The 59,189-nt window shown below is 42.6% G+C and overlaps 2 protein-coding genes across 3 annotated transcripts; one reads left to right on the top strand and one right to left on the bottom strand.

Moving 5' to 3' along the window:
• Nucleotides 1-5,325: 5,325 nt before the first annotated feature.
• On the bottom strand, nt 5,326-24,164 carry RRP1B (ribosomal RNA processing 1B). The gene is made up of 16 exons (XM_033147113.1): nt 23,999-24,164; nt 23,514-23,596; nt 21,955-22,012; nt 20,092-20,177; nt 19,400-19,461; nt 18,296-18,425; nt 17,408-17,472; nt 16,748-16,911; nt 16,194-16,285; nt 14,841-14,938; nt 14,383-14,402; nt 13,272-13,397; nt 10,760-11,466; nt 9,628-9,762; nt 8,457-8,523; nt 5,326-6,792 (listed from the first exon to the last, which is right to left on the bottom strand). The coding sequence occupies exons 1-16, from the start codon at nt 24,147-24,149 to the stop codon at nt 6,599-6,601; spliced, it is 2,238 nt and encodes a 745-aa protein (XP_033003004.1). The 5' UTR covers nt 24,150-24,164; the 3' UTR covers nt 5,326-6,598.
• Nucleotides 24,165-25,350: 1,186 nt separating this feature from the next.
• On the top strand, nt 25,351-46,205 carry HSF2BP (heat shock transcription factor 2 binding protein). Of its 2 annotated transcripts, none has more exons than XM_033147111.1 (8): nt 25,351-25,424; nt 26,215-26,365; nt 27,282-27,385; nt 31,601-31,750; nt 33,593-33,731; nt 36,118-36,235; nt 41,472-41,575; nt 45,642-46,205. In XM_033147111.1, the coding sequence occupies exons 1-8, from the start codon at nt 25,374-25,376 to the stop codon at nt 45,848-45,850; spliced, it is 1,026 nt and encodes a 341-aa protein (XP_033003002.1). In that variant the 5' UTR covers nt 25,351-25,373; the 3' UTR covers nt 45,851-46,205. The 2 variants fall into 2 exon arrangements, with proteins under 2 accessions (XP_033003002.1, XP_033003003.1); XM_033147112.1 differs by having other exon boundaries at nt 45,623-45,849.
• Nucleotides 46,206-59,189: the final 12,984 nt, after the last annotated feature.

The following is a 59,189-nucleotide window of genomic DNA, read 5'->3' as shown; positions in this document are numbered from 1 at the left end:
CTTACCTTGCCTCACAACCATGACCAAGTTATGCAAACTGTACCAGGCTGCATATTTCATTTGGCTGCATATTAGCACATTAGTTGGGAATCCCTACAGTCATCCTCAATAAGAAATGGAATTCTCTGTTCAGCCAGAATTGAATTAGGTAATATTGCCATGAACTGCCAGTGGAAAAGGTGTGGGGGGTACCTTTGTCTTGGGTTAGAAACTAATTGAAAAATCGATAGTCTCGTCAAGACTACCCTGTGGTGGAAATTATTATGGTCAGTTTGAATGATCTGACACAGTTTTTTAATTTGCTGGGGTTTTTTTTTCCTAAAGAGGACTAAAATCAATGCCATTTCTCAGAAGTTTTAAATAGAAGCTGGATAGTTGACTAGCAGCGCTTACATATTTTTAACTTTTTTTAATTTTAAAAGCTATGTAGTGAGTTATTACTGAACAACAGTGGATTGTGGCAGTGATTGCTGTGCAGTGAAAAGACTTTATGGATTGACTGAGGTTCCCCGAGACCAATGTAGGAGGGAAGGAATCACATAAAGTAGATACATCAAGAAAATTGTTTGTAATTATAGCTTTCACGGCCGCATACTGCAAAGTCCTGAGTCATTGATCTCTCAACAGATTCAGTGCAAACTTGCCACTTATTTGAGGCTCAAAATAGAGACACATTAGAATCGTATTTTAAATACAAATTAATAGCTTTGAAGCCTATTTCAAAAACAGAATGACAAGTTCTGAATAATTAAAATTAAATTCCAGAGGAGCTGGATGAAACAGGAGATTAAAGAGACTTTACTTTTGCAACTATTTTGGCACAAGGAACTTTAAAGCACTTTCATTGCAGGGCAATTAATGACCAAAAGCTCTTCTATCTCAACATTTTGAACTCGCTAAAGTTCTCTTCAGGAGTAAAAGCTAAAAGCAGGAGTTGGGTAACACATAGCTCTCCAGAAGTCATTGAACTCCGACTCTGTGCCACCTCAGCCAACATTGCCAATGGCATTCTGAGGGGTGGGGGCTCCAGCGATGAGGCGGGGACGGGGGGACGGGACCGTGGTCAATAGTCAAGCATGCTGGGAGCTGCAGCTTCAGCAATACCTGGAAGGCAATAGATTTGTCACCTCTGATCTTCCTCATATGGGAAAAGAATGAGGGTCCAGTTGAGAAAGGGGGAGACTGTTGCTATATGAAGTTCAAATACACTGTAGGAGACGGTGGGCATCAACACAATTCAATTCAGACTCTGAATTGGTGTTTTTGGAAATTCTGCTTTGGCTTAGATAAGACTTATCTGTCCCAAATGGCCTGCTTTGGTTCTCGTTCTGAGATTTGTCTGAATCCAATACACACACCAAGTAGGAAGTGGCCAAAAAAATATATGCCCCAATAAATATATTTGATGAAGTTGGTGATCCAAGGAGCACAAAGCTTTTGCAAGCATCAAGAGAAACCCTCCGAGCACAAACAGTCTGTTTCAGCAGCTTGCTTTCTATGTGTGCTTTCTTGCGTCACACGCTGTCGTCTGGCAGTCACAAGCCACTTCCCTCAGTCCCCACTGCTGAGGGATATCTGCTTGGCAAGAGTCACAGTTCTCTGAAAATCACGCACACAGCGGAAAACTCAAGACTGCTGCTGTGATCCAGACAGAACAGATCTGTGTTTGAGATAGTTAATCCATTTACCACACAACCGTTGCAGCTCTATGTCTGTATTCATCTTCAGTAGTGTTACCTGGGTGACAATAATTATGTGTTTTTGTTCTTTTGCTACAGTGAGGGAAAATGCCCTTTTATTGAATGGACTAAATATACCATTACATACCCACCCGACAAAGCTGATATGCAATTCACCATTTTGCTAAGCACCGAAATATGGCTTCCTGTATTTGCTTTTCTTTTGGCTCATGTAATACATGGAAAGAGGGGAGCAAAGAACAGTATTAAAAATCAGGGACAGTCTATATGCTCACAGAGCATTCTTAAATCAAGGGTGTCTTTCACCGGTGAGGATATCTCCCAGGTTCTCAGATAATTTCCCTCCAAAACTTGCATTATATCGTGGCCTTTTGTTCACCTGAATACATAAGCAGGTCATTCTTAAGTTTCACATATTCTAAAATGGCATATATATACTTATCTTTTCCCCACCACTTTGTATGTTTGAGTTGGTATGTTTAGCTATGCATTTTTTCCTATTTAAATCCTAAAATGTTAACATTCGGTTTTGATCTCAAAGAGCCACAAAAGACATGGCTAACTCAATTCTCATGAGCTGATTTGTAGTTGCATGCCATAAACATAATTTAGACACAATCCCAAATAATACTGCATGTGCCAAACTATTGGGGTGGATTTGTTGGGCTTATTTTATAATATTCTTACTGAAATTTACCGGTACTTTAAATAGAAAACTTCAGATGGGGATGATGACTTGATTTCATAGACTTGGGTGCTTAATTACATTTAAATGGAAAAACACAGCATTTTTCTCACCTTATTAATTCTGAAACTTTGATATATTTGCTACCGTATTTTCAAATTTTGTTCTGTCAACAAACTTGCTAGAAACATCCCTCCAAAAGGAAAGTTGGGAATTTTTAGTATTTTTAAAATAGCATGTGACTTGTATGTTACTGTTTCTGGCCATAAAGCACCACTCATTTATGAAAACAAGGCAAATAAACCATAGATCAGCCTTCCCAAACAGATCCTCAAGATGTGCTGGACTACAGCTCCCATCAACCTTAACAATGCTGGCTGGGCTGATGGTAATTGTAGTGCAAAACATCAGGAAGGCACAAGAATGGAAAGGCTGCAACAGACAATCTCTATAAACTACTGAAAGCTGTTTTCTTGATTTGGGGTGTTCCAGCTTGTATTTAATCAGTCCACTGTCCATATACATTAAAAATACCAAAAAAATAACAACAGTTTTCTGGCTCTTAAAATGTGCCTTTATGCCTACAGATAGGGAAGACTTCAGTTAGGAAACAACCTGTGTCAGGCATTCTCAGCTTTAGAAATGGTTTATTATTTTTATTGTTGTTGCTTTGGCTGCCTTTATATGGGCACATTTTATACTGGGATGGGAATCACTTTCTCCAGCTGTTAGCACAGCGAAGCTGATGGCCTTGAATAGCCAACGGAGATACAATTTTGTCTGGCAGAGCAGATTTATGACATTTCAGTAATGGATACAAGGGGCCATTTTGAAGGTTACAGACTGAAGGTCACTATGGTTTGGTGAGGATATATATTCAGCACACCCTGCATTCCCACGTATCTAAATTTAATTTGCTTCCCGCCCCACCCCTGTAACATCATTCATTACCACCTAGCAGTCATGTAAAGGATTGTCTTTTATTCTAGCCCCATAGAATATAATGAAGGCCACGTATTTCAGGAAGCATGACTCTAGATTTTTAAAAATACAATGTTTTGGCAATAGGATCTAGACGCAATCACTAGTGGCTACACTACATGCATAAAGAACTGGATTTTAAAAGAAGAAATTTACAAAAGAGACTAGATGCTCAGAATTATAAAAGCTAACTGCAGGCAGAGATTGTTTGTATTACTCAAATATGCTGTGGAGCTTTAATAGAGGTTGGGGGGGAGGAGAAGAGAAGTCTGTTAATGGAATTGTCAATTCAGTTCATGAACTACATAGTAAAGCCAAGTTATGCATTACAATGGAAATCTTCAAAGGGTCTAATTGCTGGGCTTATCCCATCCCATATAAAGCAAGAGCTTTATAGTAAATAACAGTGGACTGGCCACTGAAAATTTCTACCTTGCTACCCTCTTCCTGTTTTGCATTGTTTGGATAATATTGTAGTTTGCTACTACAAAGTGGAGGCAGGGAATGCTCCTACAACTGGAGGGAACAAAAAGATCAAACGACGATGCTGTTCAATTCACAAAAGCTTGATAAAAAATGTTTTTATTCCTAAAATATTTTAAATACAAAGCTTTAAACACAAACCTTTTTAAAAAGTGTTCTGCTTCATTTAAGCCAGTTTAATTACAAAACCGAGAGAATATTCTTTTAAAAATAAGAACTTTGCAAATTCTGCTTTTAAACAGAACTAGTTATAACTCATAGTAATCCTAGACATTTTTAGAATGCACCCATGAACAGACAAACTGGTTTGAAAGCTGACATTCCTGTTTTTGTAATCTTATCGACAACAGGACATCGTTTTTATTTTCATCCTGTGTTTAGATATGTAGTTTTAAATTAAAACGTCACATATTTTATCATTCGTTGAAATTAACATATTGGGATGAAATTATCAGGAAACACGGAAGAACAGGAAAATGTATACTACATGCATGTTTATAAGCCACCCCCACCAGAAATTGACCATTAAATTAGGATATCCATCATTCTGAAAGTCCCAACAACACTCACATTACTGTAACATTCATCAAGACGTGTTGATGGTCTTGTCAGGGCCAGCCTCATGAACGAGGGGGCCGCTGGTAAACTCTAGTGAGCCTACGCCTCTACCTGTGGCCCCTGACAGGCTTGACTAGCAACAGCAGCATGGTCTAGCCACCATTTTAAATCTCCCACAATGCCTTGAACTAATGCTATATCAGGGGCATTGTGGGGAATTTAAATGGTGGCTAGACCCTTTTGTCTAGTGCTGCTTGCAATACCAGTCTGAGGGGGGAGGGGAGCATAAAGAGAGCCCTTGGGCAAGTATCAATGGCGAAGCCTTGCTTGGGCCCTCAGTGCTACTTCTGAATGATACTGACCCTGACTTTTGTCCTGCAACAGCCTTGGTAACAGAACCATCTTTTGACAGCTAGGGCAACCAAAAAAGCCCTGAGGTTCAGAACACTAAAACTCTTCTCTCCAATCTCTTTACAGTTCCATCTTTCTAGCTGGAGAAATATAATAACATCTCCAACGTAAGAATGAACATACAACTACTGCTGTCCATATTCTTGTACGAAAGTAAATCACTGGCTTATTTTGGTTCCACTTCCCCACTATCTTATCACAACAAGTAGCTTTCCAACACAGTGTCCCACATTTGTTGCTTTTTTATATTAAACTCCATTTAAAGAACCAATATTAATAATTCTATTTAAGATGTATGTCTTCCGTTATAGTCTGCTAATCGACCATATACAACACAAGTTACAAGACATCTTCAAAACTCAAGCATGTCTGTCTTAACCAAGTCACATCACAGTATTTAAAATTGCAAGGAGATAAAACAACCACCAAGCACGCTCAGAACAACACCACAAGCCACAGACAGGGACAGTAACACAGCACAACACATGAGACATGTGAAACAGTCAGTAAGAATATTATTAGCTTGAAACTTTATTAGCACTATGGAGAGATAGTAATTAAAGTGACTGCCCATTTATTCTGAAGCTGGAGTACAAAGAAGAGAAATATACCACAAAGATCTCTTCATCAAAATAAAAAATGACCCACATGACCCAGTGTCCATGTCCACAATGTTTCCTGGGCTATGTCCTCATGGTATGCTGCATTTGAGAAAAAAGGGATTGCGAATCTAAAACTTGCAGTAAATAAATTATCTGGTACAAAAAAAAATTGTCGTTTTGCACAGAAATCAACAGGAAAATGGAGATAGGCACCATCATGTTAGCATAGTGTGAGATGAACATCATTAAAACTTACACTGCAGATTAAAAATATGGCCTTGCTTTCAAAACCACCTTACTATCCAAACCATCTTTACCCTGTGTCAAAAGGCATTAAGGCTTTCAGATATAAATAAAGGCCATACTACTCTAGCTCCTTTTAATGAAGGGAAGATAATAATTAAGACCTAGTCTTTATCCAAGGGCCCAGGGATAAGAACATTATAAAAATGCAAAAAATTACTAAACACACACCATATCTTCTTACATAAAAAGGAGAAGCAAATCTGAAGTAGCCCACAATGCTATTTCAAGTGCTTAGGAAATGTGTGTCAACTGGAATACTTGGGCTATAGTCAATAATGAGATGTGTTGGCAGTGGGCTACCCAACTGAGGTGCAGGCGGTTGTTCCACAGAAGTAGTTCACCTCAACACAGATATTCCATTTCTAATCCATACCCTTTGGTAGGAAGATGAGGGGAAATGGCTTGAAAGGGAAAGAAGGAAAAGTGTAACAGGAAGCATGTGAGAGGAGTTTTGTATTTCTTACCTCCCATGGAATTAAGCCAAAAAATGCCAAAAAACCTCTTCACTAGGAAAAACAACGCAACAAACCAATGATCAAAAGATTGCAAGCAACAACAGTTCAGAACAAATCTGTACACATTCATTCACAATGTGATAGGGTTATTTCAAAAATAAAATAAAAGATAGGCCTCCATAATTGGAGCCCTAAGGTCATGTGCCATTACCTTTCTTTTGTTAACAGCATACACAAAGCCGTCTCAATGTACAGCCAAATAGGTGCTTATTACAGTTGATAGCATCAAGGGTCACACAATCAGAACCTTATGTATATTATCCCATTAACTTGAAAAGGAAGATTCCCAAAATACCTCCAGAAGCAACTGGTTATACTGGACTGTTCTGTACAAAAACTACTCCTCTCCTTATCGGCTTAGAAGAAGTCCATAGCAGTTGGTCTTTTCTTAGTTGGCATTAAAAGGGATTTCTTCATTTGAGGTGTTCCTTCTGCAGAAGGGCTGGCAGGGGACTTCAGCACCCCGTGAGATGGTTTTTGCTCAGGATTGAAAGCCACCCGGGATGCTCCCTCTGGGGTGACCAGGATACTTTTGTCTGTCGTCTTAAATTCTGCCAAAGGAAAGATTAAAAAGCAAAAACTTGAGTATTGCATCATATTGTTATCAAGTATGTGCAAACATTTTGATGGTTGCTAGAGCTGTTTGTGCACAGAAGGAATCCAGAGAGATTCTGGGGGAACGAATGGAACACTGCAGACAGAAAGTATTCTATACTTATTACCAAAGAGCCTGTCCGCTTCAGTACGCCAGACCACATGTGTCAACTGGGCCTGATCTAAAGGTCTGTCTGGTCCAACATCCTGTTTCCCACAATGGCAAAACAACAGGACATAAGACCAAGAATACCATTCTCTTAATCATGTTCGCCAGCAACTACTGTTCAGAGGCATGGTGTTTCTGATACGCAGGGAATATATAGCCATTAATGACTATTAGCTGTTGATGTGCTCAGGGACAGAGTTCATATGGGGGGCAAAATCTCATTTTCAGCCCAGATGGTGGTGAATCTAATGAGAGGTTTGTTCCCACCTCAGTGGTGTCACAGACAGCAGCTTCTTCCCTCTTCTTCCATAAACCTGTTTGACAATTGTACCTTGGAAGTCAAATGGAATCTGTTCCGCAAGCCTGTTTTACTTCCAAAATGCTCGGAAACCAAAGCACAGCTTCCGATTGGCTGCAGGAAACTCCGCAGAAGCCCCGTTGGACATTCGGGTTCCCAGGATCGTTCGCAAACCACAACACTCACTTCTGGGTTTGTGCTGTTCGGGAGCCCAGGTACGACTGTACTAGCTTACTTGTGCCCTAAGGGCAGGTGGAGAGGCCCTTCTCTTTGTCGGACTTATAGTGGATACAAGATAAGTTACAATGAAAGAGAAGAGCCTTCTTGCTGGCTGCAGGTAGGCAATGGCGTACCTCAACTTGCGGTGTTCATTTGAACCCCTTCCACACACGGATTGATGAAACCTTTTGCTTTTTGCTTGCCAGGCAGATGTTTGTTTTATATTGTTAAAGGAATTTGTGTTTTAATAGTTGCACACTGCTCTGTGTGGCACAAAAGGCAGTGCTAAAGAGTTGTGTATAAATCACAATGAGGAAAATTTTTGGTAGTTAAGACATTAGATATGGATGTCTTTGTTTCAATATTAATTGCATTTAACCTTTGGATAGAATGCATCAGTCAATGATTCCTGTGTGCCTGCATTTTGTAACCCTCGTGCTTGTTAAGCTATAAACATGTAATCTTATCTAACCCTAAAAGTGAGGAACCAGCCAGTATGTTTTGCTATGTCTGTTTTGAGTTAACAGTAGGCTGTAAATCCAGCATCTCCTTGAAACTCCTCCAGATGTTTTGGGGATAGGGAAGTAAGATACAGGATTGGAATGTCTATAGTCACTACTGAAGGCCTGGTGCCTAAGGCAACTGGGTTAAAGTGTGATAGTTGAGGCCAAATGGCTTGGCGCACCCAAGGTAAATGTGGGGAAGTTGATCTCAGAATGGAGCCATGCATGCCATTTTCCTCTTGGTTCTGTGTTTTATTTAAAAGGTGTTACCTCACCTGGTCGATAAACAGCTGGTGTAGAAGTAAATTGTTACCACAATTACATGCACAGACAACATTTAGCAACTGCTATTTAAAACTTCATCAAATCTTCCACTGTTTTACCTGCCTGTTTTCAGAGAAGCAACAAGGTTTGCAGTCATTTTGAACTCACCAGCAGTCATGTTTTTACTCAGTCCAAAGGTGACCTTTTTGGAGTTGGAAGATTGCAGCCTGCTTAACTACAAAGAGAGATTAAAACGGCAGATAAAGTTGTTTTTCTGGACCAGTTAAACCTTTCCCTTTATTAAAACACTTTTTGTGTCTCTCTACTATCTGTGGTGCTTCCCAAAAACACAGTTCATCATCATCATCATCATGGGTAGTTTACAGTTTCTGAAAGACTGAAATATTTGCAGATTTGTGCAGTATTAAATATTCACTTAAGTTCTGGTGTGTTTTGTGCAGGAAAATTTTTAATATGTAAATACAATTCCTACTGAATATACTTTGCAGACACCTAGGTGTGACCAATAGGCTTTGGGGAAAAGCTCCCATTAGTGCCAGTGGGATATTTTCCCCTAACTGCAATTGCAGTATGGGATCCCAATAATTATCACCCCTCACTGCAAGCTGATGCTATGTGCCTAAAAAAAATATTAAAAATCTGCTCCTCAAATACAAATGCACAATTAATGTGGTCACATGCAGTTTGGCTCACAGAGACAAGAAATTCTGAAATTCTATGCCTAAAGTTTGTTAGGTGATAGCAAGCATGGCATGCAAGCCTCCAACGTTTTCACGCAAGGAAGAACAAAAGGAGCATGTCAGGCCCTTCCTCACACTACTCTCCACACCTCTGGCATGTAGTCCCTGAAAGGTTGCCCTGAAGGGAATGTGGCCCTTGGGCTGAAATGGGCACCCCACCCCTGCTTTAACTGCAAATTATAGCACCTTTATGGGACGCGGGTGGCACTGTGGGTTAAACCACAGAGCCTAGGGCTTGCTGATAGGAAGGTTGGCGGTTTGAATCCCTGCAACAGGGTGAGCTCCCGTTATTCGGTCCCAGCTCCTGCCAACCTAGCAGTTCAAAAGCACGTCAAAGTGCAAGTAGATAAATAGGTACCGCTCCGGCGGAAAGGTAAACGGCGTTTCCGTGCGCTGCTCTGGTTCGCCAGAAGCGGCTTAGTCATGCTGGCCACATGATCCGGAAGCTGTCTGCGGACAAACACCGGCTCCCTCGGCCAACAAAGCGAGACGAGCGCCGCAACCCCAGAGTCATCCGCGACTGGACCTATTGGTCAGGGGTACCTTTACCCTTACCCTCTAGCACCTTTGTCATATACCTGCATGGGGGAAATGCTGGCTTTAGCTTTTCTAAAGAACACTGGCTTTGGTAGAGTTGCCTTTTCAAATTTCACAAAATCATTTCCCGTCTTTGCCTTCTTGTTCCTTAGCAGCACAGCAGCGCCACCTGTTTCCTGCAGGGAGAGAAAAGAGCAGCAGAGACCTATTAGCAGTGTCTGGATGCAGTAATATGATGCTGAACAGCACCAGGGGCTTGGTGGAAATGGTCCGGCAGGAGTGCTGGACTAGCTCCTGCTGATGCACCTGCACTCAGCTGAGCCCACTGCTTCTCCTCTCCTTTCCTGGTAAGCAGCAGTGGCTCAGTCCCTGCTCCATCTCACCACCTACTATTGCATTAAATGGGGATTTGTTGAATGTAAAAAAAGGCTGAGCCAGAGCAAACAGTTTCTCATGCGCTGTGGATTTTGAGGGGATATTTATAAGGGGCTTTTTGCAGGCAACGTAGGAGGCACTAGGTCCACTGGTGCTCACAGGAACCTTGTTAGCAAACCACGGGCATACAACATGGTTTATATACACTGCAACATGTCCATGACTTCCACTCTTTTTTGTACAGCTAGATCACATATCACCCCAACCTTTAAGAGCACAAACATTAGACAAGCCACACACTGAAACTGAATGTCTTCATCTGGAAAGACAAGAGGATGTCCACATTAGTATGAGAAAATTAATTAAACTGGCCAACAGCGATCAGACCAGGAGTATAGAATTTAAATAATCTCATGGAAATACAAGTAGTGAGGCCTTTGCTTATCTAATCTCAAGGTGTCAAAGCTTTCACTTCTTAGTTTCAGAAAATAGATTAAAAAAACAACAACAACACATGGGATTTGGGGATTGATTTTCTTCTTTAGCTTCTATCTGGTCACCTGTTTTACTAGTAAAACCAGCCATTATATATATTCTCTCCAAATAGAAGCAGAAGGATCTGTGTTGGAAATATAGCTGTTTGAGGCAAAAGTACACAGATCTGGTGGTGCATGTAAAGCAGAACATCAGAAAATGCAGCCCAATACACTGTTTATTGTGGCCAGAGAGTCCTCCGCAACCTGCTCCCCAAGCTGAGGGGGAACCAGACATTGTAATTTGCAGGACAGACCTACTTACACTGCTTTTGCTCTTTTTGTTTTCAACTTCAGTTACAGCTTCTTCCATGGAACTTAGGACTTCCTTGATTTTCTTTTTCTTTTTCAAGCCGATTATTTTCTGCTTGGAACCCCTAATCTTGACCAATTTTTGTTTTTTCCTCAATTTAACTTTTCGGAGCACTGTGCATCCAGATTCTGCCAAGTTTTCCATTTTGGGCTGCTCAACAGCCTCTTCAGAAAAACTGCTCCCAGGTATCATGCCAGTCTCTGCTTTCCGTTTCTTCTTAATTGCTTTGCTACCACAGTGGCTGGGATCTTCCCCGGTACTTATATGAGCCTGTCCATTTTGATGGGTGAATTCTATAGGGACTTTCTGCAGGCGGCCATTTTTCTTCTTTGGCTGTTTCTTTATGCTGTTTACCAAACAAGTCAAGGTTTCCAGCACAGAATCACCACTGATACCTACAGTGGGTGCGGCTGAAGAATCCATTTCATTGACCTCCATGCTTAAAGACTTCTTTGGTCTTTTCTTATTATTTAATGATTCACTGTCCTCGTTTGGCTCTTTGGATCCTTCCTCAGGGACCAGTCCCTTCTCATTACATTCAGCAGCTATACCAAAGTCAACCATCTGGCTGGACTTCCTCTTTCGCTTCTTCTTTTTCTTCTGTGGCCCTGGGCTCTTCTCCTCTTCCTCAATACCATTTTTTATGTTTCTAGCACAAACTGTAAAGACAAAATAAATAAGCTTTTAAATTCTACACCTGAAGAAAGAGTGAGTGGCCCCAACTGCTGGTGCAAGTGATTAGTAACCGAGGAATGGATACTACTATTAGACCCAGCTTCTGCGTGTCCCAGAGGTACTGCTCTCTAGTCACTGTTGGAAAACAGAATGCGAAGGAAGATGAGCCACTGATCTGTCCACAACAGGGCAGCTGCTATACTATTATTGTACAGTATTTGTTGTTAACAGAGCTGATGAGAACTACAGTACCACCTTGGTTTTCAAATGCCTCTGTAGTCAAACGTTTTGGAACTCGAACGCCGAAAACCCGGATGTAAATGCCTCGGTTTTCTAACGCACCTTGGAAGTCAAACAAGAAACACGGCTTCCTTATTGAGGCTTCCACTTTCAGTTTTCAAACGTTTTGGAACTGGAACGGATTTCCGGAATGGATTATGTTTGAAAACCAAGGTACCACTGTATTGTCATTGATTTTCATGTTAGATATTTTAATAAGCCCTGTTCAGATACCCCCCCCCCCCAATTTGGATCACATTGAGGGGGAGATCAGAGCCACACTCACTAGCTCTGTTCCTATGTCCTTATTACCATGTGTGTGTATGGGGGGGGGAACGTGTGTGTGAATTAAGGAGTCAGCTCCATGTATGTAGACTTCATGCGTGATTTAGAATGCTGAATGCTTCAAATCTTCTGCGCCTCAATGTGTGGAAGGTTGGCAGGAGCAGGACCCGAAAAGGCGCAATGCTGGGTATGGCTGCTGTAAATTGTGTTAGGGGAGAGTGTCTAAACAAGGTTACATTCATGCAGAAAGGCCTAAATGTTCAGGCTTTCCCTGGCAATTAACATTAGTTCCAGCCACCCTGTTAATTTACTTTCAGTTTAATTGAACAAAGAGACTTTACAGCAATCAAAACAATATGCACACAAAAATATACACACATATATACCTAAGGAGAAGACAAAAGTTACAAATAAAGAGATGAAAAGAAATACAAAATAGCACTGTCTGCTGTTTCACAGGAGTGTCAGGAGAATTTGGCTCAGTCCCATTTCAAAATGTCCAGAGTCTGGAGAGAAAAGGCTGCCCAGCCTATTGATTCAACACTGCGAGCACAGCATGCAGAAATCCTATTGAGAGTGCTTGATTTTATAACACAATCAAGACTTGCCAAGTCTTCTGTCGTCATCCTGTATTTTTGATTATTAGCTGTGGCATTTGCTTTTTCTAAGATATTATTTCAATTTATTTCTGAACGCTATAAACTGCTTTAGGATTTTTACTCGCCGGGGTATATAAATGCTTTTAAATACATAAACGAAGCTTGAGGCCACTGCAAAGCTTCCACTCCCTTCCGGCTAATCCTCCAACAGCAACAGCTATTTCTAATTTCCAGCAGAGACAATTTATTATCATAGTGAAGTTCAGTTAGAGTTGGTCAGTTACTTAAAGAAAGTAAAAGAAAATCCGTTTAAAAGTGCAATCCTACAACAAGACCCTTGGTTCATCTCCAGGTGTTTCCCTCCTAGTGGCACAACAATAAAACTGCTAGCACATTTGCAAAGCTAAGCAGGGTCCAGAATCGTTTCAAATTGGATGGGGGACCACGTATTGGGATTCCAGCATTGCAGGGCATTGGACTAGATAACCTTCGGAGTCCCTTCCAACGCCACCATTCTATGATTCTACATGGAAGTCCTTCTGAGTTCCATAGGGGTTACCCTCCCAGCAAAGTGTGTATAGGATTGCAGGCTAAGTTAGGATATTGCATAATGGTAGCAACCTCACCTTCTTTTTCTGGTTGTGTTTTATCCAAGGGTTTGCCAGATTTCCTTTTCCACTTCCTCCTGCTGAAGGTATCGTCATCTTCATCTGTAGAAACGTCTTCAGGGAAGTCATCCTGTGGAAAGGTCCCTGAAAGTGAGAGAACACTGGAGTGAGAGTTGCCCCCAAGCAAATAGTGGCTCAGAGGTCCTTCACCCATACAACACTCTCTTTTCTCTACCTATACTTTAGTCCAGCCATCACCAACATGGTGGCCTCCAGATGTTGTCAAACTGCACCTCCCATCAGCCCCAATCAGCATCCGGAGTGAGCCAGACTGGTGTCAGCTGTACTGGTGTGTATCTTTCCCCATTATCTTAAATGCCAAGCAGAACAAACTGTTCATTCAAAGAGAAGGGCAAGACCTTGTCACACCTTCCCAAAGGCAGGAATGGGCAACCTTTGGGGCTTACCTATCAGTGGCTTCATGATGGTAATTGGCAGGACTGAAGCAAAGATTGGGTGGGCACCCCTTTCCTCTCTCTTTCTGCCACACTCTTCCTTTAAGTCAGCCCCTTCCACACACACCCCAATCAATTCCTCCCTTATTTACCACCCACTTGCAATTGAGCAGACAGCCGCATGTGGTTATGAGGCTGCAGGCTGTCTATGCTTCTTTAAGAGCAGGGATGGGGAATGTGTGGTCTCCAGCTCCCATCATTCCAAGGAAGATGAGAGTTGGTGTCCAACACTTGGAGGGCCACATGCCCCCCTACCCCTGCTTTAGAGCATCAGATACTGGACACAGTTGTATCCAGCTAAGTTCTACTCATTAAGATAAACAGACCAAAGTTAGTCCCATCCATTTATTTCAATGGGTCAGCTCCAAGCGTGCCTAATGTTAGGATACAACCGATTTTCCAGTAGCTAATGATGGAGATTGGACTAGATGACCCTCATGATCCCTTCCAACTCTATAATTCTATAAGAGGTGATATAAATGTCCCCAAAAGAAGCCCTTTCAGGTGCACATAAGACATCTGTCACAAATTTAACATGACTGCATTTTCTTCCCTCTTCTACTGTACAATTCTTCATGGAAACGAAACAGTAGCAGATGTTCTTGAAGCCTCACCTTCTGCAAGGTTTTGGAACCTGAAAAATAAGCAGAAAGGAATTATGTTGTCTCAGTTACACCCAAAAATGAAGAGCTGACAGGCACTATGGGGAAGCAAGAGATAAAAGGGCAGGGGTGTTGGGACTCCAGAAAGTGAAAGGAAAGAGGATAATCAGGTAAGTCAGCACAATCAGAAAGAGCATTTATTACAGGGGTCCACAAACTAAGGCCCGTGGGCCAGATACGGCCCGTGCGAGCCAATTATCCAGCCCCCAACAACCCCCGCTGCCCGCTCTTACCGGCGTGGCAAGGCTGCCCATCTCTGGGTTGGCATGGCACCGGAAAAAAGCGAGTGTGCGTGTGTATGGGTGTGCGCTCCCCCGCCATGCCTTGCGATCGGTGCCGGAGAAACCGGCCCGAGGCCAGGTAAGTTTGGGGAACTTACATAGGAACTTACTTCTTACATAGGAACTTACTTTTTCACCACTTTGTACAGGCACTTTCTGTTAAAAGCAGGCGTGTTTTTTCTGCTGGCCAATTCAAACAGTGCGTCACCAACAGTTTTATAATCAAACTGTAAACATAAAAGAGGAAGGCATTACAGCAACATAGATCAGCTGCATTCAATCATTTAGCCCAGAACCACTTAGACACTGTGGCACTAATTTGCTAATTTTGTACTTACTCCAAATTGGAAAAGCCCAATGGCAGGCATAGGCAAACTTGGCCCTCCAGATGTTTTGAGACTACAATTCACACCATCCCTGACCACTGGTCCTGTTAGGGATGATGGGAGTTGTAGTCCCAAAACATCTGGAGGGCCGAGTTTGCCTATGCCTGCCCAATGGAGTATCTCTGTCCAGCTCAACTCCCTGTACTTTCCCCCCACCAGTCCAAGTACACTCATTCTCTCAGCCATGCTCCTTCACATCCTCAGGCCTTTGGTTACTGATCCTACAGCAGTCAGGCCTCACTTTCAGGAAATCTTGTGAGTCCAACACTCACAAAACTGAACAACATTCACTTGTGTTCCAAGTCTTGCACTTTGAGAACCAGCAATTTGACCTACCGTATATCGCAGCGTACAAGACGACTTTTTAATCCCGAAAAATCTTCTCTAAAGTCGGGGGTCGTCTTGTACGCCGGCAACATCATGTGACGCTACGCGGAGTTCCGCCCCGCCGCTGGCTGCGTGCGTGCGCCGCCTCAGCCACCATGGAGCCTCTCCCCGCCGCCGCCTCAGCCGCCATGGAGACCGGGCTGGGTGTGGGCGGCAAGCGCGGAGCGCTCCTCTGCGGCTAGAGGTGAAGCTCTCCCCGCCGCTTCAGCCGCCACCATGAAGCCCGGGCTGGGCGTGGGCGGCAAGCACGGAGCGCTCCTCTGCGGCTAGAGGTGAAGCTCTCCCCGCCGCTTCAGCCGCCACCATGAAGCCCGGGCTGGGCGTGGGCGGCAAGCACGGAGCGCTCCTGTGCGGTGAGAGGGGAGGCTCTCCTCGCCGCTCCAGCCGCTGCCGCCACCTCAGCCACCATGGAGCCCTGGCTGGGTGAGTATACCCCAAACTGTTTTTCACCTTGAAAATTTGGGGGGCTGTCTTATACGCCGAGTCGCCTTGTACGCCGCGATATACGGTATGTTTAAATCAAGCAAGACAATAAAAATGGTATTCTACCAGTTTTCAAAGAAAAAAAGTACATTAGGCTAGTTGAATATTGTTTGCGAGAGCTTTTCACTTATAAGAGAGCAGCCATCGAACTTTATCAGATTTAACAAGGCAATCCCTAGTGCTCAGACCCTACAGAAATTAGTATGTTGTCAAAGACAATACCTACCTGGAGAACAGGCCCAATGTTATCATCTGCATCTTCTAAAAGGTTGTCTGGTGCCTCTGAATCTAGGGAATGTTTGCTTGGCAAGTCTGTGTCTGCAGGATAAAAGCAACACATTTAACAGAGCACCAAATGTGAGATCCATAACAGCCTTCACCAAGGTCAATGAAGCATCAACATAAAGGAGAGATGCTTTATGCAAGCTGTTAGATATTTAATGTTGCACACCACCACCTTAAGGACAGCGCGCGCACACGCACAATCTCCCTTTACACTCAGGGGAAGGACACGTGTCATGTTAAAACAGTGGCCAGAAAGGTAGGAGAATTTGAAAAGGAGACAGAGTACTAAGTTTTGCACACATAGGGTTCTAGGTTCAATCCCTGGTACCTCTAGGTGGGGCTAGGAAAGACCGCTCCCACAGGTGCCACATGCTTCCATGAGCTCACTTTCACTAGTAAGCAGATGGTTGCATTCTGAATTGAAGTTTTCAAAGCAGAAGTCATGACAGGAATCCATTCTAGAAGTTACAGTTATTACTATGGCCAAGCCCTTACGTTTGACGACTGGTTCGTTCTCTCCTTCATTACTTTCATCTTCTTCTGATAAGTCATCATCGCTCCCCGCTTTCAGTTCTTTCATTAAATCTTCTATAGCAAACGGGGACTGATCAACAATGGTTTCGAAGATGCCACGGATTATTACTTTCAGCAAAAGATGACTGAACCATTAAGGGGGGAAGGAAGGGGGGAAAGGAGCATCACAAAAGCATTCCAATTTATGGATCCTCTTTCCAGCCTATCAAAAACTAACCCATGAAAATTACAAAAATTGTATGCCATTTGCAAAGAGTAAATAAAAGAACTACCAATAAGTCAATCACATAGATTGTGAATCAGAAGCTGCTGTCTTTGGATTCGCCCAGTATTCTCTTCAATATCACCATAGTAGCGCCCAAGGATCAGGAACTAGATTTTTTTTATCATCAGTACAAAAGAAACTCATGCAGTTCCCATAGCTACATACTTTCATTTCAAGGCACACAAAAGAAAGCTTTGCTTCACAAACTGAACATTTCACTATCTCGCTTCTTCCGTTTTAATTATGCTCTGCGAGTCTATCCAGACGTTATCTACTATTTAAGAAGACCCCCCCCCCCCCGGACAACCCTTTAACTTCAGAGTCAATACAAGTAGCATAACAGCTATATAACATACTCCTTGGTCTTGGCAACAATTTTGCAGAATGGTTCTATAAATTTGAGATTCTGGGCTGCGGTGAGCTGCAAAAAAATAAAATACATGGTTAGTTCAACATCAACTTGGCCCACCTATTCCAATTCTATTCAAAGAGATGGGAAATTTCTCCACCTGAATATTCCCAAGGTTACTTGAAAAGAGCTAGGACTCGGGGGGGGGGAAGCATTTTACAGTTTGGGGTTGGAGTTAGGTTTGGAGAAGCATTTCACAGTTGAAGTAAATATATCATAGAAGATAAGCTCTCTCTTGCCAAAAGATACTAACACAGACTGGCAAAAACCAATATGATAGCCTACAACAATAGAAATACAAGGAGGAAATATATTTTGTTTCTAAATATATATTTATGAATTACTGTGCAACCAACTGAAATGCTGTCAGGATTTGACATGACGTATTATGCTATCATCTGTTAAGGTTGTCATTATTACGGACTATTTTGTTTCCTTTTGATATAGCCTGACCAATTTCAAAAAGATGGAAAGCATTATAAAAAAATCTAGTGATTTCCACTGTATTTAAGCAAGACATTTTACATTTTAGGTAACATTAAAAGTTGAGATCTGCAATTCACAAGTTGCTCCATGGTGAGGATTTGCTTTTAATAGCATTAACAAAAAATTTCAAATTTTATCTGATTTTATATGTTTATATAGTGCTACAACAACAACAACAATCAATTAGATAGTGTGCCCAACCTAAGCAAATAGTAAACATACACAGAGTAAACTTGACTATAGAATCCTTCCTAGGTGAAGACATTAACAATACTTGTTTTAAGCATATATTTTAGGGAGAATACTTGCTAGATTGCACAGCAATACACAGAGATGTTTTGTTTCCTACCTCTTTAGCACCAACTTTAGCCAATTCTTCCAGATAGATGTCAATAAAATGCAATTTTATCCCAACAGGAGCATTGCTATCTGGGTGAATAACCTCCTTCATTAGCAGGTTCAGAAATGGCTCAGTAAAACTGGATGAAAAGCGGGGCGGGGAGAAAATAAAGCACGGTCCATTCATCTGTGTAACGTCATATGACATTCCATCAGCTCCAAAAGAGCGGCCACTGCTTTTGAAACAGAAAACAATCTGATCCACTGAAATAGAGCGACAGCATGAATCGGATGTTTTCTTCTCTAAGTGATTTACCAGGGTGAGAGTTCCAACAAGTTTACCCTCTCCCAACAAATCCTTTGATAAAAACTTGTTTTAATAGCTTAACATATAAAAAACTGTGTGGTGTCAGTAATACACAATTTAAAATTGTAGAGGTATTCTAGAATTCTGTACTAAGCCCCCAAACCAGTATTTCCCAAATGTGGGTCTCCAGCTTTTTGGACTACAACCCTCATCATCCCTAGCTGGCAGGACCAGAAGTTAGGGTTGATGGGAACTGTAGTCCCAAAACAGCTGGAACCCCAAGTTTGGGAAACACAGCTCTAAACCTTTGTTTGTATCCAATGCAGTACTGTATAAAGGTTTCCAGCTTGTGCAACAGGACTGCCCCACACCATCCACAATCTGCTCTGAAGAGTTCAGGGGAACCCCACAACAGATTTAGTGGGCATGGGGGGGGGAGCAGAGGTGTCCCATTGAACGAGCAGGAACCCTTATGCCAATGGGACGTTTACTTATAGCGATTCACTGAATATAAGATGGTAGGACTTCAAAATCCAAAATTTTCAGTGGCCATTAATTATTTTGGTCAAGCAAATATGTACATTGGTATAATTTGCACAGCTGACACAACTTGCACAGGATTCATGGGAATCTCAGCTAAGCAATGCAGATTTTATATAGATAGGAAACAGATACAACACAGATTGTAACTATTAAACGATTTCCAACTTTTCTCACACTGCAATTAATCTACTGCACCTCTACACAAACCTTTATTACACTCTCTCTCTCTCACACACACACACCCTCCCCAGAGTCGCCGCCTACCTTTCATCCCATCCATTTCTTTTCAGTACTTCAAAGGACTGTCTCAGCACCATGCGGATCAACTAGGTTAGAAAAAGATGCATCCCATCATGTTTCAATTGATAGGAAATCATCACTTTGTTGACAAACATCTTAACTATCTATGCAACCTTATACTGTACATGTCTATGACCTACTGTTTAGATTTGGCTTTACCCTCAAATCAGCACTTATAGGGTTATAGCCGATTTTCCTGTTTTTGTAAGAAAGAGGCAGTGAAGGATAGGCGTGCCTGGCGTGCTCTGGTCCATGGGGTCACGAAGAGTCGGACACGACTGAACGACTGAACAACAACAAACTTCATATACAGAAATTTAAAGTCTTCTCTTGATGCTAAATGGATTACGGAAGTATGGTAGGACTGCAGAACTCATGCAAAGGTTTCTCCATAACACCAATATCCCCCAGCACACAACAGTAAAGATTAAACATGACATGTTCACGTCTCCCCACTCTGGTTTAAAAACATGAATTCTAACTTTAATTTGAAGAGTTCTCTATCTATTCCCATTGCTGAATCTTACTTGTGTTGTGTTCATTCATTATGCTACTACCTAATTTTGTGAAACAGTGCAATCCAAAAAGTGGAAGATTTTTCACCCCACACCACTGATTATGCCCCTTTCAAAGACGGTAGAAGAAACAGCTTTTACCATGTAAAATTTATCTAAGCGCAGGTTGTCTATTCCACTCCACTCACGGTTCATGGTCTGCCAGAAAGTCTGAATGAACAAATGCCCTGCAGTGAAATAAACAGAGGCAACTTTGAAGTTCCATACAAGCTGTGTTAGTTCAAAACATTTTCACTACCCCTTTCATAAATGTAGGGAAAAAATACAAAGCTGAAGCTTGCAGTTTAAAAGAAAGATGATTAAGGTGGGGAATGCATAAGATGTGTAAAAAAATTATGTGCAATGTGATAAAAGTGGATAGTTTCTCTCTCTCATAATACAAAAAGTGAGACCACCCAATGAAGCGGAATGTTAGAAGATTCAGCAGAGACAAAAGATAGTACTTCTTCACACAATGTGTACTTGACAGATGGCTTTATCTACCCAAGTTGGTCATTGCAGTTTGCAGAAGAGATTTTCCTACAAGTTCCAAAGATTTCAGAAGCTTGCTCCACAGTAATGCAGGCTTTTAGTGTGTTTTGTGGAACAGCATTCCTGTAGCAATATGACAGGTGCCCACTATTTGCACTTTCCAGAAAGAATTGCAGACATCTTTGTTATGACACTTTCCCAGCAGGGTGAATAGGTATCTGTCACTGGTGCCTATTTTGCATTTATTTTTATCCACTATTTTCTGTGTTGTTTTAAACTGTTTTTATTGCATTCTTTATGTCACCTTAATATGTATATAGAAAATGATTAATAAACAAATAAATAGTAGCTACTATAGAACTGTTTTCACAAGATGTAATGACAACCACCAACTCAGAAGGCTTGAAAAGAAGATTTAATCAATTCATGAAAGATAAAGCTACAAGTAGTCCCTAGCCATGATGGCTGCTTATGCTGCCTCTAGTGTTAGAGGCAGTATGCTGTTGAATACGAATTCCTGGATTCATAAGTGGGGAGAGCACTTCTGCACTCAGGCCCTAGTTGTAGGCTTCCCAGAGGCATCTGGCTGGCCATTGTGAGAGCAGGATGCTGGACTAGATGTGCCAGCAGGATTCTAGCTATGTTCACATGTGAAGGACAATTAAGACAACTCCAAGTGTGAACAATAGTAGTTAATTATCTCTCTGTTCTCAATAAGTGAAGGAAACACAAAGCCACCAGTGTGCTGCTGAAGCAAAAAGCCTGAAGGTGTTGGCATGGATCTGAAGTCATCAAATCCACCCCCCCCCAAGCTTAATCTTCTAAGATTTATTTTATTCTCCCACAAGAAACATACACAGGACCTATTCACATGTTATTCCAGTTGCTTATCAAAACTGCTCGGTACAGATGGAGAGAATGTCTGACATAGCATTCCACATATTTTAGCTGAATTCTATGGTTAAGTACAGTCATACCTGGGGTTGCGAACGCTGCGGGTTGCGGACTGTAACGAACCTGGAAGTTCCGGAACGGGTTACTTCCAGGTTTCAGTGCTCACGCATGTGCAGAAGTGCCAAATTGCGTCACACGCATGCACAGACGTGGCACTGCGGGTTGCAAATGTGCCTCCAGCACGGATCACGTTCGCAACCCGCACTGATGAGTTGTACAGGAGTCTTGATGATGCGTAAGAATTTCACCTTGTGACCAATAGAGCCTCTTATATGTAGTAAGGTATGCAGTTCTGTAGCAAATAGTGGCTGCCCAAACACTGCCCTCAAAAAATAATAATCATGGGCTATTAATGTGGTTTTCTTAGAAAATGAAGACACAATGCTTCAGGACATCAAAGTTTATAGAATACTCCTAATTCTTCTTCTTTATATGCTAATAAGCAGAACAAACAAACTTGGCTGGAAACCCCGAAACATATAATAAGAGTAAAAACTAAAAAAAATAAAAATAACTTACAAGCATCTATATTCTCTATTACATGGGTAAGTTGTGCTATATTGTTCGATAACTCCTCCTAAAAATGAAAGGAATTGTTTTAGTTTTAGTATACAGTGTTCCAAGAGTAGATTCCATTTTTTCTTTTCGGAAACTACCCTCTCACTCCCAAACTGCTCTCTAAACTCCCCCAAAGAAAAGACTATTTGAGAATTTGACCAATAAGGTCAAAATATATTATCACAGTTGGTCTGAAATAGTAGACAAAGAACCTCCTTACCCAAAACAGGGTGGATATTTCAATGCAGAATTTGGTCAGAGACAGACAACATAGTCTTTTGTGCTACCTGTACAGTAGCAAACATGTCTCCAAATTTCAACCACTTACTACACTCCTCATCCTGTACAATTGTTTTTCATGTTGTTTTGGGGACAAAAAAAATCACCTCCAAATTCCAACATTGGGTATTTTCTTACCCCCATATACTGTAACATGCCAGAGGGGGAAAATACACAAATAAAAGCATAAGCAACGCCAGTGCATGATGAGGAAGGGGCAGTGTCCCCTCCAGCCATTACACTGTGCTCCCGAGGGTGGAGCAGGCAAGGTCCACAGACAACTGCTCCATTTACAGTGGTGCCTTGCAAGACGAAATTAATTCGTTCCGCAAGACTTTTCGTCTTGCAGAAATTTCGTCTTGCGAGGCACCGTTTCCCATAGGAACACATTAAAATTTAATTAATGCGTTCCTATGGAGGAAAAAAGTCCGGGCTGTTCGCTCGCTGCAGCCTTAAAACGCGGCGCGGCTCCGGTACCGTGCCGGTCGGAAGGGTCGTCGGCCGATCGCGCCCGCCCACCCAAGATGGCGGGCGTGATCGGCCGACGACCCTTCCGACCGGCACAGGAGCCGCGTTTTAAGGCTGCAGCTGTTCGCCCGCTGCAGCCTTAAAATGCGACGCGGTGCCGGTCGGAAGGGGTGTCGGCGATCGCGCCCGCCATCTTGGGTGGACATGCGCAGTCGACCCAAGATGGCGGATGCGATCGGACGGCACCCCTTCCGACCGGAGCCAAAAGGTAAGACTTTACAGCTATGGCGCCGCATTTTAAAGCTGCAGCGGGCGAACAGCAGCGCTGCTGTTCGCCCGCTGCAGCTTTAAAACGCGGCGCAGCGTGGCTCCGGTCGGAAAGGGTGCCGGCAGATCGCGCCCGCCATCTTGGGTCGACTGCACATGTCCACCCAAGATGGCGGGCGCGATCGCCGACACCCCTTCCGACCGGCACCGGACCGCACTGCGTTTTAAGGCTGCAGCGGGCGAACAGCAGCACTGCTGTTCACTCGCTGCAGCTTTAAAACGTGGCGCGGTGCGGTCCGGTGCCGGCTTACAGTGGTACCTCGCCAGACGAATTCGTCTTGCGAAAAACAGCCATAGACGAATTCGTCTCGCGAGTCAACTAAAAACTCGCAAAACCCTTTTGTTTTGCGAGTTTTTCGTTGTGCGAGGCATTCGTCTTGCGGGGTACCACTGTATAGACTATAGACAATATCATGGCAATACATCCTTACACAGATTTTACATACCTGAAGCAGGGGTTTATCCTGCATCCACATGCAGTAAAACAGTCCTTTCCATATTTTCAGCCATTCTTCCTGGCTAAAGCTACCTGGAGAACAGAAGTAAATTGCCTATTAGAGAAAAAGGAGGAAAGTTTCCCCAGCCTGTCCTACAAAAGCCCCTACCCTTAGAGATAACGGGAGCCCATTTGCCCATAAAGAGCGGCGCCTCCCCTTCAACCGTACCATGACTCCATACTCGCTTATCACGGTACCTGAGAAGCAGAGCCCGGTTGCAGACACCTCACGTCCTGTCGCCCATGTGCCCCCTCAACCCAACGCCCGCCTTTCCCTCCTCAGTCCTGTCGCTGCTTCGGGCAGCTGCTCTTCTGCCTCGGTGAGTAGCCCCACGCGCTGCCCTCACTCTCCGCCGCTCAAGCAACCCGGGGCACCCGGCTGCTCTGCCCCACCAGCGCCACGTGCTTCCCTTGCCATCCCTTCCCCGCTCTTACTCGCCGGGCTCTGAGTCCGGAGAGCGAGGTAGCCGCGCAGCTTCTTCAGCGCCCGGTCCCGAATTCGCTTCTCGTTGGCGGCCAGCCTCTGTGCGAACTGAACCTCCGGAGGTTGCGCGGCGGCGGCGGCGGAGGCAGCGGCGGGAGCCATGACATCCCCACCACCCCTGCTCGCCGGAGACAGAAAGATAACGCGCCGCCCTACGTTGGCCGAGCTCGGGCAGCCTCCCGGACGCCTGCGGATGACGTCACAGCCGCTGCTCCGTCGCAGGCCCAAGGCGCAGAACGCCGCGAGCCTGCCAATTCGGCCGATGAAGAGAAAGGAAGCGGGGCTTAGCGGAGGTGGCCCAGCGGCTCGTGGCGCCCGAGGCAGCTTTTCCGGAAGGGTCGAGAGAAGAGAGTGGTGCAGAGAGTGATACGCTACACAGTCAAAATAGGGCGTTTAATATGCCTTCCTCTTTATATCTTCACGAACGAGAATACGAGCAAATTAAAAATACACGGTCAACAAACGGGGGAAAATCGCATATCAAAAAAGCATGCTATGGGACCTACTCCCAGGTAACAGCACATCGATGGGGCTTTGCCCCAGGTCAGAACTAGAGCCCCAGCGGGTGTAGGATTGCAAACTTATTTCCACCGAGGTCATGGTTTTACCTTTGCGAAAAGATTGAGGGCGTTTTAGTTCAAGGCGAGGGGGAAAAAAGAAAAAAGAAAGAAAAATTATTGTATTGCTAACCTATACATAACCGATTTCATGTATTAGTTACAGGTAGGTAGCCGTGTTGGTCTGCCATAGTCAAAACAAAAAAATAAAAATAAAAAAAAAAATCCTTCCAGTAGCACCTTAAGAGACCCTAAGGTACTACTGGAAGGATTTTATTTTTTATTTCGATTTCATGTAAACTGCATAATCCTACATTGCAGGGGGTTGGTCTAGATGACCCTTGGGTAACTTCCAACTCTACACTTCTATAATTCCTCTAACAGTCTGTGCTCGCATCGCGAGGAATCTCCATTTTATCCCCTACTTCACGTTCCCACAAACGTAACGATTGCCATTCCCCCACGTCTTCTCTCAGACTTGAGTTCACCGATCCACCGAACGGAGCTCGCCGCTGATAAAGGACGAGCGAAGCGTTTCTTCAACATTAATCTCTATGGTTTCTTGCGCGCGCTTCCAATGTTAAGTATGGGGTCTCCGCCACAGAGATCCGAAAGGGGTAGAGCGGACACCATCGAGAACTTGGGGCGGCTTCCGAGGTGTGTGACCCCCCACTCACTTCCCCCCACCTTCCTATCACATGTTGGGAGGGTTATCTGGGCGGGGCCATAGGGACTCCTCACTCTCGCTTCGCTGCTGGCTGGGGTTGCTATGAAGCGCTCGAGCCGAGGCAGCGCGTGCTGCCCGCGGGAGGGAGAGCAGGTAGCGCGAGGGCTCGGCCGAGGAGGACGAAGGAAGCGCCTCGGCCCGCTCTCGTTCTGTTAGGATCCGGCGCTTAGCGCGGTGATGAGGGACGAGCCCCTCCTCACAGCAGTCTCTGAGGCACCTTCGTCCCCTGTCTTGTTCGCGCCTATACCCCACAAAACACACCGGGGGACATTGGGATAGCCGGGCGCTCTCAAGCTTAAATCATAGGATGGTTGTGAGGATAAAAAAGGGAGAGGGCAGTTGTAGGTGCAGCCTCCAGCTCCTTATAAAGGGCAACAACGCTGAAATGGCCAGGTGCTACCCGTAAGGTGACCTTGGCCCAATGATGGAGCCAGGAACTGCCCTTCTGCTCTTTCCCCTCTCTTCACCTGTCTGTGTCACAGACAACAGACGCCAGCAGGCCTAGCAGTTAACAGAACTGGCGCTGGCGGGAGTTGTAGTCCAACAACTTTTGGAGGGTCAAACGTTATCCAAAACTTTCTGACTGGAACATTTTCCTTTGTGTGTCATGGGCTGAAATTTGAGGCATCAGTGTTCTTTTGCTAGTGCTTAAGATGGTGCCTTCAATTTGTCGTTCAGAACTGAGAAATAGTCGTTTACAACACCCCTGTAATGTAGACTTCTGGGCTGGGAAACTTAGGTAGAACTGTGGTTATTGTAGTTGGGGGGGGGGAGGATGAAGAAATTTCAGGGGTCTTAAAAGCTGAAAACAGTTTAGAATGTGGCCAACATCATATAAAATGCTAAGTGCAGAGAAAAAGATGAGTTTTTGTTTCTGTTACAGAAAGTGGAGACGCAAGGGGAATTTGTTAAAGTCAGGAAGAGAGCTTTGGAGAGGCTGACTACTGAAGTGATGCAGCTACATGACATTTTGCCCCAGATACTGAATTATGATATCTTGGAGAACTTGCAGAAATTGGATGCTGTTGAAACAAGTGAGTTCTTAGGTTCTGTCATTAGTGCTAAAAAGGCAAAGGGACCACTGACCATCAGGTCCAGTCATGTCCGACTCTGGCAGCTTCCAGGTCATGTGGCCAGCATGACTAAGCCGCTTCTGGTGAACCAGAGCAGCGTGCTGGTTTACCTTCCTGCTGGAGCAGTCCCTATTTATCTACTTGCACTTTGGCGTGCTCTCGAACTGCTAGGTGGGCAGGAGCTGGGACCGAGCAACGGGAGCTCACCCCGTTGCAGGGATTCAAACCACTTACCTTCTGATCAGCAAGCCCTAGATAGATAGATAGATGTTTATTCGGCATTTGCGCCCATCATACAATACAAACATACAATACAAAACAAGCAGTCAATCTAAAATCAAATAAAACTTATGAGCAAGCCCTAGGCTCTGTGGTTTAACCCACAGCACCACCTGGGTCCCTGGGTCATTAATGCTATCAAATCATTAATGCTATAAAAGTAGCTTAGAGCGAACAACTTAAGTTTGTGGTGGTGGTGAATATTATTGAAGTAACTGAAAGTTTGTAACTAATCATTGACCTCAAGAAAATACTTGTGGTTGGGAGAGAAGAGGATTTCAAAATGTCAGAGAGGTAAGGGAATGCCCAATCCTTTCCTTGCTGATGCTCCTCTGTCACAGATCTTCCCTGGGGAAAAACAGCTTTGGGAAGAAAAAGTGATTTGGAGTGGGAAATGGTTGGCAGGGAAAGGGTTAAGCACCTACCTTCTCACTGCTTCTCTCCAGCACCTTCTTTACATATTTCTCATGGCAGAATCAGAGCTTTTTCACTTAGCCACATTTTTATATTGCTACTGATTAGTGGCTACATGTACTTTATAGTTTTTGAGAATGCTTGTTCTTTTTATTGTTTTACTTGAGCCCTCCATTTTTTACAGTTGTGGAAAGGAAAGATATTGAAGTGGAGCAATTGAGAATGGATTGTGAACACTATAAAGCCCGTTTAGAAGCAGCCCAAGCAGATTGTATGAAAGAAAGAAAGGTACGTAGATTATTAGCTGAAACCCACTTTATTTACGTACATAATTGTGCTACACCTCTAACAATATGGGCAATCATAAACATGCCTACTCAGGGGGAAGTTCAGTGGGACTTAACTCCAGCTAAGTGTAGGAAGGAGTGCAACCTTACAGCTCAAATTCTATACATGTTGAGACAGTTGGGGTGTGTGTGTGTACTGTATTGGCAACCCCCTCTTTCTGTAGAAAGGTTTCTGCAAAAAGAGGTATGAAGGAAGGTTCATTCTGTCTTATGGTAGCCTGTTTCATCCTACCAGTTGCTTGGGGAGTTCCTGAGCCCTACTGCAAAGGCCTAGCCGAGGTATAAGAAAAAACAAAAGAGAAGCTTTGGATTGATCTTTCCAGAGTTCTGTGGATTTAGAATTTCCCAAAATCTTGTGTAATCTCAAGAAACAAGGGATAACATTAGCATCTATGCCATCCATCACATGGAAAAGATTCTAGGGAGAAATTCTGGAGAATTGCTTTTTAATGCCAATGAAGCTAAATAAATGTATTAGGAAAAAAGGGAAGGCAACAGTCTCACATACAGATGTACAAATAAAACCAGTAGAAACTATTTAACTTAGCCAGTTACCTGCTTGAGTATTTTCTTGGATTTCAGAGCACGTGCAAAGTTCCTGGTAAAACAGGTTCAGAGAGAGCGAGAGAGAGAGAGCATCTTTGACTCTTGCTTAGGTGTTTCCCAGAATTAAAAAAAACTGAAACTGAAGTTTCAATATTTATGGGAATCGGAGACTAAGAAAAGTTGGCCTCCTTCCCATGATGGGTTATTGCTTGCTTCTGTCATGAAACCTATTCCATCTCTGATGTAATTGTTCTCTGGCCAGCTGGAAAATTACTTGGAGGTTAGTTCCACCTTTTAAACAATTTTACATCTGTACAGTATATTGAAAAATTTAAAGCTGCATTTGGACGCAACATCGTGAAAAATCTTCAATCCTAGGTGTTTGTTCAGAAACAAAATAGAAAATTCTTTCCAGTAGCACCTTAGAGACCAACTGAGTTTGTTCTTGGTATGAGCTTTCGTGTGTATGCACACTTCTTCAGATACTTCTTCAGATTCTTTCGTGTGCATGCACACTTCTTCAGGGTATCTGAAGAAGTGTGCATGCACACGAAAGCTCATACCAAGAACAAACTCAGTTGGTCTCTAAGGTGCTACTGGAAAGAATTTTCTATTTTGTTTCGACTATGGCAGACCAACACGGCTACCCACCTGTAACTGTTCAGAAACAGTTAAGGATATATGGTTCATACTAAGGGTTCCAGATGCTCTAAGTAGCACTGTGGAGGTCCATCAGAACATAGCTGTTTGTAACATATGTCAACTCACACTGAGCTCAGTGAGAGTCCCAAGTAACTATTGATTGCAACTTTTGTTGGCATTTTAGACTACAATCCTCCAGTGACTTTCCTGGTAGTAAACGCCATTGACTTTAGTGGGATTTACTTCTGCACTTTTTATGTATTAACTACAATACAGGACTTCCCTGCTGGTTTGCTGTCTTATGTTCATGCTAGCATATCACAGGAATGATTTAATTAATTAATTAATGTTGCTGGATTTTTTTCTAGCTAGGATTAATTCTATAGTGTAATTTCTTGAATTGTTTTCATTTTTCCTTTCTGGACAAGGTTTGTGGATTGTCTGCTATTTCTGCTTCACCCACCTCCCCATTCCTTTGCGTGCAGCCCCATGCGCACCCACCTTTAAATTCTATATAGCTTATTTGTAGGTGTTGTAACTCCATCTTCATATGGAGAGCGCATTTTTACCACACTGATAGATGAACAATTGTACCAAAAGTGTACTAATTCACATAAAACTCGGGCAAGAGTTTTCAGGAGAGATCTAACAAATCTCTTGAGTTCTATTTCCCTCCAAACCTCCTTGTGGTATCAAAGACAAAAGCTTGCCCCTCTGCCAAGGAGGGAGCTGCACTAATGGAAAGCATATATTTTGCCTGGCTCAGGTTGCAATCCTAACCCAATTTACATTAGGAATAGAATTGTAGAGTTGGAAGGGACCGTGAGGATGATCTAGTCCAGGGGTCTGCAACCTTTAAGACCAAAAGAGCCACTTGGACCCGTTTCCGAAGGGAAAAAAAAACCTGGGAGCCGCAAAACCATTGCGACATTTAAAACAAATATAACACTGCATTTTATTTTTAAAAATCCGATTTAAATTTAAAAAAATCCGATTTAAATAAAAAAAAATCCAATTTTTTTTTTAAAAAAATATCATTCATTTTTATCCACCCTGGGGACCACTACCAGGTCACAGCCTGATCCAAGGTGGGTTGCAACAGCATACAAATATTTGATTTGTTGTTGTTGTTTTTTTAAAAAAATGAGTCCTCAACTGCACACTTGTGTTAAATGTTTGTCCCATGTCTTATTGAAGACTGCTGGCTTTTACAATAATCTTAGTGTCTTTTACCCTTAATATTCCAGACCAGAGGCTATGTTCACCTCTTCCAACCTCCTCTCTTGCTAAATAAAGCACAGAATTGCACCAGAGAAGCCTGTGATGTTTGTGCTGACTTGCATACAGGTGGCTGTAGTAGTTCGTAGTGTTCAAACCTTTTTAGGGGAGTTCCCTGCCCCCTTAATGACAATGGCGATAGATTTTGCACATGAACACAGATCCAAGTTAGGACTCCTCTCTTCCACGCCAACAGGTGCTTTGTCAAGGCTCCCCTAACACACACTCAGGACAGAGGAAAAACTGCAAAACGTCCCGGCCTTGCTCCGGGGCGGAGAGAGACGCGCGCCCGCGAGAGCGCGGTCTGAGGCTGCAAGCGGAACCAGGAGCGAAGGAGGCAGCGGCAGGGAAACAGGCGCCGCTTCCTCGACCATTTTTAAAAAGAGGGCTTTCCCCCTCGCCCGCCACCCGCCGCCCCTGGCCCAGCCCGCAGCTGCCTACCTCGTCATCGCCTCGACGCAGCAGCCAGCAGCCTTCCGAGAGGAACCGCAGCCAGCCCTCCCCCGTGGTCCCACGACCCAGCCGAGGAGTCCTGGCCTCCAGTGCCCGTGCGGGGGCGCGTCTGAAGGCCCCCTTCCTGCCCCCATCCCGTCCCGTCTCCCAGCTGCCTCTGGATGCCGCGGGGTCCCACATACCCGCCGACCCCGGAGCTCCCCTGTCCGCCCCAAGGCCGCCTCCCACGCTAGGAAGACTCCCGGAGCTGGGCAGGGTTGGTCCTGCCAGGCAAGCTCGGGGGGCAGCCTCTCCCATGGGCGCCTGCTTCGGAGGCGGAGGCGGGGTCTTCAAAGTTCCCCCTCCCGCTCGCCCAGCTCCATCTCTTCCCGAAGGAGCGTGCGCGCCTCAGGCGCGCTCCCCGCCAGAGCCCTCGGCTGAACTGCACCACCTCTACTGCGTCCCCACCGCCTCCGAGCCCCGCTGCCCCACTGTTCAAGGCCAGGTGATCCTGGGTACGCCCCTGAGCAGCGCCCTCAGCCTCCGGAGGGCGGGCCGCTGGCCAGCTGGAGGGCGGTTGCTGCCAGCTGGAGAAGTGGGCGGGCGTACCCGCCCCGGAGCCGCGGCAGCCGTGTAAAAGAGCCGCATGCGGCTCCGGAGCCGCAGGTTGCTGACCCCCGATCTAGTCCAACCTCCTGCAGTGCAGAAATATGCATTACAGGGGATAAAACCTGCAACCTTGGCATTACTAGCACCATGCTCCAACCAACTATTACAATATAATTCCCATTGAATGCAGTAGGATTTACTTCTAAGTAGACATTGTTAGAATTGTGGCTTATATTACCAGGAATATTTGTTTGAGAACATTGCTATTATCTATTTTTATATAATTATCCTGACTGTTCTTTTCTTCTGCTTATGACTGTGTAATGTTGCCATAGAAGCTGCGAGATGAAATGCTGATAAATATGCTTAAGTATGCCGTGTGTTCTATATCAAGCTCCTTGAAGGAAAATGGAATGTAAATGTAAATATAAATAAGCAAAATGTCTTCTGTGTATGCAGATATGAGAGAATTCCACAGTTTAGGAAGAATTTAAATCTTAGCAGATCTACTTCACCAGAGCCAAGTTTTGTTGTTGTTGTTGCTGTTGTTTGTTTAATGCTCAGAGGACTTTGGAAGTTATTGGGAAATCTAATCAGAATGATCTGATATAATCCAATATGAATCACATTGTAGCTTTATTACTTTCAGGAAAAATTAACTGTTCGGCAGCAGTTGAATGAAGCAAAGCAACAATTATTGCAGCAAGCTGAATACTGTACAGAAATGGGTGCTGCAGTTTGCACGTTGTTGTGGAGTATCTCTAGCAATGAAGAAGCAGTTAAAAGTATTCTAGGAAGTGTAAGTTCAGTGACTGCAGAGATCTTTATTTGTTACGTACAGGTATTATACACAAATGACAGCTTTGACTCAAACATTTTTTTTAAAAAAAATTACTTTTGTGTCATTCTGGTTAGAATGTCCACATAGCAACTGACAATCTGCACTTATTTACTGTGATTGAGACACTAAAATTGCTACATTATTAATTATTATTATTATTTCTACACCGCCCATCAGGCTAGGTTTCCTCAGCCACTCTGGGTGGCTTACAGCATATATATAACATAGTAAATTTCCCGATACATAAGAAAAAGTGGTTAAAAGTTGCTATTCCAAAGGCCTTTGTGAACAGTACAGTTTTCAAAGATGTATTTTAAAAGGCACTGATAACTCCTCCCAGACTTCTGTTGACAAGGATTTCCATAGAGCAGGACCTGGCACACTAAAGACTCAGTCTCTGGTAAAGACCAACCAAATGTAAAGGACACCACCAAAAATGCCCCATCATACGATCTTTGTGATCAAGGTGCATAAGGAATTAGGGGGCCTTTAAGGGACTTTGGGCTCGTGTTTTTAGGGCTTTGTGAATTTACACAGTAAACTTGAACCTGGCCTGGTACCAAATCAGCAACCAAGTAAGTAGATGTGTATAGGATTCCACTGTAAGTCCACAATAATTTTCCAACGGTTATGTGTAAGACAATAACTACTGCACCATATTAATATGGTGTAGTGGTTAGCATAATAAAATTGGGACTAGGGAGACCCAGGTTCAAATTTCCACCCTGCCATTAAGCTCACTGGGTGTCACTTGGTGACATTATCTGTTGGCCCGGCTTGTTATGAAGCTTAAATTAGGAGGACAGGTAGATAGATGACCCTATATGGCACCTTGAATTCCTTTGAAGTTAAGTGGTATAATAAATTTCCCTTGTTGCTTTTTCTGTCACAACCTGAGCAGCTTGTCTCTGTTGGCACATGTACTTTGGGTTTTTTTCTTTCTTTCTCTGAGGTGCTGTCCTCTGCACAGAAACAAGGAAACCATTGGCATATATTATGGCACACATTTATTTATGCCATGATATTATTTATTAGTTTTTCATAAGTCTATTTTTTGGAACTAGCTCCTTGTCCTCTGGGCCTTTGGATAGGCCATCTGAATACATTAGCACAGCCTTTCTCAGCCTTGGGTTCCTAGATGTTATTGGATTACAACTCCCATCATTCCTAGACAAGATGGTCAGTGATGATGGGAGTTGTAGTTCAAGAACATCTGGGCACCCAAGGTTGAGAAAGGCTGCATTGCAGATGGATTTATATTTCTGTTTTTTAAGATTATATTTTATAGAGTTGTGACCTGCCATGGACCTCTTGTGCGGGATATAAATCTCAAGCACGAATAAACTAATGAAAGGAAATAAAGTGCCACAGGATCCTTTGTTGTTTTTGCTAGTAACACAACTACACGTCTGGAAATGGTTGTGCTCTGTACAGCTAATTATACCTAAGGAAGCATAGGTGAAACCACCTGTTCTGCTGCTCCTCTTGAACATGGATTACATTCTTGATGTATGCATTGAATGGCATCTTTTATAATATGTTGGAGTCCTACTAATCTGATGCCTAGTTTCATAATGTTTATAGACATTATTTCCCTAGTTAAACTCCTCTTGCTACAGTTGCTAGGAGAGTTAAAGTCACTGAAAAACATTTGTCTTAATAGAGGAGTCTTGGTAATGTTCTGTGCAGATTAGTATCATAGTGCCATTGAGTTTTACCTACTGAAAAAAAACTAACCATTATTTTAAAACTCATAAGTTCATAACCACAACGTAGTAATTTTTCCTTATGAATTTTCAGAGTAAAGCTATAAAGTTTTTTAGCATTGCTGGACAGACTATGGAGAGTTTTGTGCGATCATTAAGTGAAGATATCAAACAGCAAGACATGGATTCTGATGAAAGTCAGTTTGTGTTAGGTTTGGCAGGGATTGTTACAAGTAAGTTTGTCCTGGAATGTCATAGGAATAATGAAACATATCATATATAAGTTAGCATATCTTTTTTTTAGTTTCTACCTTTCAAAAGACTTTTTTTGAGCTGATATACTTCATAGTAACTTTTAGTAGTTTAGCTGTACAGTGGTACATCTGGTTATGTACTTAATTCGTTCTGGAGGTCCATTCTTAACCTGAAATCGTTCTTAACCTGAAGCACAACTTTAGCTAATGGGGCCTCCTGCTGCCACCGCGCCGCCACTGCTCGATTTCTGTTCTCATCCTGAAGCAAAGTTCTTAACCTGGGGTATTATTTGTGGGTTAGCGGAATCTGTAACCTGAAGCGTCTGTAACCTGAAGCGTCTGTAACCCGAGGTACCACTGTAGTATTTAGCAAAACTGACCTCACCATATTAATGACTTCCTGCTTGAGAACAAATATTGAGTAAATTGCTTCTTAGGCATAGGATAATAAAACTGATGCATGATTTTAAATAGAACTAGGGAAACACTGCCCCCATGCCAAATTCACTCTACTTCACACTCACTTGCACTGCCCGGTGCATGCACACACCACATACATGCAGGTTAGAAACATATGTCTCAGTCACTCACATTACATACAAACAGCTACACATACAGACATCTCCCTTCCCCCCACCCCAATGTACATACTTTTTTTCTCCATGAGCATCTTTTGCTCCCCACCTTGCTGATCCTTCTTTTCATTTCTCTCTCAATACAGGAACATCTTCCTGCCCCCACCTCACATAATCTTCTGTCTCTACCCAAAAGTGTGTATTTCACCCCCACCCCACAGATCCGTCTCTCTCTACCCAAGAAGTAGGCAGAGTGCTTGAAGGCTTTCCACAAGCAAATGGTCAGTCACTGTGGGAACGGGATGATGAATTGGATAGGTCATTGACCTGACCCAGCAGGATCGTCTTATGTTCTTAAGAGCGTATCCTGTAACCATGAAGTGATGGGGAAGCTATCCTGTTGCTTCTCTCTCCCACCCCCAGCAGTCAAAGCAAATCCCTCAGGGCTTGCAAAAGGCCTGTGAAGCAGCTGGGACACCCACACCGCTCAAATTAAAGCTGTCCATGGCATGCAAATCCTACACAGGCTTTTTATAACCTCAGAAACAGCATTAACCATGTAAGCTAAGTTAACAAACTTCATGAGAGTAAAGGAAGGCAGACAAAAAGATAATAAATGTACTGAAAAGTGGAATCTGTTTATCCTCTATTAGTCTACTACTGGAATAATAAAGTGCAAGGCCTAACCCAATACTACTCTTTAGTCGGGGACATATATGAATATTTTTACATAAATTAGCAATGTAAACATTATTGTAATGTTTTGTTATTTATTTTTATACCTCAAGTAGGCTTTTACATTTGTGAGGATTGTAATAACTTTTACAAACAGTGAAATAATACTTAAATACACTTTGATCAGGTGTGAATGATACATTTATATATGTATCTGAATTATGTATGTACTTTATTGTTCATAATATTTGCAAAAACAATGTTATTTTACATAATAACATTTGTAAAAACTCATTACAACTAGGCTTGATAAGGAAGTAGGTTGTGCTTATATTTCAGGTTTCTGCAAAATTTGCCCCTCTCAGGCCATGGTTTTCTTCCATAACTACAAAATTTCTGGATTTTTTTTAAATCTCTAGGAGATGCTGTAGTGAAACATAGCACCAAAACCCAGCACATTGTTATTGTTGTCTTGTGGGGGATTATTTTATAGAACTCTAATCCATAGCCTTCCTAACAATTACTGTACAGAATTTTCAGTAGTGCTGTTGTAGTATGGGAAACAGCCCTACTAGAAAAATTAACCAGCAACCTAAAACTAGCACGGGGACAAACAGAAGAAGACACCTTCACCCCCGTTTGGTCCCCCTTCATCGCACACACAGTCCAACAAGACAATGACAAAAATCTACCAACAGCATACAAATCAATATGGCTAACCTGACCCAAAACATCCACCCACCCCACTCACACAGGAAACCAAAGATCACCACAGCCAACCACAAATGAACAATCAAACCCTATACTGATTGCGACCTCTCACTGCCAAAGAAACACAAGCAAACAACAGAGAACCAACACAAGCGACGCTGATACCAACTCCTACATATATTAAGGAAAATAGAAACATCATCTCCCCACCCCACCCTCCCACCCACTTCCTTGCCCCCCCTCCCTAATGTCTCAACGACTAAAATTGATCTGTAAAAATGTTTTATGGAAAAATACGAGAGACATTATATACACTTTGTAAACCAAGAAAATCTTTAATAAAAAAAATTGCGCTGAATAAATTATATTAAATAATGTTTTTGTTTTTGTGTTCTCTTTTGTAGATGTTGCTGCTTTAGCATGTGGTCGTGAATTCCTAGTTAATTCAAATCAAGTATTGTTGGACACAATGATGCAACTTCTGGGAGACATGAAGCAAGGATGCTGCACAAAACTTAAAGTGTATGATGATTGGATGTTTTTAGAATGAAACTTGTTGTCTTAACAATCTAATATTGTCAAGAATGATATATAGTGTGGTGGAATGTTTAAAGTGCTGTGAACTAAAATGAGTTGTTAAGTGGGGAGTCTATAGTTTAGGTAAGCTGCTGTTAGTCATACTTAACCCCTAACCCCTCCTTCCCTCCGTATCTTTAGTATGGAGGATAATAACACTTGCCTACTGTACAAATGCCTCTGCTTTCTTGTGTGCACTAACATTGGTCATGAATAACATGAGAGAGGCTCCTAGGTAGGATTTATGAAGATATTACGAGAGTGGGCAAGTCATCTTTATTGACAGAAGACAATGGGTTTCCAGGGTGCGGTTGTTAGTGGATGGTGTGGTGTGGCGGCAGCACTTACCTGACCTCCCAACAGCTGTGCTGCTGCTGCTGCTTATAGGGAAGGAGAGTGGGAAGGGTGAAGTGGCAGGGAAGTTGGTGCTGTGTGAATGTACTGGCAGGAGCACTGGATTGGTGTTGCTGTTGTGTGTGCACTGTCCTATCCACTACTTCCCCTTGACCCTTCCCACTTGGGGGGAAGGGTTGTAGCGGTAGAGCATCTGCCTTACTTGCAGGAGGTTGCAGGTTCAATCCCCAGTATGCGCAGGTAGGGCTTGCAAAGGCTCACTGTCTGAAACCCTGGAAGAGCCACTGAGTTAGTGATCTGACTCAGAGTAAGGCAACTCCCTGCTGGTATGCAGCAGCAACTCAATGTCAGTAGGTCAGGTAATTGCCACCATTGCCATTCACTGCTGGATAAAGGGAAACAGGGCTTGCATCCAACCACAGCCTTTGGTCCGGGAAGGAACTGGGCAGTTTGGTAAATCTGAGCATCAGATCCAAGCAAGCATATTGAACATGGGGATAAAATTGTAGCAAGTACTTTGGTCATTCTTGCATTTGAGCCTTGCAGTCAGCCCAAAAGATCAAATCCAAATCTCTCCTTAGTGTGAGATGTGCCTGTCAGTTTGCCGGGTGAAGGAGCAGCAAACAAAACACATTTGTGCAAGAGTTTATGAATGGGTAAAGAGGCTTTCTGTATCACTGCCTTAATAAGCTATTTAGATATGTAACTCCTAGGCAGGAAAGATTGAGGATTTGCACCTTAGTCTGTAGCTCCAAATACATTAAAATCTAGCTTTGTTTTGTTTGCTACTGAAAATACGCCATACAGTATAAATTTCAGTTGTCTCTATATGTTGTCACAAAGGATGGCCACCAGATGGTGCTGCAGGCTTTGTAAAACACTTAAGTTAGCATTTCTAGACAGAACTACTGCTGGTCATAAATCTATATTTTTTTGCCCAAGAAAACTTAGATTTTAAGAGATAACTAAAATGAGATACCTTATTAAAACGTTTGAACATTTTTAAAAGTATGGATATAGTTTTGTAGTATAGCAAATATAAGAGCAGTTGATGATAGGAGACGGTGCTGAAGAAATAGGGATCAACTCCCAGGCTGTTTGCTTTGGCAGACAGCTTTGCCCTTTGAACAGCTTAGCAGAAGATGTTTAAACTCTGCCTCCCTCTGTTAGTATTTTTTACTGCTTTACTTTTTCAGTTCACCATAACCAATCCCTCAGTTCCCTACAAAACAAACAGCTGAAAGGAAAACACAAAGCACAGCCATGTTTCTCTACCTCACTTTTAATCTATTTTGTTATCTACTGATACTACTGATAAACAGACTGAAAGACCATATCAAGAAGTATTAATCCCTTGCACTGTAAGAAAGGTTACATAATTTTACATGGGTTAATGATGCTGAACAGACACTGGAGCAGATCCTTTTGTATCATGATATGGTCCTCCTCTGGAATATGATAAGCAGGAATACATGTGAAGGTCTGGAGAAGGATGCGATTTCCTTTCTTTTCCCAGTTTCTCTCCCAACTTGGAGAAAGATTTGAGTGGATCGCCATCAAAGCTATTTTCATTTTCACATTTCCCCTCCAGATAATAGATTTAGAAAAGAGAGAGAGAGAGATGCAAAAGCTAAGGTCTCTTTGCCTAATCCCCATCTTACATAGGGGGCCCAGCACCTGCTGAATAGACAATCTTCAAGGCCCTGATAGAGCCCACTCCAGCCTCAGCCCCTCAACCAGAGGGGGTTGTGGAATGATGCAACATGATGTGGGAAAGAAAATTTGTATCTGTAGTGACTGAAGCATCTTTAAGCCTATCAAGGTGGAATGCAAGGGTTTTTTTGGGGGGGGGGGTTGCTTCCTTTCCCCTTTGCTTCAGCTAGCATCTCCAACCTGAACATTGCAGATCCATGTCCTGCTTCCCTCTCCTCCCCCGCCCCCCCCCAGTTGGAATAGTAGCAGGGACCACAGGTCATTTACAGGTGTGCCAGTGGCAGAATCCACACTACAAAGCCTACCAGAGAAGTATTTCATATGAATTCAAATACTATCCACCTTTAAGTGAAGCTTGTCCAGAAAGGTTATGAAAAAGAGAAAATTTGGATGCCATACCAGTTTTTACAGGGCAGGTGAGTTATCCAAGGCCCAGCCTCTCTGCCTCACCCTAGGATTGCATTCAATCCAAAGGCTTAAGACCAGATGCCACCATGACTCAGAAGTATCAGAGACCAAAGAATAACATAGACCAAAGGTGCAGATGCTAGCAACAGGATCTGAAAATATTTTTGGACCCTCCTCTCTTATGGTCAAGGTGGCTTACCAGAGCATTTTGAGAGCAAAATCTATGAAAGTCAATGAGACTCAATAATATAAAGCAGATCAGTTTAATGTAATGACAGCTGTGTTCTGTTTTTCATGTTGATTCTCAACTTTACTTTTTAAGAGAAAATTTTAAGTTGGAAGGAAATTCCTGTCTCAACAGAAGAAGAAGCATAATTTAAAATTTTATTATCTCATTGTGTGAGGTTTTAGGAAGTGTACAATTTAGCAAAGCGGTGTTATGAAACATTTCTAAAGGCTTTTGAAAATAGCTGACTGAGCATAGCACTTAACCACTGTGTATATTTTCAGAGTGCTGTGTAAACAGTAACAAGTGGTTTGACAAGAGTAGTGTCACTGCAGAAATAATGGCATAGTTGGTGACTTTATGTAATTCAACAAAATATGCTTTGGCCTTTCTGAATGTAAATAAAAGGCTAACTTGTTCATCTGAGGTGATGGTGGGAAAGTCCTGTTAAGAGTATTTTCTTCTCAACCTCACAACAGATAAGCCCTGGTTTGCTATCCTGATTGAAAGCTGATAACTGGGGGAGAAAAAGCTTTTATTTTCACAAAAATTTAGCACAGATTTTGAATAGTAGAAGTTGTTTTCTTTGTATAATCTCTTTATTGATATTGCTCAAACATTCAGATCAATTTATATTCTTATTATATGAACTTCAAAGTAGTGGACATATGTTTTTAGAAGAATGCATGTCATGTGAGTCTGTTCTCCCTCAGAAGCAGAATAACAGACTAGAATACTTCGCAGTTGCTCCATGTGAGATGACAACAGGCAGGATTAAGATTGATGACTTCCTCCCAAAGGAGGAGCTTCCTTGCAGGACCAGTCTGTTTCCTGTCTCTTAGGAGACAGCAGGGTTTTAGCTAGAGCTCTTTATCAAACAAAAAAGGTATATTGAATGAATCTGCCTTTCACCTTTCTTGACCCCTCTGTGCTGAAATTAGGTAGGACAGGTATTGGAGTAAGCTGGGCAGCAAATCCAAGAGAAACAAGCTGCTTAGGCAGAAAAATCTTTAATGATGGCTCTGACCCCTTGCTACTTAGTCCAGGAATGTGGAGCTGGATAACAGTAGTGCTTTTAGTCTTTCCAAGTAGGCCTTTTGCAGAGCTGTGGTGTTTCAGGCCTCCACAACCTCCTCTGTCTTTACTAGGCTGGTGTACCTGTGAGCCTATGGTTCAGGGCCATAGCTTGTAGAAAGAGCTTCAGGGATCAGTCTGTACTCACTGCAGACTTTACCTTGGATGCTTTTCAGCAAGAGTATCTAATGTAGCACCTAGAAGAAGTTTTTGATTTAGGCCTGGGCCATAGCTGCAAAATCCAAAAGTGATTTCAGGGATACTCTGTTCAGCATAAATTTTATTCATGTGGATCTCCAGATGTAGTCTTTGTAGTACCCAGGGATAAAAAGTCTTATTCACAAATGCAAAGAAGGAAGGCAACAACAGGTTTTCAAAAAGTCCTGACATTCAGAGACCCTATTCTCTCTGCAAGACATGCCAGTTGAAAAAAATGCCAGATACAACAAAATCAAGCTTTTAAAAAACAAAACAAAACAAAACAAAACAAAACATAAAGAACCCTGAAAGAGGTGGTGGGGTCAAGCCATCTTGGATCTCAAGTATCTCAGTGAATTAGTAAAATGAAGTCATGTTCACCTCTACATAATTCCATCCTTATTTTGGGCATCATGATATATCAATATATCACAATGTTTAGCTGGTGATATATCGTGATATTGAAAACCAGATATCGCCCAGCCCTAAACTCTGTAAGTAGTTAGTTTACTTAGGTTCTGATGCAACAGGGGTCTTTAGGAACATTGTTGGCAGTGAATTTTGGGATTAGGGCACATCTTTTATTGTGAAGTTTAATTTAATCTAATATAGGCTGTCTGGCTGTTACTGTGAAAGAGGCACAGCTCTGTTTGTGAAGAAGGGTCAGCTGGAGTTAAGCATTGGTGTGTTGCCATATAAGTTTGTTAGAGACATGACAAGCTGATAATAAAGTTAAAGTTGAAGCTAAAAAGAAGAGAATGAATGAAGGATAAAATTGTATTGGAATTTGTTACATTTGTGACAGGATTTTCAATTAAGCCTTGCCAGGCTAATTTTTTTAAGTGCCCTTTTCTGTTTGTCAGGAGGACAAGCACTTAATCAGGATGATAGGCTATCTGCTGAGGAGTCTCAATTAAGAGGATTTCACTGAATGTGTTGTGTGATCATATAAGGCTGTGTTCATATGAACACCTCCAGCTAGTTCAATAGGATTTGACTGCTGCCAGGTTTTTTACACTACATTATTTTAAAAAATGAATAAAAAGAACATACAGGATTATATTAATATTGATATGTCATTCAGTCTTTGCTTTTTAAATGTGAGGAATGTGCTAAGCTTCCTGAGGCTTGTGTTAGTAACATGGTTTACAGCTGTTGTTGTGAGATGCAAATCCATATACTCAGTCCCCTTTTCAACTTTTCTTACAGACTGATGCTGATGTCCTTATACAATGTTAGTATCAATGTGAAAGGCTTGAAGTACATCAGTGAAAGCCCAGGGTTCTTTCCATTACTCTGGTGGCTCCTGAACGGTAAGAACTTTATGAATGCAATATGGTACTAAATTGTCCTACACACGTTTTTACTACGTAACAAATGTCAATATGTTAGCTAAATGGAAATAAACCAGCTCCCTGTTGTTTATCAAAACACCTTGTATAGCCTGTAAGAAAAGACATATTTTGGAACTAAGATGTTATAGGCATGAGAATGGAAGGATGAGTTGTATAAGCAGGATTACTCTTGCTAAAATGGTTTGTATGTTGATTATCCTATGCATATAGAAAACTATCACACATTCTTCATTTATGCATTGCTGAAATCCTGTCCACTCTTACTGGGGATGACCTCTCATTGGACTTGATGAGACTTTATGGTGAGAAAAGTACATAGGATTGAGCTATTAGTTATTCAGCTTCAGGTTTGGGTTTTTTTTTAAAGTCCGTTATTATTAAAATTAAGGAGCTAGATTATGCTCTTGAAATGCAATGTTGGAACAAAGAAGCTGTTCTTGCTTGAAACTATTTGATGTAATCTATTGTTTAATTAAATGGCTTGACATCTTCTTAAAAACACAAAATACTGCAACTGTTGATGGAAAGATAAGTCTGAACATTTGTCCTGAAGGGCAAAAGGAGAAGTTCCGAGTCCACGCTTGTTAACTTCCTTCTTCAGATATTTTATTTATTAGATTCTCACTTTCATTTAATTTATTAGATTTATAACTTGCTCCATCATTCAGTCTTAGGATAGGTATCAATTCTAAAATCAACATTTGGTAAAATCTATAAATATTTATAAAAGTATTAAATACATTATTTCAATAAATTACACAGTATCTGCCTGCCACCCAGCTTTTAAAAGCAAGTCTAAGTTAAAATGTATTACGGCTTATTGTAAAGTGTTGGGGCTTGGACTTTTCAGGTCTCCATGGTAGGGGACTAACAGAATTGAACTGAAATGTGACAAGGGGCACTGGTGCAAAATATATCTTAGACACACCTCATCTTGGCTGTTCGTTACGATTTGAGACTTTCCTTTCAAAGAACAGAAAATCTCTCCATTTTGCTCCTTGACTACTGAGAGAGGCCTGCTTACCTCCAAAGCAGCTGTGTACTTCCCCCACCCAATGCCAAAGCAGGACTTAAATCACATAGGTAATACAATAGACCACACATTTCCAAATATTTTTTATCAAGACTTGTCCTCTGAGGTTTGACACACAACAAATCCATTTTTTGTGCTCCTCAGCATGGCATTCTGTCTAATTGCTACTGCATACAGACATAAAACGTGTCTAACACAGCTATCTACCCATATAAGATTTGGGACATTGCTTGAGGAAATGCTTGAAACTTTTAAATTGTTTTGTTTGGTGCGGTCTTTTTCACATCAGCTCTTACATTTCCCAGTGATGAAATAATCTGTCATTACCAAATAGAAGGGAAGCACCCCACCTGCTTTGGCTGGCATGGTGTGTGGTATTTCTCAGTAGCATAGCAACAACTTACCCATTGTGCAGCAATGATACCTGACTCACTACAAATATATTTCAGGAAGCTTCTTTTCTGCACTAAGTATTGGTGCCAGCCCTTAATTTATTGTAAAATGAGGTTTAGTTTACGGCTAGTTAGATTTGTGTGTGTGGAGTTCTCTCCAGGGCTCAAGTTTCATAAGTGTTTTTTACATAGGTGTCCCTCCCTGAAAACTCACATTCTAAAGGCACAATAATGCATGGAAGCACAAGACAGAGCACAGAAAAATAATGAAAATATCTCAGAGCAGGACTTCCCAGTCTATTTTTAAGGGAGATTTACTGCCAATATTCCCTCTTTCCACCCATTTCCCTGATTGTTCTCTGCCAAATCTTCACCACAGCTGCAATTGTTCCTAACCTGTGCAATTCTTGTTAATTACTTAGCCTGTTGCTAGTGCAGCCTCCCATCCTATCTGCATTTCAGCCTTATGATACGCTTGTTTACATTGAAAAAAGGGCCACTGAATTTCATGAGACTTAGTTCCAGATTTGTACATAAAGATTGTAGGTTTAGGCATGCAGTCAGTGGCCAGCTCACATATTGCTCGTATGAAATTATATTAAAATGTTAAAATGACTGTGGGTAGAATGATGAAAAAGCTTGTAAATTAGTAATACTTGAACTTGGTACCCGTTACTTGTCAGCTTGATAAATTATGTATTTGAAGACTAAAGAATGTTGCAAGCACCTGTCAGTTGAATTCACACGACACTTCCATAGCCGATTGCAGATTAACAGTTTAGCATTGAGGTAATTCAATTACTTAAACCCCATTATAGAGAATAGTTCATCTGTGAGTATACTCCTAATGACACATGTGACTACAATAACTCAATGCCTTATCAGTTGCTTCTGTTAGTGACTGAATGCAAATGACATCAAATACTACGGTACAGTTCATGTCAGTGATGTTAAGGTAGATTTTCAGTACGTTGTTAAAATTGTGTCAGCTTTTATAGGCAGCTCCTACTCATGAGCTCATGCAAGCATCCAGACTATTGTCTTTAAATTATTAATAGATATATTTTTAATCAAAATGTTTCATCACCAGTTCTTTGGGGGGAGGATATTGTATTGTTTCATGCAGACCTTAGCTAACACAGTTCAGAAACACTTTTTTCCTGTGAGATGCATTGAAGAGGTATTTGGTGTTGTAGTGGAAACTGCACTACCGTAATGTACTCTGTGTTGCCTTTCAAGTTGACCTGGATATTTCAGCTAGTACAGAATGCAGCAGCTTGGGTGCTTTTTTTTTTGCTAGGCATCCATAGTATACTGCATAGGTTTTGTGTTAGTTGCATTGGTTACTGGTATATTTCTGGGCTGAAAGCCAATGGGTTTTGACCATCAAAGTCCTAAATGGTTTGGGGCCAGGTTATGCCCATTTGAACCTGCATCAGCTTTTGTCATTGACTTGTTGGACCACCTTTAAGATTGGTCAGATTGGCAGGCTTTAGGAAGAAGGGTTCTCAGTAGCAGCTGCTACTGTGTGGAACCAGAGGGTGTAAAGTTGTACGCTTCAGTTGTATTATGAAAAAACAACAACAACTTTGAAACTTGTTTCAAGTGTCTTTCTGCAGATGTGTTTTTATTTGACATTATTCTGATTTGTCGCTGCCGCTTTTACACTTGTTTTGTACTGCCTAAATTTATATTTTAATGTATCTTTCTATTCTCTTAATTTTCCAGTTTTTAATGTAATTGTAGTTTCAAGTTTACATTGTTCACTGCCTTGGGTTGGCTTTGTTCAGAAACGCAGCTTCAGTCGTACCTTGGATCTCAAACGCCTTGGCTCCTGAACAAATGGGCTTCCGAACGATCGAAACTCGGAAGTGAGTGTTCCGGTTTTCGAACGATTTTCGGAAGCTGAACGTCTGGCGCGGCTTGATTTTTGAACGGTTCCAGGAGTCGAATGGAACGCATTCTGTTCGAGAACCAAGGTACGACTGTATTCATATTTTAAATGAACAAATGTTTGTTACAAAGTGGCATTGCTTTGGAAACCCAGTAGCTTGTGATCCAGTTTTGTATTGTAAGTAAACAAGAAACAAAAGGTACAAGTTGGTAGTTCTGCAAGTATTTATGCTACATTGGAAATAAATTAATGCAGCAACAAAGTAGCCCCCTTCACAACTGCCCCTCCAGACAACGTGGGGAGAATGGGGAGGAAAAAGCACAGCTGTACCTGCTGGCCTCCCCCATGTCATGGTACCCACAAGTTCCATCTTCCTGATCTCTGTGCGTTTGTTGAAAAGTCTGAATGGGGAGCCAGTCCAGCTCCTCCATGTGATCTTGAATGCTGCATGAACAGGATTCCCAGTTGTGTGGAATAGCTTACATGCTGACAACTGTGAATTGGGTCCTTGCTCACACGTTCCAACAAATGCACAGAATCAACAGGAACATTAGCAAGGAGCCAGGAACAATGGATGTGACTCCATTTAATAGTGAGAAAATGAAAGTTGGGTGTAGAAAAACTCCATTTGTTGTGCTCAATGAGAAGTCTGTTCTTTTATAAATTATGATAATTGGTTTAGTTAGTTTTCTCTTTCACGTTTAGATCCAGATCCAGAAGTATGTCTTCATGTTCTACGGCTTCTCCAGTCTGTGATTTTAGAGCCAGATGTTTTAACCAAGTCAGCTCCTGAAATACGTGACTCTTTGCCACTTCCACGTATCCATATGCTGTCAAAGAGCCGCAATGCAGATCTACAAATCCTCGCCCGAGAACTGCTTGAGGACCTTAAAATATTAGAAAGTGAAATATAAAGTTGTGCTCTATAACATTGTTATCTTCTCCAGCATTTTTTCCCAGTGTTGTAGTAATTTGTAAAATTATGCATGCATTTAAAAAAAAGGTTCTTCTTGTAATTAGATTTGTGTGTTTGTATGTGACCAGTGTTTCTTCACAGAAGAAAGGATACATCAGAATTCCCAGGCTAGCCACATTACATCAAACCATCTCACCCAAGCTCACTAGACATTATTATTTCTGCTTTAAACTGTTTGAAGTCAAAGATTAAATGGTTTGAATAAACTGCAGCTGGTTACATGCAAGTTACATTTGTCACTTTCAGATGATGTTGAATAACATGATGTTGAATAAATCTTTTGCTGCTGGAAATGTTGTCATTCACTATGGTCTTTGCACATAATGGGATGCCAGACTATGTCTTACTGTGAACAAGCATGTGTACTGGTGCCTGGAGATAAAAATCACAACCACTTCAGTCCTCCCCTGATCCTGCTTGCTGTCACACTTCCTGAGACCTACACCACGGCTTGTCTTGGTGTTACGTGTAAACCTGACTTCATGGTTTGTGTTGCTCCAAACAGACTGAGCTATAACCAAAGTTTGTTCTTGATTGTCTTGCAAGACCCTCTATTCTTGTTATTTCTTCTTCCTGTGGTATGATGAGTAGGGAATCAATCTGTAGTAATGATGCAGTGTGCTGAATTCCTGTTTTAAATCTAACAATGCTGACAGTATGTAATGCTAGCCCGGACCTTTTAAGAGACTGCAAGTTTGACACAGCTAGAGTCTCAGTTTCCTAGGCCACTCATTAGCATCAGTCTGATCTCAGTTAAGAGAAGCAGGAAAGGAGGTGTCCTCTTAGTAGTCTCTTGATGGCAGATCAAAAAGAACAGACATTTAAAAGGCAACAACCATGCCATTTGTATCTGTTTAGGCAATCTCCTTTTTAAAGTTCTGTTCATTTTCTTTCACTTAACTTGTGTGTGTGTGGGAAGATATATATCTAGTTAGAGCATTATTAAAGTAATTGAAGGATCACCATCATGGTTTTCTGTAAGACACCCGAAGTCCATCTTAATTCTCCCAGGCTTTAAATGGTATTTAAGTTCTTATTATTATTATTAAAGATTTTCTTGATTTACAGTAGTATAATGTCTCGTATTTTTTCCATGTAACATTTTTACAAATCAGTTTCGTTTGTTGAGACATTAGGAAGAAAAGGGGGAGAGAGGTGAGCGGGATGGGGAGATGGGTAGGGTGGGGTGGGGTGACAATGTTTCTATTTTACTGAATATACAGTATGTAGGGTTTGGTGTCAGCGTTGTTTGTGCAGGTTCTCTGTTGTTCACTTGTGCTCCTTTGGTGGTGAGAGAGGTTGGGGTTGGCGTAGGGTGTGATTGTTCATTTGTGGTTGGCTGTGGTGGTCTTTGGTTTCCTGTGTGTGGGGGGGGGTGAGTGTTTTTGGTCAGGTTAGCCATATTGATTTGTATGGTGTCGGTAGATTTTTGTCATTGTCTTGTTGGGCTGTGTATGTGATGAAGGGGAGCCATACCAGGGTGAAGGCGTCTATTTAAGTTCTTTTTAACTGCTACTTTTATCAGTTGTAGCATTTTAATTGTGCTTTTATACTGTTACCATTATTGGTTCTGTTTTGTGAAAAGCCTTGTAAGCTTTTGAAACTGAAACGTAGGGTATAAATGCCTTAATTAAAAATAATAAAAGTTAGGTGCAACTCCATAGAAAGATACTGTATTATCAGATATGACTACCAGCTCTACACTCTGCAGTGTTTCTATGGGTGGTAATCGAGGAAGTTTCACTCAGAGTAAACCCATTGACTTTAATGGTCCTAACTAAGTCATGGTCATTTCAGTGGGTCTGCTCTGAGTAAAACTTGACTGAATACTGCTCTATGTATTTTGGCTTCTGGAGACTGGAAATAATGCAACAGAGGTGGTCCTCAGCTCATGTAGGTATAGCTATTTGGTCCACAGACCCCAATATGGCACATCAACTATGCAGTAACTATTGCACAGGCTGCAAGTTGCTTAAATTCTAATGTGTGGACAAGTTTGTGTCCTTGAAATTTCATGCTCCAGCAAGTTATAATATTTGCCTTATATAGCTTGACTTGAGTGACTTTTGGTACAAAAAAACCTTGCTTGTGCAGGAGATCCATTTAGTGTCAGTCAGATGCAAATAAAAGGCTGGTGAGTTCGAAGTAGACATCCCATTATAGGAGGGATTTTTGTAGCCATGGTGATTCATCCCTTGTATGCTTTGAAGTGCTTGGGAGCTGTCTGCTTCATTGGGCAAAATCTATGTGTCAGCAAATACTAAGAAACAGAGCAAACCAATCAGAACTGGGGATTATTGCTGCGACTCGGCATGTAATCCAAGAATGAGTGGCCTGACACCCCAACTGTCCTGAAGCTGTTCAGACAGGTCTCTGGTACAAAGTCACAACATTTGTACTTGACAGCTTTGTGAAGTTAATTCTGCATCAGCCAGAAAGCAGTGCCTTCTTCGTTCCTGTCAGTGACAAAAGAGACCCAGCATTGGTCCATATTGGGTTGGCAAGGTTTACCTTGCCTGGGCTGGTTCACTGCAGTGGAGATCCCTCTGTGGGTTGGATTTTGGGCGTGCGTGAGCGCCCGTGATTTCCGGCATCTCCATTTACGCAGATGCGATTTCCAGCACCGCGGAAGTGAGTCCCTGCACTACGCTGCTCCGGTTTAGCGCTGTGTGTGGGCACTCACCAAGTGGCTGCCTCAGTTTGGGGCTGGTTAAACGGCCCACTGTGCGCTGCTTGTGGCCCATGAGCCTTAGGTTGCCGACCCCTGGTCCATGTAGAGTTAGCCCACCTGCCTGATAAAGAGATCTAGAGCAGAAGTTGAAGAAAACCCTCTCTTCACACCAGAATAACCTACACATCAGTTCAGTACAGATCAATCAATCCATTCAACATGTTACTAGAGTGATAAGGTGCATTAGACAAGGTCTGTGCAGACAAATAGCTCCAGATGATGACTCAAAATAAGCGGAGAGACCTCAATACAAGTTCATCATACCTGCTGGGGGAAATCCTTTCTGATTCGTTACGTCAGTTACGTCAACTCTGACTGTAAGCAATGTCTGTTCATCATGTCTTTCATTATGGTCCAGATTCTGTTTCTGTTCTGTGAAGGAAGGGGGAAGCAGACCTCACTCTAGCAGAAAAGCCCACACCCACTCCTGCTTCTAGATACACGCCTTTAATTGAGTTCAGCAGGTAGAAAACAACTGTCAGTTCCTTGAAGCTTGAAAAGCTGAATGCAGCTCAGTTCTGACATGTTTTAAGGCTGAGCTGGGGATCCTGTGGCCCTCTTAACATGTCAATCCTATAATCCTTGACCATTGGGTATGCAAGTTGGGTTTGGTGGGAGATCATCTGGAGGGTTGCAGTTTCCCCATCTCTGTTTTGAGGTCACTTCTGTATTTCAGCTGTACAGAAGCTTCACTCGGTGCCAAGCTCAGCCAAATTAATTTGAGTATAATGCTCATTTTTTGCTTTGCCATGCACATTCTCTTACCCCACCATGATATCTTCTTGTCACAATGAGACTCTTTTTTTAAAAAAAAGGTTTGTATGAATGTATTTTCTTTACAATAGAATGCAGGAGATATCTATCCCATTAGCACTGCCCCTCCCATTTACACTACTTTCTAATTCCCATCCTATGCACACCACAAAATCTAACACCAGTGGGGCTGAAGGTGACAGAAAGCAATGCAAAATATGGGCTACTAATAATGAAAGACTAGACAAGGCATCAGGCTAGAATGGGTGGGAAATCTCAGACCTGGGGGCTGAATGTTGACCCTACAGGGTTCTCCCTGGATCACCCCCCTCCCTGTGTTTCTGACAGGAGGATGTGTCATTGAACCCTGATCATGTTTCTTGCTGACATGGATGGATGATAGGCTACTGTACAAAGTCAAAATCCGCATTCCTTGCTCTATCCATTGTTGTCTCTGGCCTTGCCCACTACTATCCTGTGGCCCTCAGAAGGTTGCCCAGGTGGGTGAGTGGCCCTTGTACTGAAAATGGTCCACGCCTGAGTGAAAAGGACCTTTTCCAGAGATGGTAACACTTTTATTTCAGTGTTTAAATTGACACAGAATGGTGTTTTTAAACAACCCCCCCCCCACCAAACAAACAAGACCCTATAATTTTGCTTTTTAAGAGTGTGCATGAAAATATAAAATGCCAGTCTCTGGGAAATGAAAGGAGTAAAATGTTACTATTTCCATTCACTGGTTTCATGTGTTTCTGCCAGGCCATGCATGAACTGGATCGACATATTCCCAAATTCTCTATACCTAGCAGTGCATTCAGACACCACAGATGGCAAAACTGAATAGCATCAAGTTCTCCTGCAAATGAGTCCTGTTAGCAAGCGTTGTCCCCCTTCACTGCAAACAAGAAATCAATGCTAAGTCCTTGGGGAGAAGCTAAGAGAAGTGTGAGTTTATTCAACATTGTGACCAAAATGCAATTCACTAGTGTAACCAGAAGTCTAACATTGGGTATGCATTATGGGCTTAAGACACAGCAAGGCCGTGTTTTGTTTTTGTTATTTGCTGCCTTTTAAATCACATTTGCACATCATTGAATGTCTGTCCACAACAGTGGGCATGGAGGGTATGTGGGTATCTTCAGACAGCTTACGTTTTAAAAAAACTCCCATTCTGTCAGTTTCTGTCATACTCTTTCCAAATCCACACTTGCTCCAAACTACCTGCCCCACCCACCAGTTGGAAACATTTGCTTTTTAAGGCTAGAGAGAGATTTTGGGGTATTAAGGCAACCACCCGCCCCCCACCAATCCCAGCTATTAAGAAATATTGATGTCAAGTCCCTCCCCTCCCCTTGGTTGCTCAGCAATAGGTCCATTCACAGTAAACGAGGCTGCCAACTCATAAGAGCTCCAGTCCCTTAGTGAAAATTGATCAGTGGAGGAAAAGAAACCTTATCAACTTCAAGTAGATTTATCAAGTTTGCAGAACTACAATCGATGAGTCAATTTCAGACTCATTATAACGGCAATAGGCCAATGAGAAGGTAATTTCCTGGCATTAATGACTGGCTGACTTATAGGTATGAAGGTAAAGGCTGCAATTGCTCCAGACAGTTGCTAGGAAATTCCCTCCCCAACAGCTATTATTGGTTAGCTTAATAGTCAAGGGGGAGGGTGGAAAAGGGGAACTCGAGTAATACGAGATACGCACATGGTGGAGCTCAGCCTGCTTCTTTTACAGGGCCAGGCTGCCTCAAGATGTCTGTCTGATGTCTATTAGTGGATTGGAGTGTAGGGACAAGGAGAATTGTAGCTGTTCCTGTAAAAAAAGAAAAGAGAAAAAAGACTCGGACAGAAAAGACCCTATTGCACAATTTAGAACCATATCAGCACAATATTGGTAACATGGGGTTTGCCTCGGATACGCTGTTTGTCTCCGTCAAATGATGCATAGGCCTTGGTGCTTTTCAGATCAGGGCTTAACCTAAAAAAACAACACCCTGCCTAAGTCAGCAGAAATCATTCCCTTAGGGAAAGCTCTGCTGATTTTGATTTATGTGTAGTCCTCCTTGTTAGTTCTGAGATGCCACGGCTAGAATTCAAGTGAGGTTCTAGCCAATGATGGCAAGCACAGGAACGTCTCTCTTCCTCTAATAGAAGGCAAATATCTTTCAAACACTACTGGTAAAGGGTTTGTTGTGGCTCTTCTCCCAACAGTATCCCAAGGTTTCAGGGCTCATTATATTGATGATTCAAAACCAGCATTAAGGGCTCACATTAACTGTGGTGATGTGGAGGGGGAAAGGGCAAACTAAGGTGGAGAAATAAAAAGGGAAAGGGGTGTGTGTGTGTGTGTAATTAAAAACTCCCTTTCTCTTATACCTGTGCAATCTCCAGGTTCGCATGTAGGCAACATCCATTTCCTTGTTTACAAAGGAGCAACACTGCAGAATTTTATGTTCAGCAGCATGATTCATCCATATCCTTGAGTCCCATGTGAGAGAAGGACCTCCATGGCTCAGGGGTCAGCAAACTTTTTCAGCAGGGGGCTGGTCCACTGTCCCTCAGACCTTGGGGGGATTATATATTTTTTTGGGGGGGGGAATGAACAAATTCCTATGCCCCACAAATAACCCAGAGATGCATTTTAAATAAAAGGACACATTCTACTCATGTAAAAACACGCTGATTCCCGGACCATCCATGGGCTGGATTTAGAAGGCGATTGGGCCGGATTCGGCCCCCGGGCCTTAGTTTGCCTACCCATGGCTCAGACTCTTCTTTTCTAAACCATCGCCTTGAGACAGTAAAAAATGAAGCAGAGAAATTAGGGAGATCATGGGAAGGTGGCCAAGATCATCCCTGAGAGCCAATCCAAAGTACCTAAGGGTATGGGGCTAAGCCTGATGTCTGGAAGCATGTTCTTCAACCCACTCTGAAAGCATTTCTCGGCCAATTATTACCTAGCTAGCACTGTCAAATGAGGGTCCATTTACTCGGAATGGGAGAGCCTAGTCAAGAGGAAAAGGTCACTGGGTTTGAACTTGTTCCAGGATAACATCTTTCAGAGATGGACAAGGTGAGTAGGAGCCTTGGAAAGGCAAGAAAGTCAGGCTGGTGCCACAGATGGAGATTCTCAATGAATGGAAGTGGGGAGGCCTTGCCAAGATCACAATAAGCCAGCATGCTATAAGCCAGGCAAACTCCCAGGTCAAATGTGTGATCACATAGTTCCTCTAGTACTTTCCCCCTGTGTTCCCTTTATACTGTGACACAGTATTTTAATACAGACCCCCCCTATATGGCTTAGGCTAAGGTATAATAACCAACACAGGGAGATACAAGAGTAATAGGTCGGGTTGCTACGTGTGCATTGAGGCAGGCTTGTGTTTTGGATTTGTACCACTTCTGATTTCATTGCAATGTTGCCATGTTAGTTTTGATCCAAACTGGGTTTCAGCTTTTTGATACCACCTACTAGATTTGTGAGGTGCTGCTGTTTCCAGAGCTGTATTCTCATGAAATTGTAGAGTCTGTGATCCAAAATAGACAAATAAACAAATGAGAGCATTTAGAGCACACTGTCTGCTGTTTAAATAACCAATTCCGTGCATCATCATCAGGGCTGAGAAGATGTTTGTCAAGAGCTCCGAGGTCCTTCTTTTAAAAAAGTCAATATGTTACTTTCATTAAATGGGAGGCTGCCTGATGTTGGGAAAGTGTATTTACGTATTTTAACCACTTGACCTTTTGAGTTAATTTATCTTCATCATGCCTCTGCTCGTCTCCTTGCTGTTTTCGCTATGTGTACTTGTTGACCTGGCGTCTCGTTTTCTGCACCGCTGTATACCTTGGAATGTTTAACTGGAATTCTGAGGCAAACTGCACATTCTTTGCATTGTGTACCCTTTCATTCATTCCTTTACCACTGTCCTGAATGGGGAAGAATCATAACGACAGCAAATATCCTTTGTGTGTAATTTGAGCAAGAGTGAGCAGGTGTTCCACTCTTACTTTGAGTCAAAGCCTTAAAGCCCTAAGGTACATGAGTCACTCTACAACTTCCTAATGGCAGACTTTTCCGTTTCCTGAAAATCAGGCACAGGTGTTGTAAGTCATGTCCTACCTAGGGCCACTGTAATGTCACGGCATATCTCCAGGTTCTTTCTCTGAGGGGGCTCCCATACCCTTAGCATGTGGACCATCCCAACACTCTGCATTTCTAGGCCACAAAAACTACACCTGTTGAATTTCTGCCCACCATGCAGCTGTTACAGAAACAGGAACTTTGCCAAGAAGAAGGCGGTGACCTTTGCATACCCAGAGTGAAGGAATCCTTAGCAGATGGAGTGTCTGCAGCTGTTCAGCCAGAAAACACCCATGTCTATTCTTACCTTGACTGTAATGCAGTATCAGCTAACTATTCAACATGACCAGAATAAAAATATTGGCGTCAAGAAATATATGCATTCACTCAACAGCTGCAGAGACTGAATCTTCGTCTCTTAATCTAGAAGAGGATGATTCAGAGCGGCCTGGTAATTTGTAGCAGTCACAACTACACTAAGGGTTTTGGAATTTGATTTTCTTTTAAATGTAGTAGGAATACACCCCCTGCAGAGCGACTAAGAATTCCCCAAGTGCTTGGTTTAGTTGCAAACTATATTTATATAGCTCCCTGTGGAGCTGGGCGTTATTGACTTCAGCATAGCCATTCTGGGGATTGCCCTAGCACCAGGCATACCTGAGCAAATGCCAAGGACGGTGTTCTTTTCAAGGGGCAGAACTGTCAAGGTTGGGGTGAGTCAGAAGCTGAAATGGAGTGGAACTCTCTGAATCACAGAATCATAGGATTGGGAGGGATCTCAAGAGTCATCTAGTCCAACCCCTTGCAATGCAGGAATCTCAGCTGCCATCCAACGTCTGCTTAAAAACCTCCAATGAAGGAGAGTCCATAACCTTAGGAAGGGTTATGAACCCTAGCAGGCAAATAGCTGAGGAAGTGAAGAAAGCCTTCTTAGGGTTCAGTACCAAACCATTGGGGGTCAGGTATGCATGCATGCTGGTGTGAAAAGGGGCCCCTCAATACCGCAATTGTTCCCAGCCTGAAGTGTTTTATAACTTCATCAAGGGAAGCCAACTGCTATCCCCAAACTTTATTTTGGCAGAGACAAAGTAAACAAGTGTGCATTTATAAGTGGATGCCCAGAACACGGAGCAAAGTGTCACCGTTTCTGTAAATTCTAAGAAGTCAGACTCATGTATGAGACATGTAAACACATGAGAAGAATATGAGAGTTTTGCTAAACACAAGTTTTATTCTGCATTTATTTATGCATTTCTGATGGCTTATGGATGTTCTAATTTTAAAAACCCATGAGGGAGATCAGAAGTAGACCCAGGATCCTATAGAACACATGAAATAGTTGTACCCTCTCAGTTGCAGATGCCCGAAGCATGACATCAGCTGTGTTTGTTTCGCTGGATGTCGCTACAGCTCCAATAGACCCTTGGACATCCCCCTGTTCCAAGGAAAACACAAATATAAATTCAGCATAAATTGAAACGACCGTGTTTAATTTCTCTCCAGAACTATTCCAATATGTGGAAGCAGGACTGTTTATTTCTAATTTATTGGTGCTTGCCCTTTCCTACCATTTTCAGAAGCAAAAGAGATGTGTGTGGGAGGCACACAAAAAGGACTGCTTGTTTTTGTTTCAGACCAAAGCACATAACATGAGGAGGTGTGTTGGTCATTTTTACACCATGTTGGACTTTTCTGAGTGATGCATTGCCCACTGCCATAACTCCTGCTAAGGATGTAAAAAGATGTCAATGTTTGTTCTGACCTGTGTTCGTCGCATGTAGTGATGTTTCTGTTTCGCAGTAGTTCGGCTCTGACAAAAAATGGTTTCCATGATGGAATTTTGCACACTTAGTTATGTAATTAATTACACAAATATTATTTTATTCCACACCATTTATTTCAATGCAAAAAAGGCCATTTCTTTCAATGCAAAGGGGAAACAATGCGTGTGAGTGAGAGAGGGGGTGGGGAAATGTCATCAGTTACATACTGTTTGCAGACTGAAAACAATAATTGGCTTGATTTCCATTCCAGACATAAAATGAATAAGCAAACATTGACAATCTCCATTCTCTTTTCCATCAGAATGGAACACCCCTTTCTCCTGCACTGGGTAAGTAAAGGATATATTACTAGTGTGTCAGCAGCATCTGTCTCTCACCTACCAACCCGGTTGTTGTTGTTTAGTTGTCTTAGTTGTGTTTGACTCTCTGTGACCCCATGAACCAGAGCATGCCTTGGAAACTCTCACTTTCTTCTCAAAGCATTTCTTCTCCTTTTTTATGTCCATGGAGTTTTCTTGGCAAAATACTGGAGTGGTTTGCCAGTTCCTTCTCCAGGTGGATCACATTTAGTCTAAACTCTTGGCTATGACCTGTCCATCTTGGGTAGCCCTGCACGGCATAACTCATAGCTTTTTGGAGTTATTCAAGTCCCTTCACCACGACAAAGTTTCAACGTCCATCTCCTCACTCTGCAGAGTCCAGGAATGACCTCTTCTGGTTCTTTCGCCAGCAAAAAAGGCGCGGGATCCTGAACCCCCGCCTGCCCCTGCCACGTCCTTCCTGCCTCCCCCTTAGGAGCGTGGGAACCAGACCCCGTTCCCCGCTATCCCTGCGATGTTGAGGCTCTGCGGTCCTGTCAGAGCCCCTGCACCGCCTTCCTGCCTCCGACTCCCCCTCCCCACTGGAGGAATGGTAGCTTCCAGAGGAGGAGGAGGGGGAGGAACTGCTGGTGAAATCCACAGGGGGTTCCCTATATTGCAGACCCTCCCGGATCCCACCGAGCGCGGGGAGGGGGTTTCCCTGACATATATGGATTTCTCATACATTTGACAAGTTCATATAAATATTTGGTGAGTGATATTTAATAAACCATCTGTTTTGGTACCAAGGACTCAATTAGATGTTGGTTTAGCTTGTTAAAAAAGAAGGGGTACATTAAAATACGGAGCACCTGAAATTCCCTTTATAATTCTGGCCTCGGTTGTGACATGATTAATGAGCTTTTCCTCCAGGGAAGGAGTTGCACTTTCTCTGAGTTTAGCTGTCCAGCTTGACCCAGATGAGAAGATCCTCCATTGTTTGTTCTGTGAAAAGCTTTTGGTTTCGTTTATCTCAGCTTCAGCATTGTAGTTCCCTTGAGCGGCAGTCCTTTCCTAGTGGAACCGTGTCCATTATTCTAAAGTTGAGCAATTTGTATAAAACAAGGAAATGTTCCATTTGCTCTGCAAATCTTACCTCTTACACAAATGGGCTGTGTCAAAGAAGGATTAATTCTTGCACATAATAAATGGCAGGGGTGACCCAATGGGGGAAAAAGAGGCTGAGTTTCCTTAACCTTTAATAGCTTGCTTACACAAGGCCACAGATTGGGTGGGTGCTCTCACCTGTGGCTCCTGTCAGCATGATAAGACAGTAGCCACACCCCAGGAACAGCTTCGACTGGCAGGCTAAACCAGGTGAGGGTAGCCTATGGGTCTCAAACCTTCAGTGAGTTAGGGACTTCCTCTGCATCTGCTCTGGCAGATTAAGAAGACAAGAACAATAGTAGGTCCCGCAGTCAAGAAGGTGGTTTCTGCACGTGCTGTAGAGGGAAGTGAGGAGCAGGTGGGGCTCATCAACCTGGGAAGGTAGACAATCTAGGAGAAGGAAAACTCTTATCCTAAACCTCCACTGCCTTGCGGGATATCTTTGGAATAAGAAAAGGCTAAGGAGTAAACCCTACACCAGTGGTGTCCAAACTTTTTTCAAAGAGGGCCAGATTTGATGAAATGATGGGCCGTGAGGTTGTTCGGCTTTTTTAGGGTTGAAATTGTTGGGCTTTTTTAGGATTGAAGTTGTTGAGGATTTTTTTAGGGTTTTACCCCAGGAAATTAACTGCCACAGGGGCCGGATTAGACCCCCGAAACAGACTTTGGACATGCTTGCCCTACACAAGCGGAGTAAGCAAGTAGTTTGACATATCCACAGTTGAAAATGAGAAAGTGTGCTTGGCAAAGGTTTTCAGGCTACCCTGACATCTCTCCCACCCCACAGATATAAATAAAATATAGACTGTTGCTGTGGCCTCGACCCACTTTCCAAGCAGTGTGGTTCTCCCTGAAAAATATAGGTATTCACATGTCCCATTCTGCCGCTTGTCAAAGCAATTGAAGATTTACAAGTGACAACTGAGTGTTAATGTCTGCCATACTTGGTCTCCAAATAGCTGGTGCATTCCAAGTCCCTCGGCCTTTACGTCAGTTTTCATCCCCTTATTTCCAGCCCAGCTAGTAACCCGGTGGCCATTTGGAATGAATCATTCTGCTAAATACATGTCTTCCACGCCAATTACAACTTGGGGCAGGGCAGTGGGGGTGGGGGAGTGAGGATGAGTCATTTCACAATGTGGAAAGCCAGATTTTGCCCCTTGGTATTTCTGTGCATGCAAGAATGATGAGCACTTATTTTTAGATGTTTTTCTCTTTTCTGCAAATGTTGCTTTCCATTTGGAAAGTTCGTCTTGAAAGTCACATATACTAATGCTCCATCCTATCATGAATTATTACAGGAAAGACTGACGTTGCTAATATTCCTTTCTTCTCTTCCCGACAATGTAGTAGATATTGTTGCAAAACCTTGCTTTTTGTTGGGGTTTTTTCTAACTTCTGATTGAGATCTTTGCTAAGCTCTTATTGAGTACATGAAGCGAGATGATCTCCTTTTCTAGCGTCATTCCATTCACATTCGGATTCCTTTTGGTTGGTCCAATATATATGACCCAGTGTACTGGGCATGAGTAGTGCTGGAGGGGTGTGTGTGAAGTGCCCCCTCATACAAGGAGCTTGCCCCTGCCCCTGCCCCCTCATACAAGGAGCTAGCCCCTGCCCACCCCTTTGCTGGACTTGTGCCATTGACATATACTACCATTTTTCTGCCAGTTATCTTACCATGTGTGATACAACTTGGCCACCTCAAAATATACTATGTCATTTCCGTGCCCCCCACCAATTTTTTCCTCATGCCACCACTGGTATTTCGGCACACTAACAGAGCTGTCAAACCAAAACCTGTATTGCTACAGCTTACCTGTAAACGGCTGTGACAGGTCAGGCCAGCAGCGAATTCAGGGCTATGTGGGAGCCCTGGATTGGCATCTGTGCAGCCTTGTCCTCGTCACTATATAGCCCCATCCAAGGAAACTGTACCGACATCCATGTCAGCAGGACAAATTGACAACCCTGCCCTATCCTGCCAGTTGCTGCTGGGTTGGGCTCTTTGAATCACCGGCGAAAGCCATGAGGAGGCGAAAATAAATGTCAGCTCTTCCAGAGTTCAGAATTACAAGGGCTACTACAGAAAATAGACTGTCTTGTTTATGGTATAGACCAAGGTTATTTGAATCACTGGTGTACAGATCAAATGCCAACAAGCAAAGCAGAAGGCTGAGCCCTAACAGGGCTCAATAGTGAATTTTAAATGCAAATAGTTAATTGTTTCCTTAAGTTGGGTTGAGTTTTAATTTCATTCATGTTTTCTGTGTGCACACAGTGGAGATGCTCTGTGTTGTCTCAGATCATGCCTATAATTAGGTTTCTTTGGTCTAGCCAACGTAATAAACATGCTATCCTTCTATTGTCTCCAGACAGATGTGCCCATAGTAGCTTCCTCTTTCAAGTTACAACTTTAAGAAGCTATGTTTGGGTTTATGCACTCACAGATATGG

The sequence above is a fragment of the Lacerta agilis genome, chromosome 4, assembly GCF_009819535.1.
Source record: "Lacerta agilis isolate rLacAgi1 chromosome 4, rLacAgi1.pri, whole genome shotgun sequence".
In the NCBI taxonomy this organism is placed as follows: Eukaryota; Metazoa; Chordata; class Lepidosauria; order Squamata; family Lacertidae; genus Lacerta; species Lacerta agilis.
This window is presented reverse-complemented; position numbering and strand designations above follow the sequence as displayed.

Bases quoted from the DNA above. Each gene is read 5' to 3' on its own strand.
- RRP1B (XM_033147113.1), bottom strand. From the start codon at position 24,149: ATGGCTCCCGCCGCTGCCTCCGCCGCCGCCGCCGCGCAACCTCCGGAG. The intron at 16,286-16,747 runs GTAAGGGCTTGG...TTTATCCTGCAG, and splicing joins GAACGAACCAGTCGTCAAAC to ACACAGACTTGCCAAGCAAA. The intron at 14,939-16,193 runs GTAGGTATTGTC...TTATGTTTACAG, and splicing joins ACATTGGGCCTGTTCTCCAG to TTTGATTATAAAACTGTTGG.
- HSF2BP (XM_033147111.1), top strand. From the start codon at position 25,374: ATGAAGCGCTCGAGCCGAGGCAGCGCGTGCTGCCCGCGGGAGGGAGAG. The intron at 26,366-27,281 runs GTGAGTTCTTAG...CATTTTTTACAG, and splicing joins ATTGGATGCTGTTGAAACAA to TTGTGGAAAGGAAAGATATT. The intron at 27,386-31,600 runs GTACGTAGATTA...TATTACTTTCAG, and splicing joins ATTGTATGAAAGAAAGAAAG to GAAAAATTAACTGTTCGGCA.